The 72,006-nt window shown below is 30.0% G+C and overlaps 1 protein-coding gene and 1 long non-coding RNA gene across 4 annotated transcripts; both read right to left on the minus strand.

The window, feature by feature from the left end:
- Positions 1-15,452: 15,452 nt before the first annotated feature.
- On the minus strand, positions 15,453-22,467 carry LOC109606834 (uncharacterized). Of its 3 annotated transcripts, none has more exons than XR_002192128.2 (5): positions 22,298-22,467; positions 21,449-21,546; positions 20,778-20,871; positions 20,050-20,154; positions 15,453-18,206 (listed from the first exon to the last, which is right to left on the minus strand). It is a non-coding gene; the product is annotated as an uncharacterized LOC109606834 (long non-coding RNA). The 3 variants fall into 3 exon arrangements; XR_007548328.1 differs by lacking the exon at positions 22,298-22,467 and adding an exon at positions 21,852-21,897; XR_007548327.1 differs by lacking the exon at positions 22,298-22,467 and adding an exon at positions 21,695-21,758.
- A 19,644-nt stretch (positions 22,468-42,111) lies between these two features.
- On the minus strand, positions 42,112-47,177 carry LOC109608025 (uncharacterized). The gene is made up of 3 exons (XM_020024470.2): positions 46,999-47,177; positions 46,779-46,867; positions 42,112-43,122 (listed from the first exon to the last, which is right to left on the minus strand). The coding sequence occupies exon 3, from the start codon at positions 43,097-43,099 to the stop codon at positions 42,140-42,142; it is 960 nt and encodes a 319-aa protein (XP_019880029.2). The 5' UTR covers positions 43,100-43,122; positions 46,779-46,867; positions 46,999-47,177; the 3' UTR covers positions 42,112-42,139.
- Positions 47,178-72,006: the final 24,829 nt, after the last annotated feature.

The raw sequence follows: 72,006 nt of genomic DNA on the forward strand, positions 1-72,006 counted from the left end.
GAAGAATTAAAATTTAAAATATTAGCTTTAATAAACAAAATAAGTTAATAGTAAATGTGAAGCTGTGAAATGCGATGTTTGTGTTTCTAATTCATTTCTTTTTCTTGTATCGAAAATGTTCATGTCTGTTCAATTTCTCATTTATCCTAAGAAACTTTATACCAAACACATACATAACTATGAATCAATAATACTGATTAAATATAGACAAATCGATTATAAAAGAATATATTCTATCAGTCAAAATTTGTTTGTAAAATCCACTTATTATACTAAATATTTAATATTATTACCAAGCACTTTTTAAATATATTGAAATATGTAAATTATTAAACCATTTTAAAATATGTTAAAATGAAATACTAAGTAAATTTAGAACTACATTTTAATTTAAAAATGACAGAAAATGTTGCAATAATTTTTATGTAAAATAGTGGTAAATGTACAACTTCAAAAAAGTATGTTAAAGAAAATAAAAATATTGTCGTCAATTATTAAATTGTGATATAATTTATCGATATAACTTTATTCAATTATATAAATAATAAGTAACTATTTTAAATATGTGATAAAATTGAAAATTATGCAACAATTATTTAGTAGACCAAACAGAATTCTTTATACATAATCACCAATGATCAACAACTTTTCTGCATGTTCAATAACGTATTACTGAAAAGTAGTGAATTCTGATGTCTGATGAGTGTCATCTCGAAACCTTCACTCACATTCTTGATTGGCAATTTGTTAGTACAACTTATTAATTTTAGTGCATTCAAATTCCATAAAACTTTACGAGAAATTATCTATATTTTAGCTATAAACTAGTTTTTATCTATACATCTATACATATAAATAAAATAGGATTGTCTTGTTAAACAAGAATGCTGCAGTTTCCTCAACTACTGACGCATCAGACTATGCCATACGAGCTGTGATTGAAATCTTAGGGAATTGTAATTCTGTTCTTTTTATTTATGTTTTTACAATATTGGTAAACTTCCGTTAATAATTCGATTTTTAAATGATTGAAAATATTTGTAAGTACAAGGGTATTTCCTTATGCAAACAATATCGGAATTGTAATTGTATTGAAATAATTTATTGTATTTTATTTTGAATTGCAATAAGGTTTTTTAGACCAAGTCTAATTACTCTTTGTCAAATCAATGGTTTTAATATTCGTTAAGTTCAACCTTTTTGCCAAGAATTTAAGTAATTCTGAATCATTCAATTTTTTATATTTTTTATTTGTTTTGTTTTCGTTTTCCTTATATTTATTTGTTAATATAGTTAGGTTGTTTCAAGCTGAGTTTTAATTAATCCCTAACAATAAATTTAAGAACAGTGAAACACTGAGCAGAAATTATCTAATATTTCGGTTTGGTGAAAGGTGTGAGTATTGAGTGTAATACAACTCTTTAGTTAAAGAGTTACTGCGTTAAGCAGAATTAATTCAATATATTTAACAAATACTGTACAATTTGAAGAAGTCAACATCAGACTCAAGACAACATGAAGAACTACAAAAACTTCTAGAATCAGATTTAGCAGAACTTAAAATACAAAAACTAGTATATCCAAATTCTATAGAAATTTACTGTGACATTTCAGCAGAAAACAAGAATAGATCATTTGTGCCACAAAGTTTCAGAAGGAAAGTATTTGAGAAACTTCACAAATGATCTCATCCAGGGATACGAATAAAAATTAAGTTAACTACAGACCGATATATCTGGCCCAAAATGAAGACGGATATTAAATCATGAACAAAAGCATGCATCCAGCATCAGAAATCCAAAATACACAGACACACAATCACAATCTTTTACCAAAATTGAACTACCCAAAGAATGTTTTCAGGAAATCGATATCGTAGGACCTCTACCATCATCAAATGGCTACAGTTACAGTCTCACATGTATAGACAGATATACTCACAGAATACCCAAGAAGTATTGGTACTTCTTACTAATAATGAGAAACAACACAGGACGATAAATTGATTTGTAGTGTTTAAATTATTCAATAGATGTCGCATTTATAGTTTTCTGTATTTGACATTTGTCAAAATTGGCGGCAATACTTTCAAATTCAAATTAATTGGTATATTATAGGGTGAATTGTGAGAAATAAAACAAACTATGGAATTAAAACATTTTTATTACAAATTATTTATTGTACATTATAAAAAATACATCTGTCTTCTGTATACTACATATTATATATAACAAAAATAAATAAATAAATACAAATACATCACAATAAATTTCTTCAACAACAATAACAGACAACATAAAAATAAATAATTCGAATTAGAATTCAAATTAGACAATACAAAACTTTCAAAAACATTAAAATTAAGATCCTTGGAAGTGGAAGGAATATGAGAATGAAAAAGTAATGGTGGCAAAGAAACTGTTTTAGGTTTAAGGCGATGAATTTTTCTTGGTATAGCGAAATCTGATGGAGACAAACGGTCTTCACAAAAATGATAAGTTTTGTTAGAAGAATTAATATTACAAATTGAAAAATTGAACGCCATACTAAATTTAATTTAAAACGATTTCTTTTTTAAATTAGGATTATGAACATCACTATAATATGTATTGAAACATAATATAATATATATATATATATATATATATATATATATATATATATATATATATATATATATATATATTGAAACACATTTTGACACAGTAATCAGACAGAGATTGAGGATGAATTTTATATTTTAATGAAACTACCTAATTCCCATTGATCAAACTTTCCCAATCTAGTTGGGACATAGATTACACACTTTTAATAATATATATATATAATTAGATTAACATACCTAAAAAGTGCCGAGTCTATTCTGGTTAAATCACTACAAAATAACATTAATTTATTTAACAGATAAGAAAAAGTATATTAATATATAAAGCATCTTATTGTAATGTAAAGCAAACATCCTAAGTACGAAATTATTGAATTACAAAGCATAACATCTAAGTATGATTTTATTTATTAAGAAATATAAGAAATAACTTATCTAAAACAAAAATTTTAAACCGTCCTCCCGGCACCTTCGGATCAGTGTGGCCGTTTCGGAAACAGACTTTCTGGGGTCTAAGACCATTTTGGAGTACTCGTTTTCGTTTATTACGTTCGGCACGCATCGGTTTCCGAATTGAAACACGACTGCTGTTGAACCACTTGCAGTTATTTATGACCTGTTTTTTTGTTGAAGTCTTGTGTATTTAGCCGCAAAGCGTATTAAATAAGATTTGCTGCCCGCAATATTTTGCGTTATCTTTGCATTATTAGAATGAAACCTTTGGGTCACTATGAATATAGAAAATATTCGTTTCAATATAAACAAATGCAATCAATAAGAGTACTACAATTATAAAATAAACAATAATAATAATATAATAAATAATAAATATTTATTTACGGTTAATTATTAAAATAATCTTATATTAGAGAGATATACTATTATTATTAAATTATTTAAATATATATAATATATTTAGCATAATTATTAGAAATAATTATACAATTATAGAATAAGCTTGTTTGTTTTGTTTTATACAAATTGTCGAAAAATTCATATAAATATTTAAACTGTAGCACCCGCGATCCAGTATGTAAATACATAAATGAATAAAATTTTTTTTCATATTAAAAACTAATTGTAAACGTTATATAATAATTAAAATATTTCTAAACTTTTGTATCTAATAATAACATAAAAAATATTTGTAAATTTCATTATATAATAACATGAAAAATATTTCTATTTTATCGATTCTATAGCTCTTTTTTTATACATCTTACATCTTAAATGTACGTCGTTTAAAATTGTTTAAAAAACAGTTTTTATAATAATTTTAATATGTGGTAGAATAGAAATCATAAATAAAATATTTAAAAAAAAATATTTTATTTATTTTTCCTGAGCTTGTCACCGTCGTGTATGTTAAAACAATATCGCAATAAGGTCTTCGTTGCTGTTTGTCATTTGTATAATATGATGAAGTCAATGTTGTTCACAATTTATTTTACATACATAATACATGAAAGAAAATGCTCATAATTTATATATTGTTAAAACGAGGGTTTGTTGAAATGATAAACGATACAAGTCAACAAGGGTTTATTTGTGAACAGGGTGTCAATCGAACAAAGCAACGGTCAGGGTAAAAGTGGCGCGTCCCTCCCGGTCCGCGTCCCACGCCAACGCGCCCTCTTGTGTGGGTGGTACCTCCGCCCTCTCTCGGATTACGCGTACGGTACTGTCCGTTCTACCCTCCGGCTCCCTCACGGATTCTGTGCGGTCTCCCTGATCAACCCCTCCGACGTCGAGATGGCGCAAATTAGTAACGGACCGCCGATCCGTCAAGTTTTCGTAACAATATAAAAATATGAATATTGTCCTCTTTAATTTAAACTTTTAATGCTTATGGTTTGGTTGTTTATCAACAATTCCACATGTAATTTCTTTGTGTGTGAATCTCTTAACCACTTTATATGACTCACAAACTGTGAAAAAAATATTAATTCGGATCTTTCTCAATGTAACATTGAACGTGCTTTTTATTAATGTTAAATAATGTAGTGTAATAAGAAAGTTTTATTATTAAATTAAAGATCATGTAAGCGTTAGTTTTAATGCTAGTAGTAAGGTACCTATTAATGTTATTTTGTTTTACTGCTACTATGTATAGTTTCTGCGTTTTCTTAAATCTCTTAATTATTTTGTTCTTTACATGAATAAATTGTAAAGCACTTAAATTTGACTGTAACTGTGTACAATCATATTTGTAAACGCATAATGGATAAATATAAATTAACGGACGTTTAATGGATATTATTTTCTTAAAACAAAATTTTTATTAAGAATAATTCAAACAATTCTTTCAGACTTTAAAACTAAGTTTGATTAATAGAAAAACGACGGTGAATTTTGCGAATTATTATTTACTAATTTCAAATTATATATGAACCGCAATGTTGGAGATTCGCACCGAATTTTATATATTCAAGTTTGTGTAAGCATATGGGTCCCCTCCAGTAACGACCCAAACCCGAAAAACCGAACCTTGCCGAGTCCAAAGGCACCGAACTTATCTAACGAAAATATAAAGTTCGCAGAAAGCCCGTTTCCGAAACGGCCACACTGCTCGGGCTATTGGTTAAAAAATTAACTAACAAATCTAGTTAAATAGCCATTACCAATTGTTATACCAACATTTCAATTTTAGAAAACAAGTGTAACTTCAGGAACATTCGGCTGTTTCCATGCGGTCCTATTAACTTGGCACCTACAGACATCGGGCAGTACCGCTCCACAAGCCAGTGGTGGGGGTCCATATCATTCGCTTAAGTCCCGACTTCTGACGAATAAATGCGAAGGCATACGAAAGCCGGCCGCGCGATGGCTTTCTGCGAACAGCGGCGCGACGGATTTGGACCGGAGCTGTCGACCAAAAACTGCGTGTTCAGTATAGTAAACCGTAGAATATACAAATCTTGGTAATTCTGGTGGAAATGCGTAGATATTTTGTAATATGCGAAGCAGATATAAATCTTTTTTGGAGTAAAATTAAGTATTGTTTATGTCAACATAGGAAGAATCTTCGTTTATAAATTAATGACACGGTTTATAAAGTTATTTTAATATTAACTAGTCCAGACTAAAAATTTGTTTAATAATTTTAATAAAGAAATATTGAACTTCAATACTTTTGTAACATTATGTACAAAGTGTGAAATATTATAAATAAATTTTAAAACAAATATGATATTAATAACTTTCAAAAGTTTTATTTATTATTGTAAGTAATATCTCGTGACTTTTGTTTATATATATACACACGGGCTTGTAAATATATGTAACACAACAAAGTATATAAAAATAAAATATATTAACATACATGTTTCTTCATATGTAACGTGATTGTAATCAATAAAATTTTAAACTTTAAAAGCAGCGTCTCCCTGTGTTAAATTCACTATACAAACGCCATCGACGACTTGGAACAATTCTCAAAAACTTCGGAATCAATCTATTTCACATTTTGGATGTGGATTAATAAATGTTTGATCTTTGACATGACATAGTTTTGAAGTCGTAATATTCTTTAATAACAAAGATATTAATGGTCAAACTTAGGTCATTTTCTACCAAGCTTATACAGCAAATTCCAACCTAACCTAACCTAACCTAATCTAACGTAATCTAACCTAACCTAACTTTACTTAACCTAATTTAAGGTAATTAAAATTAACAAAATATATTGTTGAATATATATTTTAGCAACGGTTCTCCCCCATCTATCTTCATACAGTGAAAAGAGACATTTAATTGGAGGAAATTCAAATTAATTAGACATATTGTTGAAATTTGGCACGGGATTAAGTTTAAAGGTAAATTTGTGAATAATTACGAGGCAAGATCTGTATCAATAAGATAATTAATTATATAAAAAAATTTGGTAAAATGTCTAATTTGAATAAGTATTTCAGCTCCATATAATAGAGATAATATGTATGTTTAAATATATAATATATTATAATTCATATTTTAGCCTTTACAATACGATATTTTATTTTACAAAGCTGTAATTGTTGTGCAGATGACAATAAATGCTTCAGATTATTATTATTGGTAATTGTATCCCTATATAAGGTAAAATGATTTAAATAAGAACTATTCAATGTTAAATTATCTTTATATTTCGGTGATATTACGTGAACTTGGTCTAATAGTTTTAGAATTATTTTCTTATGATTTATTTAGTTTATTAAATTAAATTACTAATAATAGGATTGATCAACAGTTTGTTGATTACCATATTAATTTTTGTTGTTCACAAATTTTAAGTAATATTATTACATTAATACTTTTTACTTTCAATCCCACCCAAAAATGTTTTAATTTATATACATTCTTCATTAACATGTTCGTTAAATATAACTACATCAAGCAAATAATAAACATTAATGTACTACAAATAAGTTTCCAACTGTTTTGACTGTTAACGTTATATTAAGATTTAAAACCTGCGATAAATTATCATTTAGAAATCTATCCCAGATTAATAACCCAATACATACAATTGTTACATTATTCATTGACAACTATTGTCAAACAGATGATTATTCAAAGTAATGCTTACAATCCCATACATATATACCGTTGAAATTAATTTCTATTTATATTTGATTATTAAAAATTCCACATGTTTAATAAACCCTAAATAACGAGCCGTCCTACGTCACGCGCGAAAATTTTGAGCGGGGACACGAGAACTTCGGGCGCGTACGGGTACCCTTCGCATTTAATCGGATGATACTTTATTGCAATGATATGACACCAGTGGTGGTGGGAAGCCAACGGATCTAACTGCAAGTCCAATCCTCACCCAGGAAGGTCCTTGGACCTTCCTCAGATTGGACTTGTTCTTCCGGACCCAGTTGACAGGGGGCTGGCATCTTTGTCAGTCCCGTCTTCTGGTTTAATTCACCCGTATATGTTAAATATACGCCCTTTTCCCCCATATGTGCAATCACATATGTCAAACATTTGGTTATGATCTCCGGATCGGTACCCGGAGAGGGGTTTACACTTTCCCCTCTGTCCCAAAAAAAAGGCACCTACAGAAACTGTAGCTGAAAAATTCTATGCAGGCTGGATCAGCAGATTTGATCGCCCTGCAAAAATCATAACAGATCAAGCCAGGTAATTTGAAAGTCAGTTATTTCAAGCCCTATCTTGTCTAATCGGATCGAAGAGAGTTAGAACAAGCCCATATCACCCACAGATAAATGGTAAAATGGAACGATGGCATAGAATAAAAAGTATCTTTATAAGAATAATAAATATAAAAAAATATTTTTTATAAATGTTACAGAGAACCTAAGTTTTTAATATCGTCCAACAAATTCAGACGAAAAAATTGTGTTTTTTATTCCAGTTACATGTAGAGTAATTGTTTCAATTTAGTCGATAACTTTGAGAATGTTTATAAAATCATTGATAATTTTAGCGTTGGTTGGTAAGTTTTATCATTTTTTCTTATAATACTGACTGATATTTTATTTACAATTTTGTGTAGCTCATGGCTGGTGTCTCAGTTGGGGTGGACAAACAAAGTGTATTAACAGTATTTAAAAAAGTCTTAACTCAATAAAGATTGTGAGGATTATTTGATGGCCTGAGTGTGGTACTGTCTATGTAAGAAGAGATCAAACGAACACTAACAAGTTGATGGAGACTTTCATTTCTTTAATTTACATGTATGTTCAAATTCTTAAATGAAAAGTGCTACCTTTCCTTCTTCCGTACTTCCTTTCATCAATACTCTGTTTCCTTTAATTATTTTACTGTTTGCACCTTTTGTTTGTGCAGTTCTAATGTCTATATCCTTCCTTCTATTTCTCCTTTGTGCATTTCATTTTTAAATTTGACCACAATTTCCCTGCTTCTTTCTCTCGTCGGTTTCAACGTCTGCCATCCTTCCTCCTCGTCTATCTTGACGTATTTCTTAACTAACTTTTCCTTTTTTCGTCCATTTCTTTCATCATTCATCAGCTTTTCCACTCTTGTTCATCGTAACGTAATTAATTGATGTAATTGATTAAACTTGAAAATTGAAGAAGTACGGTGTTTGCTTCACTCCGTCTCCTTGTCTTTGCATCTATTACTTCTTTCACATATATGTTAACACATAATCTTGAAACTCTCAAAGGATTTACTATATAATAATTTCCCCTCGTTGGATATATTTATTTATATATTCTCCTCATTAAAAAGGAGTTTCTATAATCACAGAGGTGATATTTTCCTCTTTTCTCTACTCAGAGGAGTAAATCTTCTCCTTTATCCTCTTCTCATATGGAATATTCTTCTAAACTCATTTCTCAAGGGCGACATGTTCCTATGTCTCAAAGGATACGTATGTTTTTTAGATGCATTGGGTAATGTGTTTGACACCGGACACTCGTTGAGAAGACCAGATCCGTTTTCCTCTTGTTTTTCTTTTGCAGCAGCTTTTAGTGAAGGCACAGCTTGTATCAAAATTATATTAATCTTCTTTGTTGTCATTATTTTACCCTTTTGTTTAAGTTGGTAATAGGAAGGGGTGGTACTACTCTTGACTAGTACGATTCTATCTCTTTGGTTTCAACTGTTGAACTGATAAGACTTCGAGAAGGGTAATAAAATTTGAAAATTTATATTTATTATGTTTATTGTCTCTCTTGAATGTTTTAATTTCTTTTAGTGAAGGCACAAATTGTAACAAAATTATATGCATCTTCTTTGTTGTCATTATTTTACCCTTTTGTTTAAGTTGGTAATAGGAAGGAGTGGTACTACTCTCGACTAGTACGATTCTATCTCTTTGGTTTCAACTGTTGAACTGATAAGACTTCGAGAAGGGTAATAAAATTTGAGAATTTATATTTATTATATTTATTGTCTCTCTTGAATGTTTTAATTTCTTTTAGTAAAGACGCAGATTGTAACAAAATTATATGAATCTTCTTTGTTGTCATTATTTTACCCTTTTGTTTAAGTTGCTAATAGGAAGGGGTGGTACTACTCTTGACTAGTACGATTCTATCTCTTTCTTCTGTTGAACTGATAAGACTTCGAGAAGGGTAATAACATTTGAGAATTTATATTATGTTTATTGTTTAAAAAGTATTCTATTGTAATAATATCTGTATTTTTTCTATTTGTTTAAATGTCGAGTTTTCCCTTTAATTTAATATTTCATTACTTTGTTAATATAATGTGTCATATTTGCATATACTCGCGTGACTTTGTTAAATTTGTCCGCCATGTTGAACTTTCATCACATCATTTTTTCAATTATTTTATTATTATTCTCCTTTATTTAGAAACAATATGATCTCTTAAAACAATTTTTCTTATGGGTTACATAGCGAATTCTCGAAATTTCAAACGCTTGAAATGTCGGATTCCCGAAACGAAAATGTGCGTACCGGTTTCTTATGCGCATGCTCATGGAGGAAAGTGCATATGGGACGAGCTACGGGAATTTAATTTGAAAATCACTCAACAATTAGAAATATTCAGGGTTGCGCACTTAATATTATAAATAATGATTCACTTTTAAAATTATACTTATGAATTATTAAAGCTATTCAACTTTTAGAAAGAATCTGAAGTATTATATTGTGATGAAGTCAAAACCTTAATTTATGAGATCCAGATCCAAATCTCAGAAGAAGAAGTTGGAAAAGCAAATGTCTACCCTGTTAGACGAAAATGAAAAACTGAAAGCACAGTTGGCTAAACAGAATAGTCAGATTGAGTCACAGAGTCGACAAATTGGGGAGCTAAAAATTTTGGTTCAGCAATTGCAGGAACCAAATGCGGCCTCCTCAAACAGAACAACCTCTTCTAAGAGGAAGAGAAGTAGAGTAACTTAGGAATTAGCATTGTCTATACAATCCCAATCTCCCAGATTCAAACCGATGCCTTATTCTCCTCAGCCCGATGTAAATCAGCTTGGGGAGTCCTCCTCTTATGCGAAGGTGGCCTCCACCCCAGCATGCAGTGCCAAGATCCCCCCTATTGTGGTCGAAAATCCTGACGATTGGGCGACCCTTAGGAATGAAATCAGAGAAAATAAGATGGATATAGTCAAGGCTAAAATTCTTGGCAAAACAGTTAAAATATATGTAAAAGATGCATATGATTTCATGAAGCTGACATCCTTCTTAGAAGGTAATAACCGATCTTATTACTTCTACAGGCTGTCTGAGGAGAAGAAGGTATACGCTGTGATGCGAGGGCTACCCATCACAGCGGATCTGGAAGAGATTACTGAAGAAATTAAATTAAAAATATGGCGTATATTGATTTAAAAGTAATATGTGGGATACAAGAATTTTGTTGTGTTTTGTCTTATTTTGACTTGACAAAATTGCCTCAAAATTCAGGATTATATTGTATGTAGTCGATAATAAGCGATTATTATCGACTTATGATCTTCGGTAAGTTTGGACAGATCTCAAAATTTCTAACTAAGCAGTTAGTACTACCCTTTGTAAATAAAAAAGGGTACTCAGTAAACAAATATAATTAAAAGAGGGATGAATATTAATTGCAGTAAATAATAAAAATTTAAATCGGTGTATGTATAAAATATATGATTGTCAGCCATTAAAATTGTAAAAATAGAATTGGGATTAAAATTTCCCCCATCATAAAATAACATACAGTAGAAAAAGCGTTTGACCCGTCTGAATTTAGAGAAAGACATCATGCATGACAGACATAGTAGTCTGTCCCATAGTGGGAGACTTACGGCTGTATGCATAGTCGTTCGCCGCAGATTCGCGGGAGACTCATCTAATTAAGAGTATCTCTTAATGGGGTTTATGTAAACATTCCCTCTTTTAAATAGGCCCATCCATGGACAGTAGTCTGACACAAATTTTTGTGAAGTTAACATCTAAGCAGTGTAAATTGTGAAAAAATAAAATGTTAACGAAATATTCAGTTCACGACAAAGATCTGTTTCTCCAGATTTTGGCGAGTCATCCCATTATTGAGGATAAAAAAAACCGATCAATTTAATATTGAAAGAAAAAAAAGGCATAGGCAAAAATTGAACAAGACTTTAATGCGGCGGCCGATGAAAAGGTAAGTAATATATATTATTATTATAAATCGCTGGTAACTTACTAAATTAAAATATTTACAGAGAACAATCATTCAATTAAAGAGGTTGTGGGATAAAGTTAAGAGGAAAAGGAAGAGTGAATTGGCGGAGGAAAGGAGGGAATTAATGGCTACAGGCGGTGGAGGAGCATCATTGTCTCCGAAACCTCAGCCTGTAATTGACAACCTCCTCTCTCATATGGATTTCGAAATTTCAAATCCATATGATTCCGATGGCTTAATTTTAAGTCAAATTTCGAATGATATGTAAATTATTTATATTTAATCATTAAATTATATCAAAATAATTTTAGAAGATGGGGCAACTTGTAGTACGAGCAGAGAAGTTTCCAAGGAGTGTGAAACACCAACAGGAAGTGGTGTTGGATCATCCAGTAGGAAACATACAGGTAATTTATTAATAAATTAATTATTTTTGGGTAAATTTTAAATAAATTGAAGATAGACCAACTTGTACTACAAGCAGAGAAGTTTCCAAAGACCAACAGGAAACACCAACAGGAAGTGGTGTTGAATTATCCAGTAGGAAACATACAGGTAATTTATTAATAAATTCATTGTTTTTGAATAAATTTTAAATAAATTTCAGTTCCTGAAAGGCCAAGAAGAAAAAAAGAAAAGTGTTATCAACTGTTAACAAATGAACGAATGAAGTTCATTGCACTGGAGAATGAAGATCTTCAAGAAATAACTAAAGTACGGTTGAGCGAGGCAAAGTACAGGTTGGAGGAGGCAAAGAGAAAAGCAGAGGGGGCATCATGCAGTTTCCAAGAAACTAAAAAATAAAAAAATCATTACTAGAGGAGGTAACGTTTAGGATGGAGGAGGCGAGGTTAAGTTTGGAGGAGAAAAAACGTAGGGTAAATCTAAATTAGTAATTAGTAAATTAATAAAATAAAAATTAAAATTAATATGTATTTTATTTTATTTATTATTATTATATTTATTTATTATTATTTATTAGTATTATTTCGGAAATCCAGAAAGTGTAATTTAAATAAAATAAATTAAATTTAATTTATGTAATTTAAATAAATTTGAATCCAAATAATATGGGAATTTCCCTAATGAGCTCTAAAGTATACAGTAAAACTTAATTATAACCTAATCCACGAAATTTCCGTCGATACATGTCAGAATATTTGTCGGCGAATTGCGGGAGATGGTCATATGCATCTCCGAGTAATCTCCGAAAATTTTAAATATGCTCATGTCTTACTCCGATGGCGAATGACTCTGCAACGTAATTTTCGGCGAACGTAGGGATATCGGACGGCGCGGCGTTGGCGAACGACTATGCATACAGCCGTTAGTGTCTCTATTTTACGTAATGTCAGAGACGTAATCAATAAGAGAGTTAATTGACTCGGACAAAAACTGCGGCTGCAGCCGGTCCGTCGATCACCTATCTCGGTATTCTCGACGTTGTCTGAAAGTGTACAATAAATGTAAATAAGATGGAGCACAGGACACCCAAGAAGTACCAACCTCTTACTAAAAATAGGAAACACTGGACGAAAAATTGATTTATAGTGTTTAAATTGTTCAATAGATGTCAGCTTTGCAGTTTCCTGTATTTGTCATTTGACAAAAACCTCGGGAATAATTTCAAATTCAAATTGATTTGTATATAATTACTAGGTGTTCTGTGTATTACCAGAAATAAAACAAACTATGAAATTGAAACATTTTTATTTTAAATTATTTATTGTACATTAAGAGAAAATACATAATTTTTCTTAAAAACTATATACAACAAAAATAAATAAAAACACAACTAAATAAATACAAATAAAAATTTAATCCATTGATATTATTAGAAGAATTCAAACTACTTTGGAAACGAAGCTCATAACGTAAATTAACTGAATGACTGTAACAGTGATTAACTGAACCATTGTTAGTGTGATTACTTAGTAGAAGGGAAACAGTTTAACAAAATATTTGGGGCAATTATAATATTCCTATTGGAAATAGATTCAGCCATACTAAATTTAATTTTGAATGGGATGGTGACTTAAAAAAATATTTTTAAAATTAGTATTGTGAACATCACTAAAATATGTATTAAAATACAAATTTTGCCGTAGTAACCTGATAGATGCTAAGGGTGAGAACTCTAGGTTCAATTTTATAAAATGATAAAATAAAATCACAAAAAAATTACCATAGTGCATTGCTGATATAAATTAATTTATTGAAACTTGATCATATTCCTTAAAAGATATAAAATATATTTTTTGGTTACATTTTCTGAGAAAAGAACCCCAAGACATGAGTCACAATTTGGAATTTGAATTTTATTTAATAAATACCCAGCAACAAAAGAGGCACCTTGAAGTCAACTAGAATCGTTAATATAGTTTTAAACTACATTGAAATCAAATTCGAAAATGGAAACATCTAATGTCGACAAATTTACGGAATTGGAAAAAAATTTTGAAAATGCCCCTAAAAACTTGCCACCATCATCTTTTAAATTACTCTTGATAAATGGAGAAATTTGATTTTGTTGACAACGACTGTCTTTCATGCTGCGATGAATTGGTGAAATGTTGGATTGATATTGGTTGATGGAGAGCTAGTTTAGAGAGATAAGAGGAGGCATAAACGGGTTGAGAAATTGCAGGCTGCATACGCTGAAGACTAAGCAATAATTATCAGAGAGTCTAGTATAAGGGAAATAGAAGGAAAATGAGAAAGTATATCCGAAGAGTGCATGGTGCGAGTTATATCGTAGCTAAGACAGAAGGGTGGTGGATCTCGAGAAAGATTGTAAATTATAATTTGAACACATAAAATCTGTTTCCAGTGGATTAAATAATAAACATTGTTGTTTATTATTTGACGAAGTATATTTAAGTTCTGGCATATTTTTCCAAGCAAAAAAACAAGAATTTTGTGATTTTGAGGATTATAATCATTTTGGCAAAACTTCTGAAAAAGCAGATCAGCTTTTGGTTTTTATGATTCGTGGGTTGTCACCTATTTGGAAAGAAGTTGTCGCATATTATTTCTCTAAAGATACAGTTCCCACAATAAATTTAAAGTTAATTATTATCGAAATTATCACTAATATCTCAAAGTATAGGTTTAAACGTAAGGGCTACAGTTGGCGATAAAGGTAGCACAAACAGATCTGCTTTAAGTTCTTTATCTTCACAGACTTCTTCTGATACATATTTTATAATTAATAATCATCGCATTTTTATTATTTTCAATGTCCTACATCTCTATAAAAATTCGAGAAATGCTCTTTTACGAGGCAATATCTTATTTGAAGACAATAAATTTGAACATATTATTCAAGAATTATTCTAAATAAATAAATAAAATTTTTATACTAAAATGAAGATTTTGTACGCTGCTCTTCAACTTTCTTTTTCAATGTCTGCATATATTCTTTCTTTAGTCTCTTCTACTCAATTACCCAATGATGCACCTTATACTGCGGAATTTATACACACGATGAACTTTTTAATTCTTTAAATGGTATGGATATTCAAAGTAAATCTGAACCTTTGGTAATCGAAACTGAAGATGACGATGACTTAGACCCAGACACTACACAAATTTCTAAATTCTAATCAATCGTCGCCAGATAATAATGTCAATTTAAAATTCGCTGTGACTGGATGATCCGGACATTTAGAATTTTGGCAAGTTTGGCAATTTTATGGAAAATTCCATATTGGAATATTCTTGATTCAACCACAGGAAGGGATGTCACATCTCAATATTCATTTTTAAAAGGCCGAATAACTACATTTACGTCTGTTGCTTCACTATGGCGCGGGTTAAAAAATGAAGGCCATGAGGTTTCTTAATCAAGACGCCATAGAAAATTTATTTTGTTAAATACGCCAGCATGGCTTTCTCAATATCAATCAAACATGTCACCAATTCATCGCAGCATTAAAGACTGTCGTTGTCAACAAAATTAAGTTTCTCCATTTGTCAAGAGAAATTTAAAAGATGATGGTGGCAAGTTTTTAGGGGCATTTTCAAAATTTTTTTCCAATTCCGTAAATTTGACGACATTAGACGTTTCCATTTTCGAATCTGATTTCAATGTAGTTAAAAAATATATTAACGATTCTAGTTCACTTCAAGGTGCCTCTTATGTTGCAGGGTATTTATTTAATAAAATTCAAATTCCAAATTGAGACTCATGCCATGAGGCCCTTTTCTCAGAAAATGAAACCAAAAAATATATTTTATATCTTTTAAGGAATATGATAAAGTTTCAATAAATTAATTTATCTCAGAGATGCACTATAGTAATTTTTTTGTGATTTTATTTTATCATTTTATAAAATTGAACCTAGAGTTCTCACCCTTAGCATCTATCAGGTTACTACGACAAAATTTGTATTTCAATACATATTTTAGTGATGTTCATAATACTAATTTTAAAAATATTTTTTTAAGTCACCATCCCATTCAAAATTAAATTTAGTATGGCGTTCAGTTTTTATTATTAATCCTTCTATCAAAATATATAATGTCTGCGAAAACCATTTTGCCACATCAGGTTTCTCTATAACAAGAAAAATTCATAATGTTCAACCAAAACAGTTATATTATAAAATCCCTCTGTTTGTAGGCTCAATTTTGTAGTCTTTCCCCTATTTCTGAATCTATTTCTAATCAGAATATTATAATTGCCTCAAATATTTTGTTAAAATGTTTCATTTCAACTTAGTAATCACTCTAACAATTCCGATGGTTCAGTTAATCAATGTTACAGTCATTCAGTTAATTTACGTTATGATCTTCGTTTCCAAAGTAGTTTAAATTCTTGAATTTGAAACTATTCCCGTCAATTTTGTCAAATGTCAAATACAGGAAACTATAAAGCTGACATCTATTGAAGAATTTAAACACTACAAATCAATTTTTCGTCCACTGTTGTTTCCCATGTTTAGTAGGAGTTTGGTACTTTTTGTGTGTTCTGTGGTATAACGTGGGTATTTCTAAATAGTCTACTATTTATATTATTGACATATGTATTAACTGAACATACGTGAGAAGTGACTCAATTCCCAGAATGAAATTAAAAAAAAATTCGTAAGAATTACCAAAATTGTAATTCGTAGTGATCTAGAAATAAAATTTTGCAATAAAAAAGTTGAATGCGTACACCAAAATATAGAAGATTAAGAAACCTTAAAATTGTTAGTTATAATAAAATATTTAAATCAGAATCAAAGAAACGATTTCTTCGGTTAATTGAGAATTTCAACCCCATTCGAGGTATTCATCAGACCTGATTACCACTTCTTCTTTTCGATGGAACATGCACTGGCTGAGCAACGCTTCAATATAATCGAACAAGTACGAAAATGGATCGATGAAAAGGTATCAATGAAAAATAAACCAGAGATATTAACAAAATATGTAGAAAGCGGGTGCCGTCTGTCGGCGAAAGTAAAAAATTGAATTATTGTAGCAATAATTCGGGAACATCGCAAAAAGTTATGAACTGTTGGTTTCTCGTATCAAAACAAGTGATATCAAAAAGAATTAAAAGGTTTCACATAAAAATGCTTATTAAAAATAATTCAACAACGGCTGTAACTTAAATTTTAAGAGATTTAGAAGAGCAATCAATTAATTCGAGGACAATTCAGCCTCCATTTGTGCGAGGTAAAGCTGTCAGAAAGATGTCCTGTGAAATACTCTTTCAAAAAACAATCGAGGAGCAAGACTTCCTTTTGCTCAGGTATCGGAATTGGAGAGGCAGCAAAAGGTTGGAAAAAAGTACTATTTTTGAACAAATCAAAATTTATCATTTTCGGAAATTATGGTGGACAGTTTATTCAACGTCCTAAAAACAGTGGAATTTATCCAAAATATGTTACAACTGTTAGACATGGCAATATTATTATTTGAGGTCGTTTATCCGATTACGAGATGGCCTGATCCTTGGAAAGAAGTACATTGGGTCGTTTTGTGTATCGTAACACATTAGATGTCATGCTACCCTATTGTGAATTCCTCTACCAAAAAGTGCCCAACGCGGCCAAAGAAGTTTTCACAAAAATGAAAGTCACTCTAATTTTGTCCTATGCTTATGACAAATTAGTTATGACATCCTTTATCACTAGTTCAGGATATTGAAATTATTTGCTGTTTAAAAAGAGATGAAGGACTGGCCTACACCTTCCATAATGAATATTTGTAAGTCAAATAAACAGTCCCAATGTTCATGGAGCAGCAGGTTATAAACCTTATTATTGACAACAATAAATCAGCTAAATAAATAGTTTTTGCTATGTTACTTAAAATATTACCTATTTTAAGTAACTTATAGGACATGTGAATTATTTTATCCACAATATAATTGTAAATATATGTTGTGTTGCAGAATTGTCGAATATCTGATATTATTCTGTTGCTTCCTTCGGCTGATTTCGTAAATTAAATCTTGTGATAATGACTGTAGAAAATCATGTCATAAACAATCCATATTTTTCGGAACAGATGGTACCTAAAATAATAATTAATACATTAATAACACGACTAAATCACGTGATCAATCACAGAAAGAGTAATAACATATAAGATTGGTATCAATAGAATATTTTCAATTATTAAACTTTCAGTTTTGGATATTTTTATACAGGCATTTAAATCCTGATAGATTAGATTCAAATTCAATAAATCATAGTATAATTAATTTCACACAATGAATTTATTTTAAAAAACTAAATACAAATATAAATAAAACTAATGTTAGACAATTTTAGGCTTACATCTCAAATAAATGTATATATAATATGTATTGACAAAAATTCCAAATAAATTGTTCATTATTTTTAAATAAAATATTCATCTTCAATGCTAAACAAATTTAATATTTTTCTGTGACTCTAATAAATTGGAGCTTGGCAATTTTTTTAATATATCAATTCCATTATTTTATTATTGACTGTCCCATAAACAATTTTAATTACACTAAACCTCGTGTGTTATTTCTAATTTATGTTCAGATTTTAATAGACTATATATATATATATATATATATATATATATATATATATATATATATGTATGTATGTATATAATTTTATTTATAAAACTCATAATTACAGTATTGGCAGAAAACACACTGTATACAAACATATCGGTGAATATTTCTTATATTAAAAATAAATGTGTTAGCTGCAAATCAAAAAACTAAATATTCGACTGGCAAAAAGTAGAGCAACCTCTCCTTTAAATAGAGGATATCATGGATCATTTTATGTATAAAGAAATACTGAGAAGTAACATGGTATGAATTGGTGTGAATTTCCCGATCTAAACTCCATTGAAAACTTATGGAAGATGGTGAATAACAAAAGAAGTCACAAAGATTATAAGTAATCAGCAATATTTAGTTCTGCAAGAGATCTGCCAAAATATGGATACAAATATTATTGACATCTGTTACTTTCCATAATAAAGATGTTTGGAAGTTATTCATAATAAAGGGAATTTTAGAATGTGTAGAATTAATTAAAATATCAATAACAAATTATTTGTAATAATAAAACTTTAAATAGCATAAGTTGCTCTACTCTTTACCAGCCAAAAAGAAATAATCATCAGTAAACTCTATATTTTTTTATTGTTTAACTATTTAATTGTTAAATTTATAAAGCGAAGTTAATTTTCAAAATACATTTTATCCAGGAAAAACATTATTTAAATTTTAAAAAAGTTGCTTTACTTTCTGCCAATACTGTACTGTACACCTATAATTTATGTTTAGATTTCAGAAGAATTTATACTTTCTCTTTTTTTGAAGTAATTTCATATCTATAAAACATCCTCGGTTAATATTACTCTAACCACATCACTACAAAATTTATTTTCATCTTTTGTACATTTTTTATACAATTGTACTTCTATAAACAATTATAATATTAATTGTCTTTGATTTAATTAAATTCAAGAAGTGAGAATATTTTTTATTAACAAAAATATAACCAATGTTATTTTAAGAATGAAACTGTAGTTTAATGACCACACAAGTATTTTAAAAGAAGTTGATTACAATTGATTGATTGCATTTTTAAAAATATTTGAAAAGTCTATTAAAATTTAATGTACATTTGTAATAAAATTAAAATATTGATTGAAATTATTACTGATTCATTAACTAATTAAAATAAAATACAAATTGGAATTATTTTACTTCAATCATTACAGACAAAGGTCCATTGTCACATTTTAATATAATCGTTTAAACCTAGTTTTTGAATTTAATTTTTTGTATTTTATTCCATTTTTTTCCATGTAGTCAAATTAATTTTGCATCATAAGCTGATGAATAAATGTACACTTACCTTAGTTACTTGATTTGTGGGTTTACATAAAACTTAAGTTCAGCATCATGCTTCTGTGAAATCCTTAACAAAATTTTCAATTAGTTTCTTGAAATACATTGCCATCTAAAACAATAAAATGTGTATGAATGTATAATAACTAACCTACAGTATCACATTAAAATAGTGAGGTTGGAAGGAATCTTCTGGTGACTATTATAATAACAATCAACATTTCAAAACGCAATGTTGTTTTTTTAAATATTCAAAAACATAAAAATTATAAACCAAGTCGGTATACATTTTCTTTGCATGAATACTAAATCAGATGTTCGCATTGCATTTGTAACGTAATAATATAACCATAACTCCACAAAATTTTGTCTCTTGAATATTTAACTTTGTAAGTGAGTTTAAACCTATGAGGAATTTTTAAAAATGTTTGAAAAGTCTATCGTAGTCCACTTAAATTTAATTAAGATGTACATTTTTAATAAAATTAAATTATTGATTGAAATTATTATTGATTCAATAAACATGTTTTTAAAATTATCAAAAAGTTATTTAAAGTAAAAATTATATTTAACATTTAAATGTTTTTTGAAAATTTATGTTAAAAATATTTAGTAATATTATTTAGTAATTGCATTAATTACATTGAGATATCATTTTAACACCTTTGTGAAGTTAGCAGTGTGTTTCACATGTATTTCAGACCAATTTAATTCGTAGTTAGCACAATTACTGACCTTTGGTTTTACTGAATAAATCCCAATTTGGTCACTCATTTGTCCTGACTAAATTATGATATTCTGGGAGCCTTTTTTGTTTCGCAGTCCACGACTAAAATAGAACATAAATGCTGTACAAACTATTAAAATTTAAAACATCAGTTGTAATACATATCACGAATTTATATCTTGACAATTTTTTGTAATTTATGAAACACAGAAACCATAACAATCCATACTAATTCTTGGGTAGTTGTATATTCTAATATTTCATATAAATTTGTATGACTAAGCAAAATATTTACTAATATTGGTTGTATATTTATATAAATTTAGTAAATATTAGTTCATATATTACATATAAAAGTAAGACACTAAAACATCCATTACTCCTAGTTAATGCAACACAAAAACTTTGACTGAGCAATACTCAATATATTATAACTTATGTATCACTAAATCTAATCAATGTCATAAATACTACTGAGTATCAAAAATAATTCGGTTATTAGTTTACTTTTATCATCACAGAAGTGCATTTTCAAATTAAATATAATTGTTTAAATCTAGTTTCTAAATTTCACTTTTTTTATTTTATTCCATTTTTTCCATGTTAAAGTAATTTAAAACTTGAACAACACTCAAATTAAATTTCCTTCATAAACACAGATGGATAAGTGTTTACTTACCTGACAAAAAATTTAATAACAGAATGTAGATATTACTTCTGCAAAATCCTTCACAAAACTTCCTGATAGCTCCTTGAAAACGTTTAAGCCAATTCCACCTAAAATAATAAAACATGTATGTATGTAACCAACCTATAGTTTATAGTCACTTCAGCTGACTGTACTGATAACCAACTTTTTACAGTGCAGTGCAATTCAATTCTTAAATATTCAAAAACATAAAATTTTATAAACAAATTGACATACACTTTTATGTATGAATACTCAATCAAGTGTTGGCATTGCTTTCATTTGATGACTTAATGTGAAACATTTATTTAGTTTGTATTAGTTATTTAAGACAAAATTAAAAAACACCCCTATGTACTTTTTTCACTGTAGACACAAATCAACGTATGCAAACCTATAATTTAAAACAACCGGCACGAACTATTCACTGAGACATTTCTTATCGCCATTACATAAAATTCGTTAAACTTACAGATTTTGTCATTCAGTGGTGTCCGTTCGCCGAGAGATGGCGGCGTATAATCAATAACAAATAATCAATTACACAATAAATAACCGTTTATCAATAATCAACAATAAATCAATTAGACAATAAACAACGGTTTATTAATAACGATTTTCATTAAAATACTAAACGCAACAAGTCATTAAACAATAATGACCGTGGTCCATAGATGGCACAACAGTAACATCAACAATTATTAATTAATTTCTAACAATTTCATATTTGAATAAGAATAAACCACGTGTAATATTCTGATAGTATACTATCTACACATCTGGGTAAGGATAGCATTTGATGAAAAGAAAATAAATGACACAGGACATAATTAAACTTACCCCGAAGATACACTAAATTTTCACCAATTACATCAATGGAACGAATTCTTTAATATATATCACGTGCTATTAAATAAATTACGATTTTAAGGTACTTCATGTTTATTTATTACACAGCAACATCAAGCTATAAATGAATCTTGAACAGCAACTGTTCGAGTGATCGTGCGGTCGCCATTTTATAACTGTGTTAAAGAGGATTGCTCAAATGTTAATTTTAAGCCTTCTACGCACGCGGGAACTCATTGGCGCGCAAGTTTAAATTGTGTAAAATAAAATAATAAAATTTTTAATTTTTGTAATTTGTTTAACAAGCACATGGCAATTTCGATAAGAATAGTTTTAAAACGTCGTGTGTTTTTAGCTTTTATTAACTTTATAAGATGATTTTAGTAACCTTTTGAAGATCAATTAGGTTACTGTTCTGGTAGGGTTATGTTGACTGGTTGTTTAAGTTGTATGTTGGTTATTAAATTATTAACTTACATATGTTAATCGTAAAATAATCGTAAAATCGTATAATATTTATTTTAAAATATACTTATCTTAGTGTATACGTTACTTTAATTTTAACATATGTGATTTTTCGAACCCTTTTTAAGTGTCAGGGTGTGGTCGCACAGTGGGTTTGAAGTTTAAATGGTTGGATTTCTACGTGTCTTTATGTATAACTTATATTCAAAATATTCAAAATTAAATTTAATTAATTAATGGGAACATTTAATATATTACGGCTACTCGAAATTTTAAAGAATTGTAAATCTGTTCTTTTTATTTTAGTCTTTCAAAATTAGTAACTCTTAAGTTAACGAATTAAATGATTGAAAATATTTATAAGTACAATGATTTTTCCTTATGCAAACAATATCAGAATTATAATTATATTGAAATAACGTATTGTATTCTGAATTACATTAAAATTTTTTAAACCAAATCTCTGTGGGGGAGATTTCAGTACTTCGGTACCACCTTTTTTTCACCCCCCTTAACTCTGAAATTATAAAACCTTAAGTTGCAGTAGTTTCAGCAGATTTTATTCGAAATTTTCAAAATAGTATTTTCTGTCCGTTTACATACAGTAATTATCGGTGATTGTTTTGTTCTTTTCTCTGTGTGTTTTGTTACTTGCGTAAGTCTTACTATTTTTACTTAATCTGTTAAAGTATCTTTTGTATCAACTTCTATAAAACAGTTTTTTATAATCGTAACTTTAACTTCAATCAAACAACCTTTTTGACAGATTTCGATTATTATTTCATTAAATTTTATTCATTAATTTTAATGCTTTCATTTGTACTTTAATTTTATTTTTTCCTTGTTATTTTTATTTGTTAATATAGATAGTTTATTTTCGTTAATTTGAGCTTTAATTGCTATATTCTAAAAAAACCTAAACTGTAAGGCAAGTAAGTATATTCTAATTATCTGGGTTTGGTACACAAACGCGAGTTGTTAAGAGTGTGAGCTACTTTACACACTTTCTAGCTCTACGTTTGAAATCACCAAAACTCAGTCTCAACTGAGACATTGAGAGACAACGGAATCAAAGGTTAGTGTCACTAGAATTAGAACTTATATAGAAACGTGTAGTCAGTAAGCTTCGAAAAATATTGAGTCAAATCGCTTCCTGATGTAACGAATCTTTCAAAAAAATTCCAGGTAGTACCGATTATCAACTTGGGTAATTAAATTGTCATCTTACCCATTACACTGATACTCTCTACTATTTAGAATACGTGACTATCAGATTAAAACTCACAGTATGATAAACTTATAAACTGATAAACTTATAAACTGATATTAACAATAAAAAATAATAAGAAAACAACAAACAAAAATTAAATACAAAAAGTAAAAATTACTACAAAATACAAAAATTAGCATATTATCCCAAAGTATTGTTTTATAATTATATATAATTCATTTTAATATTTTTGTGCAAAGTAAATTACTTTTTCTAAATAAATCCCTTATATAATTAAAGTAAAATCGAACCACCGTGCGACAGGTGACCAGAATCCTAGAAGGCAAAACTGATGCACTTGTTGCTTATAAAACCAATATAGTAGCTTAACTAAATCTATAAATGTTTATTTCAATTATGACCCTTTCTATTTCCTTACCAATTCTATCGGTAACTTTAGATTTTAATAGTACCAACCGGGGAATTATTAGAATTTACAAAAGTGCATAGAAATAACCACGTGACCAACTAGAATAATTAGGAGAAGCCTTGTTGTGTATAATAAGAAAATAATTACGAAAATTTAGTAATCCCATTCTGAATGCGTAAAAAAATGATGAAATATAAAAAAATTGCAAAAATATTAGATGTCTGAAAACACTGCTCTCACCTAGATCTCCAGAAATCTATATAGAAAAATAAAACTGTTTTTCGAGATCATATTTTTTCTAAATAAACAAGAATAATAATAAAATGATTGAAAAGATTATGCTATGATGGAAATTCAACATGGCGGACAAATTTAACAAAGACACATGCAAATTTGACACATTATTTTAACAAAAATATGGATTCTAAATTAAAGGAAAAACTCGACATTTAAACAAATGGAACAAATACAAATATTATTACAATGGGATCATTTTTAAACAAGAAATATAATAAATATAAATGTTCATACCCAAATTTTATTACTCTCTCGATGTCTTTTCAGTTCAACAGTTGAAACCTAAGAGATCAAATCGTACTAGTCAAGTCACTTGACTCAAGTGTCGTACTACCCATTCATAGAAAACTTAAGAAGTACCAACCCAATGTTATAAACAAGAAACATTACTGGGCACGATCTCGGGATGCAGCGATGTTGCCATTTTTTACAGACTACAGATATCTTTTTGTCCATCTGTCACTTTCTATTTAAAATTTATATTAAATGAGTATAGGTTAGGTTTTTCTGATATACAGTACGAAAAATGCTCTTCGTGTCTGGATGTTGTAAGAGATGGATGCACGACAAAGAGAGTAAAGTTTTGCCCGGTAGTAGGAATCCCTACTCTCAGAGACAATGCGCCGTGCTGGTGCGCGCCGGCGCACAATGTAAAAAAATGGGTGTTCTGTGATGTAAATTAATCTTTGCGAATGCATTTAGTAACTCTCCGTATGCGTAGGGATGTAGTCCGAGTTCTTCGGATGCTCCATTTAAATTCCGTAACTTTGTATAATTTTCAATCTGTAAAATGAAATATGTTTTGAGGGTATATCAAAAACAAAAATAAGTATTCTAAAAATAAACTACATTTTTCAAAATAAAAATGTATCACAAAAATTAAATAAAATATACTAAAAACAACGTCTGCGGAGACGAACCGCATGCTAAACGCAGCAAAACCAAATGATCCCCTCCAATCAGTTCGGCCCGCCCACATAATTGCATGTATATCTTTCCTTTTTGTTTACAAAGGGGTATTGATGTTCCGTCTCAATATGCGAGTAGACACGTTCATCATTTTTGATACGGTATATAAAAATAAAACAATTATATATTTTGTATAATTTTATTATATATTCATGATAAAAACAAACAAATTAAAAAAATATATATATTATATATAAATATAATATAATATAATCATCATATCACTTCGACACTCATCCAAACTAAAACTGTAATATAATAAATATAACTAATGTAACTGCTGTAAAAGTAACTTTCTGTATTTTGCAATAACTAAGCAGGAAGCATGAAATGAATTAATACCAATGAATCTGTACTTCAAATTCAATTAATGAAAATAAACGAACATATTGACTTTACGGTTTATAAAATAACCAACACAAACAATTAAATTACGTAAGTTGGTTATATAAAAAGTTTCTTACCAGAAATATATTTTCTTAAAGCAAAAACATTATCTGACCGTCTTCTATAACCTAAAATCTATCAAGTTATAGCGTCCATGTCTCAATATTCTGAAATCAAGTAAATTATTTTCTCTAACTAAAGACACTAGATATTCCCTGGTCATCCCGACAATTTTGGGGAATTTTTACTACCAATTTATAAAATCAAATATTATAAATCCCTAAGTCATCCCGAGACAAAATGGTCGTGCCTTTCCGGCGATTCCGAACGTCCATGATCGGCTGTTGCCCCTCCGTCCCTATTCGCTTGGCCCCCCTGTACCCATTCCTATTACCAACTTAAACAAAAGAGTGAAACAATAACAACAAAAAAGAATAAGTAGAGTTAATTAGTGCAATATTACTCTTACATTAATTAAATCTAATCCCTAAACAATATACAATAAAAAACAATTACATTTTAAAATAATATTTGAATATATATATATAATAACAATATTCATAGTTTTTTTTACAAAACTTATTTAAATATCTCTGTTGGTCATCTTGATATCTTGTACAGATTTGAGCAATTGGGCATTGGTCGAATTAAAAAAAAAATACATCACAGGTAGAGGGAATTTAAATACAAAATTCGGACCACTACAAGATATATATGGCAGAAAAAATTTAGCCCTTGTTACGTAGATACCGATCATTGGGTGAAGGTTTGTTTCTCCTTCTCAAATTCGATGTTGTTATGTTGAGAGTTTTAGAAACAGAACAAGTTTTAACGTACCGTAATGATACCAAACAGAAGGTTTGAGTTTCAAGGTCTTACTCATGTTTTGTTCAAACTTTTCCATAAATCCAATTACTTGACCTGAATATTTTTGCAATCCTGTTTAAGGATCGTTGACAAGAAGTTTGGTGAAGAGTGACAATACGTAGAAACTAATCATTCTATTATCTATATAAAGACGTAACATCTTCAATATGTCAATAAAATGACTGATATCTTTGATCAAGATTGGGTCATTTCTGACATGAGATTGTGGTCATTTGGCAATTTTTGTGATAATATTTTTGAGTTATTTAACTATAAAAGACATATATCTAGGAATATAGAGTAAACACATTTTGTTATATTAAATTATATTTATTATAAAGGGAATTTTTATTTTTGATACATGGTAGCTAATGGAAATTTCTTTAAGGCAGGATATCTGAGATACCTTGAGGTAAAAGTGAAATCTGATGGGGATCTGTAAAAGGTATAAATAATTTATTATTTAGATATTGTTATATTACTTCTGACTAAAGGTTCTTCTATGAGTTTGAGTTTACCGTCTCTAATTTTCTTATAGACACAATGCCACCTTCTCTAAAATAGCGTCTATTTAATTTTGTTTTATTTTCGATAACTTTTGTTACTTCTTGTGCATTTATTATATAGTTTTCTTGATCCATTTTATCTAAAATATAATTCATAAGCTATTTGACAGTAAATGAATCAGACAGTTTAACAGGAAACTTGTCAGAAAAAAAATATCAGTATGTTGATGTGAACAACAGATTATGTATTATTGTTACTATATATAAACTATGTATAAAAGCTTGTCGCTCTAAAAATAGTAGGTATATCAAAATGGAGGGAGTGAATGAAGTATATTCTTTTAAATGTAACAGTAAAATATAATTTAATTTACAGTTGGTATGTCTAAAAGTGTCAGGGGGCCAAGCGAATAGGGACGGAGGGGCAACAGCCGATCATAGACGTCCGGAACCGCCGAAAAGGCAGGACCTTTTTGTCTCGGGATGAGTTAGGGATTTTAATATTTGATTTTATAAATTGGTAATAAAAAATCCCCAAAATTGTCGAGATGAGCAGGCAATATCTAGAGTCTTTAGTTAGAGAAAATAATTTACTAGATTTCAAAATAGTGTTGATAATTTCTTACATCAACATAAACAGATGATGTTTATGTTGATGTAAGAAACTTTTTATATAACCAACTTACGTAATTTAATTGTTTGAGTTTGTTATTTTATAAACCGTAAGGTTAATATGTTCGTTTATTTTCTATTAATTGAATTTGAAGTACAAATTCATTTGTATTAATTCATTTCATGCTTCCTGCTTAGTTATTGCAAAATACAGAAAGTTGCTTTTACTGTAGTTATATTAGTTATAATTATTATATTACAGTTTTAGTTTGGATGAGTGTCGAAGTGATGATTATATTATATTATTATAAAATTTATATTATATTTATATAATATAATTTTAAATTTATATAATATAAATGTTTTTATCAAGAATGTATAATAAAATTATACATTCATGATAATTATTAATCTTATATATAAAATTCTCGTGTCACAGTTTTCGTTCCCATACTCCTCCGAAACGGCTTGACCGATTCTCTTGAAATTTTGTGAGCGTATTGAGTAGATCTGAGAATCGGCCAACATCTATTTTTCATCCCCCTAAATGTTAGGGGTAGTCCACCCTTAATTTTTTTTTTTTATTTTTTAGACAAAATTTTTAGTTTCTATTTTTTTATGATACAACATACAAAAATACATACGATCCTAAATTTTCACCCTTCTACGATCAACCATTATTTTTTAATAGTCATTTAATTAGTTATCCTCGCCAGATGTATACCACATTCTTACATACATACAATATACACATTCTAACATACATACATACTTACAATAAGTAAGCTATTTTTGGTCTACAATAGAAATTACTTGAAAGTTATTTATATGACAAAAAAAACGTTTGCCGGGTCAGCTAGTATATATATATATATGTTAGCTTACGTCATCACCTTCACCGATGGACCGATGCGACGTGCTCACATCTATTTAGACTAGTTTTGTTTTATAAGCAAATCTGAAGTATTTGTTTACATTTAATAATCGGGGCAGTTCTTAAGAAAGAACCAGGCAGTCAAGCTTTATATGTCGAGGGTTAAACTACGTTTGTTGTAATAAAGCGTATTATTGTGAATTTAGTGTTTTAATCAAACTAAAAAGACAGATTAACAGTCGCTAATCTATCATCAGAAGTGGGATATCTTCTCGTGAATTATTTCCGGAAGAAAGGACCTAAAATTTTTTTTTTTTTTTGTGTTTCTTTGTGAACAAACAATGGCAGACAATAGTGAAAAGCACAAACGCGCAGTGAGTCCGAACGTTGTGAACATTACCAAAAGTGCATCGGAGAGAGATTAGTAGCAAGAAAGTAACAACAGATTCCAAAAACAAAACATGGAAATTTTATCGACAATGGCCAACGCCCAAACTACTCAAGCAACATTGAAGTTGACTGCGCAGAAGGTTTAAGTGTGGCTGCAGCGCAGTTTCGACTTGTAAGATTTAGAAATTGCATTTGAGGAATATGACTTGAATTTGTCAGGAATGGACGAGTGGGTTACGAAAGAAATAAAAGAACAACCGAATGCCGTTTGATCTCATAAACTCTTCATCAAATTATCAGAGCGCCATCGTTAAAGCCCTTGGACCACTTAAAGACGATATTACGTTTTTTATGTTGATGATGTGTTGTGCCCTGCTCGACCCATTCAAGAATGTCTTAAGAACTTAAGAAAGGACATTGACGCCCTTAAATATGCAAAAATGTAACTTTTTCCAAACATCTGTGAAATATTTAGGTGTGATCGAAAAAGAACTGGCTGGATATTTCAGACATCTTGTGAAAAACTTTACAACTTTAACAGCACCGATATCTGCATTGTTATGTGAGGGAAAATCTTTTGAATGGACATGTAAATGTGAAAATGTACGATTGACTTCTTATCCGATTTTCAACATTTTTGATCTGGAATTGTCAACCGAACTACATACAGAAGCAAGTTCGTTAGGATTAGATGTCGCTATTAGCTGTCGAATAGAGGAAAGTTGAAACCAAAGTATCACGGACCCTTTGAGGTAACGCATTGTTTACCTAATGAGAGGTACGCACTCCGAAGGATTGGCAGCCGAGGTAGAACTACAATAGCAGCGCATGAACAGTTACGAACCTGGCCAGATACAGAAATTCTATAAGGTATAATGGATATAGATTTATTTAATAAGATTGTGAATGTGTGTAAAGGTCCCTGCTTAGTAGGCTGTTTAAGGTCCCTGTGTATCAGGCTATATGTGAAGGTCCCTGCTTAGTAGGCTATGATTAAGGTCCCTGCTCGGCAGGCTATTTTTAAGGTCCCTGCGTCGCAGGCTATGTTTGAGGTCCCTACTTTGCAGGCTATGTTTAAGGTCCCTACTTTACAGGCTATGTTTAAAGGTCCCTGCTCGGCAGGCTATTTTTAAGGTCCCTGCTCTGCAGGCTTAGATTGTTGTGTTCTGGGTCTGTGAGACAAGCGGGTAATAGACCTGGTAGTGGTTGAACCGCCTCTGAGCTCCTGGCTAGAATATGATATCTTTTGATAGCACTTGAGAGTCATGGGTGTAACAGACCTGTTGATGGTTGAGCCGCCTCTGAGCTTCTAGTGGTTGTTAACTGTGCCACATAACAGTCTATTTTGTTAAATGAAATAAGGTTTAGACTTAGTTCTTCGAATATATTTTGAGCTTGTACTGCTGTTATAATGTTTACAGATTACCGGTGTCAGGTGAATCTTTGCAAAACTGCGGAAGGTGCGAGGACGCCCCACATGTCAGGAAGGCCGTGTTAGCTTACGTCATCACCTTCACCGATGGACCGATGCGACGTGCTCACATCTATTTAGACTAGTTTTGTTTTATAAGCAAATCTGAAGTATTTGTTTACATTTAATATTCGGGGCAGTTCTTAAGAAAGAACCAGGCAGTCAAGCTTTAGATGTCGAGGGTTAAACTACGTTTGTTGTAATAAAGCGTATTATTGTGAATTTAGTGTTTTAATCAAAGACAGATTAACAGTCGCTAATCTATCATATATATATATATATATATATATATATATATATATATATATATATATATAAAAACCTAACCTATACTCAAAAAGATGGACAAAAAGATACCTGTAGTCTATAAGAAATGGCAACTAACTAATACTAACATCATCTTTAACAGTGGAATTATTAGAAGAAGGATTGCCATGACTTGAATTCTAATTAGAAAATGAATAATATTACAAATTGAACGCACTATTAAATTTATTTTAGAATCGGAAGGTAGTAAAAAAAGATTTATTTTTTAGATTGGCAGCATCACTATAATATATACTAAAACATGAAGAATAGCTGTACATTTTGACACAGTAACCAGACATAGGTTGAGACTGAGAACTCATGGCTGAATTTTATGAAATTATAAAGCAAAATCACAGAATAAAAGTACCTAATTCCCATTGATAGAAATGGCATCAATCGTGGAATAAGGTGGAAAACTTTATTAACAAAAAAATGTCGTTGATTTTTATTAAATATATGTGTATTTTTATTAAATATAAGTTTAAATTACTATAATAAAAGTCTCGTAATGAATAAATTATTTTGCTGTACAGTGCATGTCATGTCGAATGTTATCTGTTATATGTGGAATCAACATAAACGCATATAAAATATATATAAATCCTGTTATTCAGAACTTTCTAAACTAATTTTAAAATGAAAAATTCTATACTTACGCACATATATGTTTTTATGTTTTATATGTTTTGAGTGAAAAAATAAAATACCACATTTTTCTTAAAATCTTTATTCGCGTAACTTTAGGGATACAAATAAGTACAGTACAACATAACAATATTTTATTTACCAACCAATTAAATTATTTGTATTTAGAACACAATATCCATATCACTGTCATAATTCATTTCAGTATTGTCCTCCACCTGCTCGATTAAATTCGTTGTCTTCTCTCTTTGAGGTTCATTGAAATATCTCAATATGGGATTTATGTCAATTTTAGCTAGCGGTATACTTACTCTTATACTTGTTTCTTGGCTGGCTGCTCCACTAGAGTCTTTAGGGCTTGAAAAAATTCTATCTGGAAGAGTTGGCTTAACACATTCTTGTTGAAGTATTTCTGAGGTAGGAGCTACAACGTTATCTGTACAACTGTCATTAATTGTCATTAGATTAGAGGTGATGTCCTGAAATACTGCGTCCATATTTATGTTTTGATCTTCCTGAGATGATTGCTGCTTTCTAAATTTCGCAGTGATATCATCACCACCAGGAGATAACATGTTCCTCTTTCTTTTTATTTGTCACCTATTCAGTCCAGCGTTTGGAACTAACTCATCAGGATTGAACCCACATAAAGGCTTGATAATCACGGATTCTTCAATATCCGGTGAAAACTGCCCTTCTGATTCAATATGCCCTACTTGTGGTATTACAGAAATAGGACTTACCATATTACTTGAATGTGGTATTACAGACATAGGATTTACAATATTACTTGTATAATCGTCACAGCTAGGAAGGAAGTTATCAGACGATACTTCTGCTATACTTGCATATTGATTGTTCTGGGACATAGGATTTACAATATTACATGTATAATCGTCAGAGCCAGGAATTAAGCTAACAGATGAAGCTGCTTCCATTATACTTGTATATTGACTGTCCTGGGACAACACGTAAATATCTCCTTGTTGGATCTGATTAGGTTGAACAGAAGAATTCATTCTTGCCAGCACATTATCATGAGCCCCTTCAGGAACTTCTAAGCCTGTTATAAATTTGTCCTTATTAATCAAGTCGCACTCCAACATAGAATTCATCGCTTCTTTCGTTGTTATATCGTGTATAGTATTAGCTTGTTGGATACCGACATCTGCTTCAATTAGATTCTCTTGTACTGATATCAATTCTTGTGGTACGCTAGCGGCTTCAGATTGGGAACTATTGGTGCGGTGCTTATTTAATGTATCTGTTAAAATGTTTTCATTCGTTTCCGGTATACTAAATGTCATGTCTTTGGAAGATATCTTTTTGCACTTCAAGGCAAGTTCTAGTACTTGTTTCTTAATGTAACCTCTTGGTTTGGTGCAGTCTTTGTGGTTTTCGGCCAGAAGTCTAAAATCCTTGGTCCTGGCAATCAGCTCTTCAGCCTGAATAGTGTCATCTAACAGTGAGTGCCAAGGGAGACCATTAGAAGGAGTTGGTAATTGATAATTTAACCAATAACAGGCCACACTTATACAGACACAAGCGACGAACTTTGGTTGATACTCCAGACAAAAAGTAGTCAATTGGAGACTCTTGGTAGCCAAAATAAATGCAGCATGCACCACATGTTTTGGCACTTTCATCGCGTAGCATGCTGTGACAACGTGCATGTGAGGATGTTCGACCATCAGATCAAATCCAAGTGTTTGTAATAGCACAGTCTCCGTCAACAGCAAATCCTTACACTGATTAGCAAAATGTGTACTATCGGGCGGTATAATCACATGGCGCACATGGTTCAAAGCCTTGATCACGCACTTCTGTGATTTTCTTCGGTTTTGGCTGCCAAATATACAGCAGCGGGTGCAACTTCGTGCCATCGGAACAGGTTCATTGGATGGAACATGTAGAAACGGTGCATGTAAACCATGGCAGTATTAATCGTTATCGAATTGAGTTGCAAATTCGTGCCCATCTCATAGATTACTGATGCAGCTTTTTGCCTGAATGTCTCCTTATTCTGGTCGTAGCCAGATTTTTGAGCTGCCGTGTTCTTGATTTGGTCCCTAGTGAAAGTCCACCTCTCGTCTTCCATTGTGTTTAAGTTTGTGATTATATTCGGGTGAACTGGATTTTTATCGTTCAGGTACGACGAATGTCATATAACATAACACATGCATGTGGAGTGTGAAGATCAAATGTCTAATGTTTTCTTAAATAATAATAAATTATTTATACCTGGACTTTAATTAATATTGGATTGTAGTCTTATTTTTAATAATTGTTTAAATATCACAGAAAAAAGATTACTTCGTAACGATAATCTATGTAATTTAATACAGGTAGTGCAAATTTAAACTTCCAGTATGTTATTTGAGTACTTATTAAAATGCCTTAAAAATTATGTCTTGTATTTGGAATTAATTTAGTATGGAATTGGATTACAAAGCATTTATTAATATTTTATAAATCCATTATTAATTATTTGATAAAAATTTGTACTTTGTAGAGAGATAACACTATATTTTTTTTAATAACAACATTTTTTAGTAAAATCATTTCATTTTTTGAAAATATCTTATTTAATTATAATTATATACATATATTTTTTTGAAATTTGAAAATTATTGACAATGGAACATCGTTATTATTACTATTTTAAATTAAAAATATCAATTTGAATATCTGTTTATATTTAATAGGCCACATCAACTGAAAAAAAAATATTTTGTTTTTGAGTTTTTATTTATTATTATTTGGGTTCTAAAATCTTGAATAAAAAAAATTACCAAAAAATTGGATCATCTTATTTAAGTTTTTAGTATTTTCTCAACATTTTAGGGGGAATCCCAAGAAATTTAATTTTTTACGACCACTTAAAATATGTATTTTACACTAACTAGTGTCAAAGTAATCTTAAGTTACCTGTTCGTTACTTTTTCAAAATGACTTGAAATTTAAAGAACATCAGATAGGTCTCTTCAACCAGGAATTAAATGTAGTGGCTTTTATAGTAGGTTTTAATGGCATTACGACCATAACACCGAAATTTCTTTGCTGGCTGAATATGCAAGGTATTGTTTATTGAATGCAATAAAGTGGGATCTAACAATAATATAATATACAAATGAATTGATGATGGTGGGCAGGTTATTCATTGCCCTAAAATAGTAGACTTATAGTAGAATGGTTCCATATCGTACAATATGGGCTTGATTCACAAAATAGAAGGCAAAATGGATCGTTTTATGCATTGTAACATATTAGTATGTCATACTACCATATTGTGAATGGGAAATGCGGTTAAAGTATACATTTCAGCATATCCCCCAATTATAATTCGGTATTCCTCATAAGAATAATGCAGCCTCGCATAAAGTCTTAACTGACAAAAATGCTCACATATCGACAAATTCTGGACGTTTTAACGTGTTATTTTCACTTAACATCCAACAATATAACTAAATAATATACTATATATTCGGTAAAAAACGCCTAAGATAAATATGGATACTGATACAAAAATCCATGTGTGGTAATAGTAGCTTTTTGTTAATATTTCATTCATCTTTTTAAGTTGTACTTAATTGTTCAACAAACTTTAAGTGGTGCATTTTTATTAAAACTAGTATATTTGGACAATTTTTCAATAATTAATAATAATTTTGTAATACATTTTATACTTTTTATAGATAGTAAATAAATATGTATATATTATTGTAATTTAAATCATATTTTAAAAATATGTCCTGTAGCTTTTATATTTTTTTTCATGAAAGTAATAACTTTTTATTTTATGCTTAAGTGAATAATTAATGCCCTAATTACATCTTGGACTATAAAATTTTGCCCAATGTATAATATACCGTACGAAAAATGCTCTTCGTGTCTGGATGTTGTAAGAGATGGATGCACGACAAAGAGAGAAAAGTTTTGCCCGGTAGTAAGAATCCCTACTCTCAGAGACAATGCGCCGTGCTGGTGCGCGCCGGCGCACAATGTAAATTAATCTTCGCGAATGCATTTAGTAACTCTCCGTATGCGTAGGGATGTAGTTCGAGTTCTTCGGATGCTCCATTTAAATTCCGTAACTTTGTATAATTTTCAATCTGTAAAATGAAATATTTTTTGAGGGTATATCAAAAACAAAAATAAGTATTCTAAAAATAAACTACTTTTTTCAAAATAAAAATGTATCCCAAAAATTAAATAAAATATACTAAAAACAACGTCTGCGGAGACGAACCGCATGCTAAACGCAGCAAAACCAATTGATGGTATTGATGTTCCGTCTCAATATGCGAGTAGACACGCTCATCATTTTTGATACGGTATAACTATAATATAAATCAATATTAATATTTTTTTTTCAGAAAGCTCATAAAAATAGAAACCTAATCTATTTTCTTTTCAGGAAGTTCATCAAAAAAAATGATCAATAACGTAATTTCTCAATTTTTCATAAAATTTTGAAAATTTTGTATTTTATTAAATTTAATAAAAAAAATAATTAATTTTTTTTCATGGTTTGTATATACGTCAATGAATACCAATTAGATGATGAAAATTATAGTTGGAGAAAATGATCGAATATATTAATATATATTAATATATATTGTATATAATATTTATAATGGCGTTGAAAAACAATATTGTTGTTACATACGGCGAGGTATATATTCATCGGGTCGGCAACTCTCCTACAATTCATCTAAATTTTATGGTTTTTGTATATTTAATCGATAATTGTGAGTCTATAAAGATTTAGATCCGTACATTGGTCAATCGATAACTTCAAAAGAATATTTTAAACCCATTCAGAAAATAAAATTTTGTTTGGAGGTAGACAAACGTATAATTTATCATCTAATCCTATTCTCTTCGGTTCATTACTCCAATGTTTTCTGTCCCAACATACTGTGTGATATTAACTTGTCGTGTCTGGCAGGATCAGATAACCCAAAATTATCGACGAGGCTGTTACAACTATAGCAATTAACTTATATACTATAATGTCTAGCAAGATGATGTATGTTTAATTTTTTTGATTTGATATAAGTAAGTATAATACTGGTGATTTGTTTTTAATTTATACACAACAAAACTGTCGAATTTCCAAATACAATTTTCGAGGCGTTTCTTTCGGTTTATGAGTCGTCGGTCATTACAACTAGAGGGTAACCATATCCTCCAAATCCCTCTACTCAAAGAGCTTCTGAAACTAGCGTGAAATTTGTTTCAGTCTGTTCATGATGCAAAATGCAATCCAGTGGTAATTCACCAATTTTTGAGGCTGTGAATAGAAATGTGACACACGAACTGGTTTATCACACCAACCACTAGAATCAACGAAGACAATTTCATATAAAAATTCACCTTTATGAGTTCTTAACATGATGGGTTTCTATATAATATAAACCATTGTATAGCGTTGCAAAAACTCTGTATCTCGGTATGATTTGGAGTATAAATACGCACGTATCGTAATTCCATATTCTATGTATATCCCTATCCTATATATATATATGGCCTGTAGTGTTTTTTCTAAGTGTTCTTGTTCTTCAGCGAGGTGGTGTCTGATCTAGATTTTCTTGTTCATGTTTTGCATCACGAAAGTAACATGAAAGTAACATCCAAGTAACGATACCAAACAGAAGGTTTGTGTTTGGAAGACTCAGTCGTTTTTTGTTCATTTCCACATTTCCATAAAGAACTTGGCGAGTACTGGACTGCTCTAAGAGGACTGTCCATTGCTAATCCTTCAGTCTGTTCGTAGAATTTGTTGTTCCAAACGAAATAGCTTTCAGTAAGGCACTTACAGAAAAGATCCACTATATCTAGAAGGAAGATTTCTGATATCATGTTTAAGGATTCATTCACAAGAACTTTAGTGAATAGTGGTGCGCCGTCGAAACTGACCAGTCTAAATGTTGGTAACCCAGGAGTACTAAGGGGGGGCCAAGCGAATAGGGACGGAGAGGCAACAGCCGATCATGGACGTTCGGAATCGCCGGAAAGGCACGACCATTTTGTCTCGGGATGACTTAGGGATTTATAATATTTGATTTTATAAATTGGTAGTAAAAATTCCCCAAAATTGTCGGGATGACCAGGGAATATCTAGTGTCTTTAGTTAGAGAAAATAATTTACTTGATTTCAGAATATTGAGTCATGGACGCTATAACTTGATAGATTTTAGGTTATAGAAGACGGTCAGATGATGTTTTTGCTTTAAGAAAATATATTTCTGGTAAGAAACTTTTAACATAACCAACTTACGTAATTTAATTGTTTGTGTTTGTTATTTTATAAACCGTAAAGTCAATATGTTCGTTTATTTTCATTAATTGAATTTGAAGTACAGATTCATTGGTATTAATTCATTTCATGCTTCCTGCTTAGTTATTGCAAAATACAGAAAGTTACTTTTACAGCAGTTACATTAGTTATATTTATTATATTACAGTTTTAGTTTGGATGAGTGTCGAAGTGATATGATGATTATATTATATTATTATAAAATTTATATTATATTATATTTATATATATAATATATATATATATATATATATATATATATATATATATATATATATATATATATATATATATATTTAATTTGTATGTTTTTATCATGAATATATAATAAAATTATACAAAATATATAATTGTTTTATTTTTATATACATCAGAAAAACCTAACCTATACTCATTTAATATATATTTTAAATAGAAAGTGACAGATGGACAAAGAGATATCTGTAGTCTGTAAGAAATGGCAACACCGCCTTCAAAATGGCAACATCGCTGCATCCCGAGATCGTGCCCAGTAATGTTTCTTGTTTATAACATTGGGTTGGTACTTCTTAGGTTTTCTATGGGAGTACTAACGATGGGTCGGAATGGTACATTATCCTTATGTATTTTGGGCAGACCATATAAGTGAGGTGGAAGCGTTTCTTATTTTATTAATTGTTTTTGGATATCCGGTGGTACGGACGATTTCTTTATTAGGAGGTTGGTGTTTCTTAGCTTTATCTGTGTTGGATCATATCCTATTATATTATAGATTGACGCCCATCTGTATCGTGGTATGATTTGGAGTATACATATACATACACTATACCAAGAAGAGGCACACATAGGATAGGAATAGTAAATAGGGATGAATACTAATTGCGATAAGCTATAAAATTTAAATGAGCAAGTCATCCAAATTTGGAAAAATATGTGTAAAATTAGATTTGTCGTAAGAAATATTTACTACTAGTACTATATAATAATCATTATTTTAAATAACTATTTTTAAATATTTTACACACTTTACATTTTGGTGTCGTCGTAATATTCAAATCAATCTAGTCATAATGTGATGAAATTGGAAAATAGATTGGAACTGATAAAATTTTAAATTTTCCAATGAAACCTCATAGAGTGGATACATAAAATATAGAATATTGATACAGACATCTACATTTTCTTAGAATTTAAAGATTAAAATAATATTTGGGATTAAACAGTATATACAATTATATGTTAATTTAAAAAAATGTCTACCAAATTTTTTTAGCATCAGATTGAAATATTATTGTATTGATGTAATTTAATTATAACGTAACACTTACTTGGCAAACGGTTTAAAAAATATTTTTTTAATTTATTTTATATTATATTTTGTTTTCTTACTATAAAAATAACTCTAATAATAAAAAATTTATATTTAAGTTTAGAAAAATATTATTGCTGTAACTAATTACAAATAATAAAATAATAAGAATTTATTTTAACTCAACAATGTTTAAAACATTTATAAAATAATATTAAATTTGGATTTTAAATTTAACTTTTTTCATTAACTAAAATAGTAACTAATATTTTAGTAGAATTGAGATAAAATCAATAATATATTATTAAAAAATAGAAATAAATAAAAGTTATTTTTTCGTAACTTAAATATGTATATATTTTTTTAAAACAAACTATTAATATTGATTTCGAAATGTTACCAGTGTTCTACAAATTATTGGGTTACTTTACCTTACAAAAGGTTTACTTTAAAAATACTTGTAAAAACATATAAACTCATAAATTTGTTGTTTCATTTGTACAAGTGACTCTCACCGAACTCTCTTATTCAGACCACAAATAAAACTGGACCTTAGGGTGGTAATGCCACTCTGCAGCCCACTGTATGTGTCTCATATACAAATCATACTACGTTAAAGACTAACACTCATCTGCATAATGGTATATAACAGAGATGGTCAACCAGCGACTCTTTGAAAAATTATTTGTGGCTCTCGACAATTGTACCAGAGTTACCTTTTTATTCAAGAATTATCAAAGAGTGAAATAAATGCGTTTAATTTTTAATATTTAAATTCAATATACATATTTTGTACTTCTATTTATGTTTTCATATATTGTGGGTATGAATTTAATAGTCACCTATTCCAATTAGTGGACTTGTGCATTCGTTTTCAACAACTGTACAACCTTTTTCCTTAACTGGATTAACAGACCACCAGGCCCAGGAATCAAAGGTCAATGATACTATAATGTAAAATTGTATAACCCCCAATTTAAAATCGCTCCCTTATTTTTGGTAACGAGTCTTTGAAAAAGACATTCGGTACTATTGAAATTTCAGCTTTACCAGGGGTATGCATAAGAAACCGTTCAAGTTGTACGCATAAACGTATTTCCATCGATAGCAATTCAACTATAACATCTCTCTGGCAATTTGTCGCCAAAAATTTTTTGAGCAAACCTCTCGTCGAGCCATTTTTCGTCATTTTCGTAGTCGGTGAAGGGTTGCTCAGCCAACGCGTGTCCCATCGAAGCAAACAAATGATAATCAGATGGGGCCAAGTCTGGTGAATAAACCACATGAGGAAGAATTTCTCAGTCAATTGTTTCTTTCGTCTGTTTTGCAGCGTGCCACGATGTGTTGTCATGCAGCAAAAGGGCTTTGTGCTGCCTTTTTTGATATACTGATTTTTTTTTACGCAAAGCTTGGTTCAATTCCACAGTTGTTGGTAACATTCAGTATTGGCAATTTGACCAGGTTTCAGCAGCTCATAATAGATAATGCCCTTCTGGTCCTATCAAACACAGACCATTGTCTTCCTTCCATAGCGATTTGGTCTTGCGATCGATGGTGATACTTCTCTCGGAGATACCCATGATCCTCTACGCTTAGGATTCTCAAAATGGACGCACTTATCATCTCTAGTAACAATCCGACGAAGAAATGACTTTCTTTAGTACCTGGCGAACAGCGACTCGTAGTGGTCTTTCGGTTCTTCTGCTGCCTTTCGCACAGTCTATGTAGAACCCATTTTCTAATCTTTTGAATCATTCCCATAGCTTTTAAACGTCTGGAAATAGTTTCGTGGGTCACATTTAATTGATCAGCGAATTGTTGTTGCGTTTGAGTAGCATCTTCATCCAACAATTCTTGTAATTCAGTGTCTCCGAACTTTCTAACCGGCCGACCACGTTCTTCATTTCTAATATCAAAATCACCATTTTTAAATTTTCTAAACCACTCTTTACAGTGTTTGGTTGAAAGCATGGTCGCCGTAAGCTTCCACAAGCATTCTATGTGATTTTGCAGCAGTTTTCTTTAAATGGTAACAAAAAAAAACAAATACTGACCGCAAATCGATATTTTGAGGCACAAAGTTTGACATGTTTAACGTTGTAAAAAGATATGTTGAGGGTATGAAATTCGAATTCTTTCAAGTTATAAATATTCCACAGACATAACCAAAACAAACAAACTCAATTACTCGTTTGTATAGTACCAAAACTGAGCGCTAGTACCCTTCTAGGAAAAAAACGGTTTCATATGCATACCCCTGGTAGTAATTAAATTACAGCTCATACCCATTATAATAATGCAATAAAATAGCCAAATGGAAAAACAACAAAGTAGAGACATTAAAAAAGTGTTGAAGTCAAAAAAAATATATTCAGTGCTTCTCAAAAATATCGTGAAAAAGAGACTAGATGCGCCACATGTGGAAAAATTTTTGATGAAGACTGGATTCAGTGCCAGGAACGCTAAGACAAGACCCTTGAAAATTGTGTTTATATAAATACATCAGATATTTATCTTAATTATGATGTAATGCCAAAAAACGTTTGAACCACCATCATTAATTACCATGTTCAAAGCTACCCGCCATTTTATATGATGCTAAATTATTCATAATATATTTCATTAAAAATGTGATGTGATCACATCACACACCACATAATTAATATAAATAAAGAAATTCTTAAATTTGTTTTATCCGACATTGACCCCTTAATTCCTTTTCTTGTTTCCTCATTATATATTATAATTTTGAATAATACAAACTTATATATTTCAAAATTTTAATGTATATTTATTGAAGATTGTGACATTCCTGAAGCATGATTTTCAGTCTCAGTTCGTTATGTTGTTTTTCGTTTTGTACCCTCATCTTAAGGAAATTTAGTTCCTCTTTCTTTTTCTGGTATTCTAATTTTGCCGCCTTCAACCGAATGTTGAATAACTCATCATTGTTAAAGAATTCGGTGCTTCTTCTCTTCCTTCTACTACTCAAAGTAATAGGAGAAAAATTATTATCCTCAGCTAACTCTTGATTGTTGTTTTCACCCGGTGAAATAAATTCTTCATCCTTTATATCCAATTCTTCTTGCACAAGCCCTTCGTTGATTGTCTGCTCATTTAACGTCTCTTGCTTTATATTTACAGGAGTTTGAATTTGAGCCGAGCCTTCATCTTTTTCCGAAAAAATTAGTTGTGAGTATACGTTATTATCCACCGGTGGAGTTACCAACTGCTCTCTTGTTGCATTTTTCTCTGGATGTACTTGAATCAAATATTGAGTTATAGGGCTGCTCGAACTGTGGTCTGTCTTCTCAGACTCCAGATATGTCTGGTATTCGAACTCGAATAGATTTCTGTCTGTACTTTCAGGCTCTGGGATACTAACATTTTTCTCAAGCGGTGATTGGACCTCTTCTTTGCCCATGAACTTATTCACAGGGTCTATAGTGTCAAGGTCATCAGTGAAAATGACATTTACAAGATTTAGATTTTCTAAAGTATGTTTGGATATATTTGAATTATCCATTTGATTTGAAGATGTTGTCCCGTCACATGTATGTTCTGTCGGATGCTTCACTATTTTATTTCCCATGGTATGCATGATCGCTCTGCAATTTCTGGCACTTCGGTTTATGCAGCGCCAATGGGAAACACAACTGGCAGTTATACGGTGTCTCATGTATTCATAACCTTGATAATTCAGTGTTTTGCTTCCGCGGCTACTAAGTCCATATTGAAATAATTCAGACATCCTGGAGTTGTTGGATTAACTTACTGTAACAGGATATTAGAAAGTTATTACATTGTACATTGAAATTGTAACATGAAGATAATTAAGAGGATCGTAAAATTTTCAATAAACAATCAAAAATTTCAAACTCGTGCCCCGTTAATTATTTAAACAAATTATTATAAAAAATCAAATCTTCCACATAACGAAGGCCACAGTTAAATCAATATAAAATTCTTTCAAAAGTAATTTATCTGCCTTTCCTATTATTCCTTTCATATTCTGTGTATGACGTCAAATTTGCATTAAAAAACAGATAATATTTGTTGAGACACATTTGGCCCTAATATGAATGTCATAGGCTAATAAATATGATCATTCAATGTTGAAAAGGTATTGGTCTGTTGAAGAATAAAGAAAAGAAAGATGTAAATCATTTTTAAGTCAATAAATATCCGAGACCATTTAATGATAGCACAAAAAGCTATTAAACCTATAAAATCTGCAAATTTGTGAATAATATAAATATATAAAAACAAACATTACAAAATCTGTGAAGTCAATGAGATGGCCGTCGAAAAAGAAGCTACCTAGATTCAGTAAAATGACATTCTGGTGAGAAATGTAGTGTGGGTGATTTTGTGGGTCTTAGATGAAAAGGGAATACAGAATTATTTTTAGTTAGAAAAAATAATATTTACTTCGGACTTCGGAATAGCAAGTTAAAAATTTCTAAATTAGATAAGAAAAAAAATGGTTGGATAATGTTATTGCTTTGCGAAAGTATTTTTCCGATAAAAAACTTTTTATATTACCAATTTACGTAATTTAAATAGTTCTGTTCACCATTAGTTTATGCATTATTTTATGCAACATACTGTTCAATATTTTGTTTATTTTTATTTAAGATGTTCATTGAATTTAAAGTAAAGTTTCTTGTTCTGTTATTACTTTCGTCAAAACACTATATAAAATAAATGGAAAATTAGGAGAAATTTTAATTCTTCTCAATTGCGAATTTCCTGATGAAAATCTCATAGTAAAACTAGATCTCTTGGTGATAAAACTTTCGCATTTTGCAAACTCATTTTTCTTTACTCTCAACTTTTAAGGACTAAGGAATGATTACGTGATCAACTTTAATAATTAGGAACCTTCGTAGTGTGTGATAAGAAAACAATTATGAAATAATTATAAAAACCAAAAATAATAAAATATCGAAGAATGTAACAAGATCATAGTAATGCAGAGTAATAACACAAATAAAATTAACAAATTTAATATTGTTTACATTTTTGGTATCATCACATCCGTATTTTAAAATATAGATATAAATATAAAAATAGTTTAAAATATATGCAAATAGAATTACAGTGACTATGACTGTCAATATAGTACATCTTGCAATAATAATTATTTATAACTAATCAAATTAAATGAATTTATTTATTCTTCATCGTCATTAGTTATCAACAACAACACAAATTAAAAAATATATATAAACATTGTAACAATCCCCTTACAAACTTACACAAAAGGGTAAAATAATGTAACAAAGAACTAACTTATTGAGCATATTATTCTAACATTTGTTATAGATAAATCTAAAGTAATTTTCGAATGTGTCTCAAACTCACTAATCAGCACTTTAAGTTTAAAAATTCGGATTCTAAAATATACACATTAATAGCTGAACTACATTTACAAAAAAATTATAGGTAAACAAATAAAAAATATAAAAAATTAGAAAAAAGAACATTAAAAGAAGTCCCGTTTTAGAATAAAAAAGCTGATTTGCAAACAAACACAGACAGACAGGAAGATGAAAAACAATATGTAGTAAGTTTGATAAAAAAGTAGTTTATCTTAAGCCAAGAACTTTAACTGAATAAAGGGTCATATAAGAGCTTCAACATTATCTGGAAGAGCCATCAATTCAACGCAATGAGGAACTAGTGTTGTAATGAAAAAAACTGTAATTTTCTATACAACTATTTATATACAACTCTTAAGGTTAAAGTTGCAACTTCCGTCCGTTGAAATTATCTACAAAATCAGGTCTAATATTATCAGATCGACGAACAACACTTTGTCTAAATCTAAAGAATCTAAAGAATCAAAGTAAAATCAATATCATTCCTAAATTATAACCAAACCAAATTTGTAAATACATACAGTGGTGGAAGAAAATGAAGAATATTTTTAAAAATTGGATTATTATCCCTTGGGATTTTTTCATATCTGTTGTAATGGTGTAAACAAATTCACTAGTTTGTGTTTACAGTCTAGTATACTATTATTGCTGCTCATCATTTTCTGTTTAGTTCTTTTTCTCGGATATGTTTTTTAACTTGGAAAAAAGTATAGAATATTATTTTATTTACGGTTAATTGTTCTTGAATTCTTAACATTTTTGATCGGTTTTAACGTAGTAATACCTAAATACGTTTACTTTTCACTTTAATTTAGGAAAAGATCGTATGGCAGATCATCTGTGAGACGACCAGTGGGACAACAATACTATTTTAAATACCAAATTTATACTGTTAAACATGGTGGCGGAAGCATTGTCGTTTGGAGATACGTTCCTCGATCCAAAGATGGACCCTTGATGCAAGTGAAGGATAAAATGGATCGTTTTCAATAGAGGGACATATTGGAAAACACAATGTTTCCATTGTCGAGGAAGAGGTGCCACATCGTTGGTTATTTCAATAAGACGATCCCAAACACACATCTAAAATTATTAAGGAGTGGCTTCTAAAGGAAAATTTAACTGTACTTGAATGGTCGGCATTCGGCGTCGCAGTCGAACAAAAAACATTAAGAACAAACAAGAACTTCTTTAAACTATACAGGATCAGTAGCAATAAATTCCTGTTAACACATTGGAGAAACTGGTAGATTATATGCTTAAAAATAACAAATCAAAGGTTACGTCACAAAATATGGAGATATTTGAGATATTTTTAACTAAAACTATGCTCGTTAGTGACAGCGATTTAGGCAATCGCCTCCTTCCTCAGAAACTAGGTATTTCGTCGCTAAAAGCACGACAAACCGTACCGAAATAGTTGTATTAAATTATTAAGATATCTCTAGTATGAACCCATGAAACCAAGTGCAATTTGCAGTATGATAGACAGTAACTAAGGAGTCTACTTGAAACAAGACACGATTTTACATACTAATAATTAACAGTTAAATACAGTGATGGAAACTACCGGTCAACATCCCTCATATACACATGTAATCAGAGTTGCCTAAGTATTAAAATAAAATTAAAATTTGTAATAAAAATTGGTTATTAAAAAATAGTCAATAGCACGAATACAGTAGGTACTCAAATTAATACAGAAAATAAATATGTATACTTACTTTCCACAGAAATGTGGGTGTATAAATTTATAAAACTTTAAAGGTATTTTTCTACACTTATTTGACAATAAAATTATGATATGGGCTATTTAAGTTTGAATGATTCACTAAATATAATTGTTCTAAAGGCTAGATTACACATGCAAAACGTGAAACATTAATTAAACGAAGACTTTCTTATGTTACAATAAAATGTGTATCTAAATTAAATAATATGTAAATGATTATTCCTTTCATTAATTTTAATCAATATTAAAATATTATGATTCTATTATATATAATAATCAACAGAGAATTTCTAAAAAAATTAATGCACACAAACCTTCAATAATTTAACATTGAATGGATTAGGGTATCACTTCTAGTCTTCTTAAACACCTTCAGTTTAATTGAAATGTCTTAAACCACAATCTAAAAAATAAAAAAATTATTAAATATTCTGACTGTTTAATAAAATTGTCTGATTTACAACATATTCTACACCTCTGGATGAGAGTAATATAAATATTAATCATGTGATAAAGTGATGTGATTCTACTAACCTAAAAACTGAGTGGTGGATTAGATTCTTACGAACCATTCGCGTGGAAAGTCCTTTTTTATGACACCCGTTTTCTTGCTTTGGTTCATCAAAATCACTGAAAATCCTAAAAATAAACATAGATCATCCAAGTAACAGTAAACCAGACTATGTAACCGCCATTTTACGGGGGCTTTCAAGAAGAATGCTCAATCATCAATATTTGAATTTCTGCGCATGTAGTAACAGATACATTTTAATGCCGCGTATCGACGCGGAGCGAACAAACCGATGTCCGTATTCCGACGCGCGACAAACAGTCCAATTATTCGATTCTTGACCGCCGCGAATGTGCTCTTTGTTATACCTGGAGTACAATGTTTAACGAAAAATCTCGTAATTATAAATATATGATTACCGGTGAGTATATTGTTATTATTATTAAAATAATTATCAAATTTATTGTTATAAAATTATTATTATTATTATAGCAATTGTATGTGAGCACACTTCTACATGTTCATACGCATTTTTAATCATATGTAATTAATCATTGGCATATTCTCATTTAGGATTTTATAAATATTAAAAATTTCTAAAATTGATATGCTATTTATAATATGACAATTGGTAATGGCTATTTAACTAGATTTGTTCGTTAATTTTTTGACCAATAGTAGCAACGCAGTATTTAAATATGGCGCGGGCTTCTATTCAAAGGTGCCGGGAGGATGGAATGGAGTTAATAAATAAAATGGTTTAAAATTTTTGTTTTTGGTAAGCTATTTCTTATATTTCTTAATAAATAAAATCATAGCTGGATACAATGTTTTGTAATTCAATAATTTAGTACTTAAGATGTTTACTTTACATTACAATTATTTTAGAAATAAAAAAACCTCAAATTTAAATAAGATGCTTTATATATTAATATACTCTTCTTTCTTTTATATCTGTTGAATAAATTAATGTTATTTTGTAGGTTAAATAGTCTGCCGGACCACTGATTTAATCAGAATAGACTTGGCACTGGTATGATAATCTTATTATATATATTATTAAAAGTGTGTATTCTATAATATTCGAAAAAAATCTACTGACCAACCTGCTTTTTCTTTTGGAACCGTATCAATGTTTCGTGAGGTGTTTTACTGAGCATTTTACTCACCTTGGTGGGTTATTGCAATTTTTTGAGCCGTGTCCAAAGTTTTGTCATCTGTGCTGCTTAGCTATTTTCTTAGGTGTGTCTTGTCATTTTATAGTTCCTGGACTTTTTCTTCTAGCTCGCAGGTTTTTTCTAATAGCTTCTCCACTAATTCTTCTCCTGTTGGTGCTGTTAAACATATCAAGTATTAGCCCGTCAATAGATATTAAAAAGCGGCCAAATTCTCTCATTCTTTTTGAATGATTTTCCTCATTTGATTTCTTTCGGCTTTCAACATTTTCAATATTTTCTTGAAAGAAAAAAACAAATAATTTACCAATTTGATATAAATATTTCTTTTAAAACGTGTTATTTACAAATTCATTGTGACGTCCTACTTTTTATATATACAAGTAAAATTTTCTAATCGAATAGAATCTGTTATTTGCTCAATCCACGTAATCTCATGTCCAATGTTTATTTTCTGTTTTCTTATAAGCTCCTCAAAACATTTTCCTCTCATTTCTATTATAACATTCTCTTTCATCAAATTTCTGCAACTATACCTTTTTATTACTCTTGCCTCTCTATTCCTTCCTTAATCTGCTTTTCTATTTCTTCTTCTTTCATGTCTATTTTTATCCCTGTGATCCTAATTTTCTTTTTTTAATCCTTATTTCCTGTTTATATTCCTTCTCTATCCTCTCTGTTATTTGCTCCGTAATTTCCACTTTAATTATCATCCTATTCCATTTATTTTTGCTGTTTCCATTTCATGAATTTTCATGTCCTTTATTTTATCAACCATCTCTATGTTTCCTCTAATATCTTTGAAAACCACAAATGTTTGTATCTTATTTTCTCTCCCTTTTTGTATTACCTTTTCTTCTTCATTGTTTTTTACTTCTCTTCTATTCTTTCTTCTTCTCTTCTATTCTTTCTTCTTCTCTTCTATTCTTTCTTCCTACTTTTTCCGCGTAGCTTATCTTGTTTGTAGTCTCTAAGTGGACAGTGGAAATCTCGTTACTCCATTCATGCACGTCACCTATTAGATGTGGCGGCGAATTCTCTCCTGATGTGCTATTGGGTACCTCTGCAGAATGTGAGATAGACATTCAACTCTATTACAGTTGAAATAGATAAAATTAATTCATCAGAAGATGATTCAATTAATTAGAAAATTCTATTAGAGAAAAGATAAGGATGGTGCGTCTACGGTCAGGAATACCTAGACCATCATCCTTAATAGAAGAGTGCAAGAAAGCATTAGGAATATGAAGAGGAAGATGAAGAGCTTTTTTAACAAATAATTTAATTAAACGATCAAAACTAGATAGCGTTTTGCCATCAATACTAAAATTTTGAAGGGTGTATTGAATCTTAGGAATAATAATTTTTAAGGATCGAAAGTTTTTGGTCAGGCTTAAGTGGCGCATAGCTTGTGTTATCCAACCATATTGAGAGATTGTGGGGTGTTGGTTTTAGAACCCCCCTGATGCCAAACCTATGACCAAGATACTTCAAAATTTCATCATTAGGAGACGGTAATTCAAAAATTCCCCCATAGAAGAGATAGAGAAGAGTAAAAGGATATAAAGAGTTAGAAGGGTGATAGACGTTACAAGTTAAGACACGTTTTCTCGCAATTCTTAGATAATCGAGATAGATGAGTTCTTCTCAGCGATATCTGATTTGATGTTTAGGACTCTAGGATGTTCCATAACCACAGATTCTGGAGTTTTACCAATAACATTCTGAAGGTCAGCGGTATATTCCAGCGAATGCATCGACGCTCATGTTGACGAACACCTGCAAAAGAATTGAATGGTTTACCATTTAAGAATTTACAAGATGATGATGTGTTTTTAGTTTAGACTATTATTGTCTAATACATGAGTAGATTCACCCAGAAGGCTTTTTCCAGATTTAACAATCTTACTCTTATGTTTAGCTTATTCTATGAATAGGATTTGGTGTTATTCTCGAGACATTAAAATAAGTTTAAAAAGTTTAATTAACGATATAAACACTCCAAAAGAAGGAAGCAGATCTTTTTTCTGATGTAGGACTCAGGTGGATTAAAGATGATGAGTTGTCAATAAATGATGTTTCCCTTTGGCTTAATATGAAACAATATTATTCCTTCCAGTATTCTTGGAAATAGTATCTATATCAAAAGTATTCAAATTACGATAATGAAGATGTTTTATCAAAATAGATCCAGTTTATCAAACTATATCAAGATAGGTTTGTCTTCTTCTTCTTTAATTTGATTTATACTATAAATTGATGATTAATCTAATGGAAATTACTCCTAATAGTAGACGAAATTATTTATCCACCGAATTAAACACAAATTGATGATTAAACTACTGGAACTCACTCTCAATATTTATGTATAAATTATAAAATTATTGTAAATTATTGGGGAATGAAAAGATTCCTTTAGAGGCTGAAAGGAGAAGAGTCAAGGGTACATACGACAGACAGACAGGAGGAAAAAAGCAAAGCCGATGAAGGACGAACACATCGTGTGCTACGAAGGCAAGGAACTCGGTCATCGCCGTCCAGAATGTCCCCAGCGGAAGAAGGCGCAGTCGACAGATGGCGGCAATGGTGGCGACCCAAGAAGTGCCGGTCGAGGACCATTACTACCTCGGAGTCGCAACTTTTATTATTACTATTATTTTTTTTATTTTACAATCTTAATTTATTTTACTATATTTATTTTATTTTATTATATTATTGTTTATATAGAGACATAAATATAAAAATCGCAATGTGCTCATGAACATTATAAATTGTGTGTTTTTTATTATAAAATATTAATGTATTATTTTAATATTCTTATTCGTCTTTTTTTATTAAAATTATTCCCCTTTATAACGTTCCTAATTATTAAATATTTTCTAAATTTATTTAATAATGTAATTTTGATTAAATATTAAATTATCAAAGAAATATGGAGTAAATAAAAAATTAAGTATGATTCGCCGAATTTTATCTTTTTTAGAATTCAACCACTTAAATGACAAAAGTTATACATGAAAACCAAAATAAATTACATAGAGATTTTTTAATAACATCTTTCTCTACATAATTTATTAAAACTGAAATCTGGCAACTATGCGATAAAAAATCTCTTAAACTGAGGATTTCAAGTCAAGATGAGTATGTACTAAAAATATTCTTTATAGTCATAGATTCTGTAAAATTACCTTATCGGTTTGTAATATAGTTTTTTCAACTATTTAAAAAAAATATTATTTTAAAATAAATATATTGTGCTATGTTCCAACTACAAAGAAAACAAATAACTGTTTGGAAACTACAATTATTTGGAATGGCTAATGCAATCAGATAAAAAATTTTAAAAACAGTTTTACAAATGAATTGATTTATTTATTCATTTGTAATATTGCTTTCCCATCAATTAAGAATGTGTACAATTTAATTTCTGAAAACTAGTTATTGTTTATAATCGACATTTACAGTCAAATTTCAAAAACAATATTTTAATTGTTGTTGTTGTGATGAAAAAAATTATTATATATAAATATAAATCCTTTTTGACGATGTTTTATCTAAATTCTGTTATAAAAATTCTACATTTTTTACAGTTTACTTACAATTCTTTTTCCCAAAATCTTGAAGTCTTAGATGAATTTTATACATAATTCCCTAAAAATAGACAATATTATTTGCTTAAGGTTTCTTGATAAATTTTTTAACTGTGTAATTGTTTTAGTGGTCATAGAAATAAAATTTATTGCTTTTTAATTGTTTACTCATCCCTTTCTAAAATTGTATTTTTTCAGTTTTGTGATTTTTTTTTAACGAAAAGAAAAAGTTAATAATTTCTAAAATCTTACTGACGATTATTCGTTAATATTCTAAAATATTAGAAATGTTTGCATCCTATCTAGAAATTTACATTTTTGTTAGTCTAATTTTATATTGATACTATCTCGAATTTTTGTTACTCATTGTCTAATTTTTTAATTAAATTTGATACAAAAATTTACACTTTCCTACATTTTTATATTATCAAATAAGTTAACAGATATTCTTCTATAACAAAGTTTTCAAATATTTATGATTTTATATTATCTCTAAGCAGTGATTTCTTAATTTTTATGATTTATTTGAATCCAGATAAAAATCAAGGAAATATTAGTAGAATTTCTAATCAGATTTGATAATTTTAAGGTAATTTTGTAATATCATTATCTTGTTTCTTCAAAATTATGCTTTATATCATTATTAAATAGAATTGGTGATTTTGGGATGAGCCAAAGATTTATTCAACTTTACCAAAATTAAAGGTTTCTTAGCATAATTTTTTTTCTCTAATTAGTTAATAGATTTTGAATTTAAGTTTCTATTTCTATAGAGAAAGTGAATAATTTACTATAACTACTGATTATAACTATTACATGATATACGAAAATGTCGTTATCTTCTGAACTTGCGTATTCGACCTCTTCATCTTCATATCAGCTCTTGTACAACGCTTCTTGATAGTGACCCAGGGGGGGGCAACCGAATTGGAACGGAGGGGCAACAGCCGATCATAGACGTTCAGCATCGTCGAAAAGGCACGACCTTTATGTCTGGTGTTGTAGGGATTTTTAATGTTTAATTTTATAAATTTTAGTCAGAGGAAATAATTTACTAGATTTTAGAATGGTGAAAATGCAGTAGTTTTTAGGTTAGGCAAAAACTAGAACTAGAAATTTTGGTTACTTGAACATTAATAATACTAATAGAAGTAGAAAGAACTATGAATTTTCTTTAACAAGTGGAACAAGAAAAAGACTTATTCTTAAAATTGAAATTTTTAACATTAATAAGATATTTGTTAGAACATTTAGAATAACTACAATATTTACTATTATAACCAAAAATTAGAGATTGCTGAGAAAAATCCGTTACAAAATTTATTATATTATATTAAGAACTTTATGAAATTTGGCAAAAATAATAACTGAATAGCAAAAATGAAATGAATTAAGAAAACATTTTATATTAAATTCAATGATTACTATAAAAAATAATACACAATAACAAATACAAATAATTAAATTATGTATACTGGTATATAAAAAGATTCTTACCAGAAATATACTTTTTTAATTGTACTAACATTCTTCGACCACGCTCATTTCTCTAACCTAAAAACTACTGAATACTCGCCATTCTAAAATCTAGTAAATTATTTCCTCTAACTAAAATCACTAAATATTCCCTGTACAACTTGGAAATTTTTGAGGAATTTCCATTACCAATTTATAAAATTAAACATTAAATATCCCTACAACCCCAGACATAAAGGTCGTGTCTTTTGGACGATTTCGAACGTCCATCATCGGCTGTTGCCCCTCCGTCCCTATTCGCTTGGCCCACCCTTTAGTGACCATTGTTGCCACTTGCTTCAGAATCACCAACCTTAATTCTAAACTAAAAACTATGCAACCTTCCAATCACACTTCCAACATTCCCTCTCGATTCAACAATGTTACAAACAAAAAATACATAATAAAAAAATATATATTTTGAATCGTTTAACTTACACTTATATTAATTAACATAAGATTATTTCTATGTTTTTCAAAATTTGCTCTACATATGGATTTCGTGAATATGTCTGCTACATTATCATTTGATTGAATATATTGAATGTCACTGACTTCATTAATAATCAAATCTTTAATGAAATGATGTTTTATGTCAATATGTTTAGCTAGTTTGGAATTATGATGATTGCTACTGATTATCTATTATCACAGTACATAACTGGATTGACATTAATCTGTAAATCTTTACAGATGCCTGTTAAATTAATTACAACTTTTGCTGTGAGTGCAGCAGTGATTAATTCTGATTCAGGAGTAGATTGCAATTTTGTTTCTTAGATGTCTAGTTTATACAGTCATTGCCGTAAAAATTAACTCGTCCGCTTACACTTCATTTATCTGTATTGTCAGATGCTCAGTCTTTATCGGTGTATGCAATTAAATTTGTATTGCCTTTTTTTAAACTAAGTTAAAATGTCGAGTTTGTTTTAAATAACGAATGATCTTTTTTTCAAACTATTTTAGCAATTTTAAGAATTTTACTCACTCTGGAGGATAAATAACTACATTTCTCATTTTTATGTCGCCATTTAAAAAGGCTACAGGAATGTCTAACTGTCTAATTTTATAATTGTTTTGATTTGCATATGAAAAGACAATGTCACAGTTGCAATTCTTGCAACAAGAGCATATAGTGGTTCGAACATACCTGTTCTTGTTGAAACCCTTTTGCCACGATTCGTGCCTTTTTTGTGCCATCTTCTTTGATTCGGAAAATCCATTTTGTTTCGATTGGTTTAACTTTTATGTCATAAGTTTCTTTCCAAGTTTCAAGTTCTTCATGAGCAGTTTTAATAGTTTTCATCCATTCATTGATTATCTGGGTTCCACAACTTTTTTCAATTCCACTTCATTTCCGTCAATGGTGATGTTCTCTGGATTGGACAGTCTTCTTTTCTGAATTGCCTGACATTTTTCGGAATTTATCTGGATCTGGAGACGTCTTTGAATGATTCCTGTCTTTCGATGACTAGCGCAGTGTCATTGGGCAGTGCAAGTCTGGTCAGTAAGCCGACTCCATCATTTGGAGTGTTTCGGTCAAACCTGTAAGCGTGGAAGCCTGAAAAAGCTGGTTTATTATTTAGAATGCACTTCGTTTCTTGGAGGCACAGGATATCTGGAGAGTGTTCTTTGACGAGATCGTCATGGATAGTTTTTCTTGAATTGAATCTATTTATGTTCCAGAAAATGATTTTCATCTTTTACGGATTTGTACTATTCATTAAGCTTTTTGTTGGCCAGGGCTTCTCGGATTATTCTTTGAATATCCGGCATGATGGTTTTAGTTAGTTGTTCTACGTGAGAGTCTACCTTGGAACGTCTCTCGGTTTCTGGTCGCTTTTTTGTGTTTTCCTTGTGGGCAGTTGTTTCTTTCTTTTGAGATTCCTTTTCTTTCTGAGACACAGCCCGTTTACTTTCTGAGGCCTTTGTCTCTTCTTTTTTCTTATTTAGGGCAGTGTAACTGGCTGGTTGTTTCATCCCTTGGTTAAGCATTTGATTCTTTATCCATTATGAAGACATAAAGTTTTGATTTTATTATATTTTTGATAAAAATGTACTAGTTTGTCTTGATAAACGTTTAGGCATTTGACAGTAGTTGTTTGTCAATGCCAAATGACGATTTTCAATTTGAATGTTAATTGTTTTATTTGTTGTTTCAAAATTTTTATTTTTTATTTACACATGATTTATGAAATTAAAATCTATTTTTATTTCCAGATGTACTGCATCAGTTCTCCAATAACAGGTTCGGATAAATCTCACAAATTTTTAAATAATTGTACAGACGGTTGCTTGACAAGATGACGGTGATAATAATAATAAATTTTATTTATGTAAATAGGCACAACAACAAATAAATATATATATATATATATATATATATATATATATATATATATATATATATATATATATATATACCGTGCTGGTGCGCGCCGGCGCACAATGCAAATTAATCTTTGCGAATGCATTTAGTAACTCTCCGTATGCGTAGGGATGTAGTTCGAGTTCTTCGGATGCTCCATTTAAATTGGTAACTTTGTATAATTTTCAATCTGTAAAATGAAATATTTTTTGAGGGTATATCAAAAACAAAAATAAGTATTCTAAAAATAAACTACTTTTTTCAAAATAAAAATGTATCCCAAAAATTAAATAAAATATACTAAAAACAACGTCTGCGGAGACGAACCGTCAGTTCGGCCCGCCCACATAATTGCATGTATATCTTTCCTTTTTGTTTACAAAGGGAACTTATTAATGAATAAGTTCCCATCTGCCCTTCTGGGTTATAGCTTTTTGAGCTGGTCCCCGATGGAGAGTGGTTTTTAGTCCGTGAGAATCGGACACTAGCCTCCGAATTCCGTTCAGGAGATTTTCCACTCTCTAGTCCAAAAACAAAAAAAAAAAAAAAAACAAAGGGATATTGATGTTCCGTCTCAATATGCGAGTAAACACGCTCATCATTTGATGATACGGTATATATATATAGTATATATTTCGTTAGTAGAATGTTATTAACGTTTAACAAAAGATATACACATATACAAGACTTGATTCTCAAATTTAAAGACATTTATTTACTTTGGATCGTTTAGATTCCAGTTCAAATAAGAAATTATCAATTGTTTTGTTCCACGATTTTGGAGTTTGTTTTCTTTTTACGTTGGAATAATTAATTTTCATTCCAGTGGTTCATCTTGCAGCCGCTTCAAAATTCAGGTGTCCCGTTCTCCTGTGCCATATTTCATAGTCATTGTCCTTCACGTTGAGATTTGCAAGGGTATGTACGTAGGGATGGGAAATTTTGTCGATCACATATGATCCTGAGTATAACGGACACAGTGTGGCAGAACTGTTTTCAATTGCATCAGACAAAGGATTGTCACGTAACGAATCACGACTTGTAAGGTATCTTTTCTTTTGCATTTTGCTTGTCGTTTCATCTTGCGGTAACAAACCTACCCTAAGCTGCGACACTTCCGTACTCAAAGTCTGGAACTCATCTCGGTGTCCAGTACTCTTCCGAATGTCCATGTTACCATGATCACTGCGTTTTCAATTTTGTTCAACATCACGTTGAGAACCAGCCAGGTTCAGGGTTTAGTTTTAATTTCCATTTTTTCAAATATTCCACAATTCTGTGAAGATGTTTTTGGGTTATATTGCTTGTTAAGTAATATATTTTCGGTGTTTGGAGAAAAACTCAGCCTTGGTAATTTTAATAATTTATTCACTAAAGATTAACACCAATAATATTTAATTGATCACGTATCTGAAAGTAATACTCGTGATTGTTTTATATTATTGTCAAATAGGGTATTTGTTTTTTTATAATCGCTTCATCTAATGAACATCCAGATTTGAAGACTTTAAGATTTACTTGGGGTTTCTAATGAGTACTTCCTATAAAAATGTATCAGGGATGGAGAAGACTGGGATGCTGATATAATATTTTGGGAGGGTAATTGATGGGATTGAACTCATTGTATATTGGAATTATTTATGTTTTATTTTTTTTTCACGTTTTGGATATTTTCTGATCCTTTTATTGTAACACACAACAGCCCGAAATTTCCTCCACAAATTAAAATGTATTTTTGCCTTGATTACGAGCGAACACTTCAACTTCCCGTTGCAACTCTGCCAACTTCATCAGATCACAGGATAATTGGGTGTATGCTCCCCAGGCGCCAGTCAAAGATGGAGTGTTGTCTTCCTTTAGTAGCATCATGTCCCCTTCTTTTAAGTGATGAGTTGTTTGGAACCATTTCTTTCGACTTTGAATTTCTACAATGTAGTCACGACTCCATCTTTTCCAAAAATCTTGTCCAAGTCCTCCAAGTATTGGTATTGGTCGTTTCCTTCTTCTACACAAAAGCATTTCAGTATTTACTCAAACCACCTTCCAGACATTTGTGAAGGAAATGGTTTTGATGAATTTTGTTTCAGTTGGAGCATCTGCAGATGTGAAAGTGATTGATATTGGACTGCTGGTCACTGTCAACTACTGCTTTGGACTTAAAGAGTTGAATATTACAGTCCTTTTAAACAAACGTTGAAACTGAGCATGTTTCTGGAATTTTCATTGGGTTTATTAAGATTTGTGCTTCACAAATTGTCCACAAGGTATAAAACAAGGTTTTTACAAATTATTGTTTTTTCATCAATATCAAGTATCTATGTTATTTATAACCGCATATTGTCGATTAACTTCTGAAGTAATGAGGTTTGAATGGGAATTTAAAATGGTCAGAAAAAGATTAGTTCGGGAGTCCTTTAAGGGTAAGGAAAATAAACGATATAGTTTAAACGAGTCAATTTGAACTGTAGGAATATTTAGAACAAATATTACTTTAAATTTTAATTGATATAGGTTGTGTTACAGAAGGATGCACAATAATCGCAAAAATTAAGCGATTTAGGATATTGTAGTCTTCACCATTAATAAAATGTAGTGTTTCAAATAATTGTTCACAAAGACACTTTACTTTTTACTTCGAATAAATTCATTTTATCGTTATATTTGAAATCATGATGTCAATAATTTTATATCTTTGTGTAAAAAGTTTCTTCATCAACTTGGAGTTTTTGAATTTTTAAAATTTCGGATTGTTGAGGTAGTAATTAATATCTGATTTTTCATTAAATTTTCAATATGTTTTTCATTTCGTTCTATCCATCTGATGGATCTACGTTTCTTGAAAGGGCTTTCCAAAATGATGCCAATTCCGTTAATTAATCTTCTTTTATTTCTATCTTAATAATATTCAGTATCTGGTCTAATTTCATTAAATTTATCTAATTTCTTTAATTACTCTGTCTAAAACAAAAGTATGTGGTCTAGTTTCCGAAACAAAACACAACATGTGGCCCTATTGGGTATCTAAGGAATCTTTTGAGGATTGTAATTTTATCTCATTTCTATCAAAAACTTCTTTAATAAAATCAATATCTCTATGTATGTTACAATTAATTTCCATTGATTGTTTGAAATTTTAATAATTTGTTCATAATAGTAATAAATACGTAGTGTGATTTGTAAATTATCAGCTATTAAGTCTTGATACTTTGATAAGAATATCGGGCCAAAAAACAAAAGTTATCGTTAGTTTTCTTCAATTATTAGACGGGTTTATCGAATTTTATTTTGGCTTTTTTCCTTTGATCTTTCTGTATTTAATCTTGTTTATTGAAGTGAGTAGTTCTATGTTTTAATTAATTTGCATATTGTAAGGCTAGCGTTTATTGAAAAAAATACAAGTGGATAACTCAACGAGGTTGACTACACACTGACAGTTAATCTTCTTTTTCTACTTTTCCGGGATATTGCGGTTCCACGTTTTCAACTGGGGTAGGCAACCCAGATTACGCAATATGCGATTACAATATTAATTTATTAATTGTGATTCGCTGTAATAATGTTTAGAGTTTCGACTATTAGTGTGTCTTAAAATTAATTGGTATGGTTTAAAACCAGTTGTTTTAACATTTGTGTTATTATAAGAAATTATAGCACAAAGTAAAGAATTTAGATCACGTACATCGGTATTTTCAATTTTAAAAATTCGTATCGTCTCTGTTAGAGTTCAATGAAAACCTTCTAATGATGCGTTATTAAACTAAATGTTAATTTGAAAACATAGATAACTATATCAGGTTATATTATTTATTATTATAAACTATTAACATATTTTTATAAACTATTAAATTTATTTCATGATCTGCAAATATGAAAGAAAGTATTTCAATTATATTAAATTTGTTCAGATTTTTAAAATAATATATTTTGTCTTCAGAAAATATATGTTTATTTTCATAGACGAATATCTTCTTTATTAATTTCTATTTGGTGAAATCTGCTAGCAAGATCCAAAGTTGTAAAATATGAACATTTGCCTAGTTGATCTAAGATATCGGAAATGTTTGGCAAATGATAACGATCTGTGAGACCGTAACTTCATTTAATTTTCTGTAGTCGATGACTACGCGCTATTTAATTTTATCGAAACTACTCATACTACATAGAGGAACATGGGTATATAGGAGGTTAACTAATATTTTGATCCAATATTTTGTCAATTTGATTTCAGTTCTATGAATATGGGAAATCGGTATGATTTTGTACAAATTGTCTTCCAATTTCCAATATCAATGTAAAAAATTTAATTATATTTTTAACCTAATTCTTCAATTAAAATTTGATTTTCATTATTTAAATGTTCTAGTCCTATTTGATCAAGAATTCTATAATTTTGAGATTCCGATTTTAAATTATCATTGTCATTTATGGAAAGCGTTGTCGCTTGGAATAGTCATGGAGTTACCTTAATTTATTATCTTCAGCGAACACCCTTAAAATCTAACCATGACCGGGTAAATCAGGAAACCCCAATTATGAATGCCATATTAAGGGTGAAGAACAGAACAATGAAAACTGTGTCTCCAGGTTCGTAAAATCCTTGAGGTTGCGTTTTGTTTTTAAAATTTTAATTATAGCTTCCGAGTTGAGGAGAGTCAGATGTAGTGAAACGAAATTTATTAGCCGTTTGTACCTTCCTGTATATTATAATGTAATTATCTGCTGATTACCACACGGTATATATAGCTTGTCTCAATCGTCACCGGAGCAACCACGAGGATAATCGGAGAATTTGATTAAATTTCCAGGTTTCACTTCACCATCCCCTGGGATACTGATACCCTGTATGCTATATTTGTTCTAGTCATAGTGAGTGTTCCTGTTTGTGTATTTTTTGTTTATATTTTAATTTATGCATTGTAGTTTGAAACTAAGGAAAACCAAGGATCACGTGTTAGTGCATAAAACTTTAGTAGACTAAGAGTAGTCTGAAAATCTCCAGGCGCCCTAAATTAGGAATACGGAGAGACTGGCAGATATACAAAGTGAATTATTAAAGGTTAGAACCCATTTTCTATTTGATTATGATGAGAAATTCCTTCGTATGGTCTTTAAAATACATTTCAAATATTTCAATTTAAACAAAGAGACAAAACTAAAAAATAATTAATAATTTTTTGTTTAATTAATGGTACTTAATTTAACAACTGATAATAATTATATTTAAATATATAGAAACATAATTATAAACAAATACATTTATTTAGTTTAATAAAATATATTTCTCTTTGGGGATGAAGGAAACTTTACAAATTTTATATTTATTTTGGTATTCATAAATTAATAAACATGCATTTGATTATATTCATGTGAATGTTCTCTCATTTCAATATCTTAAATATTAAATTACTTAACATTTAATTAATAAAACAACACTAATTTAAAAAATTGTCTATTCAATACTTTTATTAAACTAATTAAGTTACAAAATAGTTTTCAACAAATTATAAATTATAATTAACCTGTATGTGATATGTAATTAGTACAAATGTCAACTTACTTATATATAGTAATTAAATTATACATTATAATTTTATGTTATATTATTAAAAATAGTCTTTACTTTATTGAAGGAAACTGAATAGTAGACAGATTAAGTATGTGTTGATGTATATTTACTTTAGTTAAATAATATATTTTTAAATTCATTAAGTATTCCAAAAGAATTTTTTTTAATGCATATATCCAACAAAATTAAATCAGATTTTAACAATTTTTCAAATTTCATTGAAAACAAAGTGATTCTAACTAAGTCTAACAGTATTTTTTTAAAAATACAGAAAATTAACATTAATATGTTTTTTTCTACAAGTAGTGTAGGTTCTCAATAAATTGCAATGGTTATTTAATTGGTTTTAATAGTGGACAATGAAGTATTGGAAGCTGCAAGAATGTTAGTTTGGTTTTCTCAGGACAACTCTACTTATTTATAGAATTAAAATTAAACTATTTGATCAAAATTTTCGAATTTTAATGATGTGAAACGCATATTTGAATTTAATTATGGTAATTTAAAAAATATATAATTATAAATATTTTATTTATCAAAGACATGGTTCCATAAATAGAAAATTAATAAGACCTGCTGAAAATTTATTTATCCATTTATTTCAAAGATTACTTGAAAGTAACTATTGTGACCAAAAATACAATAAGTACAATATTACATATATACAGTGACGTGAAAAATAATAAGGACACTTGCTCGTATACAAAAAAAAATGCAAATTTACCAATGTTTTCAATTCCTTTAAGAAAAAATTGAAAAATAATTTATTTACAAAGTTCTTTAAATTTTCATGTGAAAAAAAATAGGGACAATTTCAAAATTGCCAGAAATGTATTTGTTTGAATAAATTTCTTTAATGTATTTAGTACTTAGTTACTTTACTTAGTCTCTATTTTTAATAACTGCCAAACATCGACGAGGCATCGAGTCTACCATCTTTGGCACGTTTCTTGGGGAATTGAATTTCATGCTTCCTCCACCAAGAACCAGAGGGCTTTTTATTAGTGACACTTTTACTCCCCAGAGCTATCTTCACAACGTGCCACAAGTTTTCGATAGGATTTAGGTCAGGTGATTGGACCTATGATAAGTTATCTCCAACAACGTTTTGAAAATATTAAAAACATGTTTTCATTCATATACATGAATATGACAACGAATTTATTTTTTTATTTTTAGTAAATATTAATATTATCACAATTTTATTAATAAAATAAAGAAAAAAGTTATTTTATTTATAATTGTAACAAAAATAGACATTTTAGCTTTGTGTTGTTCAAGTGTTATTATAATTTAAAATATTTTCAGTTAAAGAATTACATCTTAAAGAAAAATGATCCAACTAATACATATATATGTGACAATTTCATTTTGCAGGTGTTATAATTTTTATATTTTAGGTATTATAACAAGCGTCTCCGAAATTTAATGGACCATCGTCATAAGAAGATTAAGGTGTGAAATCATTTTTGACATTGTATTAACTGAAGAAATACTAGGAACAACCAGCGACCGGAAGAATATATTAGTATCTGTGTACCAGATGTTTAAAATTTCGCAACACCACTAATTTAAAATAACAAGAAATCCTGTAAGTTACTTAAAATAGGTAATATTTAAAGTAACAAGTAATTATTATTACTGTTAAATTTTATTAAAATTCATATTTTATTGGGTATTTTATGGGTATATAATTTGTTGTCAAGAATAAGGTTTATAACCTGCTGCTCCACAAACATTAGGGTTGTTAATTTGACAATTATTTAATGTGTCCACCAATCTTTCCCTAAACTGAAAATAATTCACTCATAATTCAAAAATTTTTACCACCAATTTAACAAATTTTCTTTTTCAACTTCCTTCCTGCTTCATTATGTGTTTGTCTTTTAATGTGGTTAAACAGACGTGTTGTCATAGTTTGTTAGATTCTAAAGACATTCAAGTTATTGATCGTCGTAAGCTTCAAATTTATAAATCTATAGAAACTTTACTAGGGATTCCCATGATTATTTCTGTGCTCTCATTAGTTGTAGTAGCCTGAAATTATTTGGAGGCACAAAGATCTTAAAATTTAACTCTTTAAGGGGGTTTCTAGGTTCGAACGATGTAATGTAAGCAATAACTACATTCACTGCAATCTCTTCATTTGTTAAATTGGATCACATCGACCATCATTAAGCGGACTGCATATGTTGCAACGTATTAGTCGTACTTTGGTTTAGTCTTCTACAACCAAGAAGAGACTTCCTCAGCATTTCTACTTTTCTTCGAAGCATGGGATCGATCGCCACGTGCCTCCTCTCTTCAGCTATTAATACAGTTAACCACACTCATACTTTCGTCACATTCTCTCCCTTCATGTTTACCACCACACTTCCTACAAACGACCTCCTCTAAACAATTTTTCGCTCCGTGACCATACCTACAACATTTATAGCATATTGTCACGTCTAGATGTCCTTCCACATACACTGTAATCAGGTCTATCGTTAATCTTTGTCTCCCAATCATCTCCCTGAAGACTTTCCCGTTGTCTTCTAACAGCCAGTTTTCTTTGTATGGATTTCCGCCTTGTTTATTCACGATTACTCTGATACTTTCAATATCTTCTCGTGTAAATTTCGAATATACTTCTCTATTTTGCTTCAGCATTTCTGGTATAAAGCTATCTTTGTCGTAATTCTTCTCTACCCCCTTGATCATGATTTTAGATTTCTTATTCGATTCTTCTTTTATTTGTAGCACGTCTTTCTTTTGTATAGCCGTTCTCATTCTTTCGATTTGGTCGTCATCCTTTCTTTCGATTACGACTATTCCACTTCTAAATTTCTATGTTTCTAAATGACTCTTTCATACCTTCACACACCATGACTTCTACAATTTGTCTTACGCAGACTTGTGGATCGGTAGAGTCCTTCAGAGACACAACCAGCTCCGGCCTTTTCTCAGGTTTCCTCCACGTCTCCGTTTTTCATTCTGCTTTATCTCTAGGTGCCGCCGTGGTTGCTGCATACGCATTATTTCTTTCACAACATCAATTTTTTTCTCTAATTCTGTTAGCTTCTTCTCATTCATCTTTTCTATTTCCATTAGCCTTTTTTCTACCCTATTTTCTCCCACCAGGTCCCAGTTTCTATCTAAGTTCTCCCCCCCTCTACACTATCCCTCACCCATCTCATGAGGGCTTCAAATTTCTCTTTATCTACTTTCTCATCTTCTTTCACCGACTCCCTTACTATTTACCCCTCAATGTATTCCTCTTGTACCCTCTGTTCTTCCTCGTTGTTTCCCGGTTCCTGTCTTTTCTTCTTACTTTCTAAGTTCTTCTCTTCCTGATCTACTATTTCCATAGTCTCCTCTAGCACCCTCTTCATTGATGGTGTTCTATCCCTTATGGGCGGTGAAATTCCAAGGTTCTTCGTGGTACGATTACACTTCTCTTTGGGTCCGCCCCTTCTATTTGTCCTTTATCCATTTGCTTTCCCTATAATTCTCTATTTTTTTATAAAGGGCCGTTCCCTTACACGGTGTCCCTATGTTGTTACCACTCAAATTTTCTCTACTTCCCAGTGGATAGGGAACTGTCCCACTGGGGAATCTCGTTAATCCATTCATGCGCGTCACGAGGCATTTGGCTATTTAAATTTCTTTATTAAAAAAAATGTAAGTACATAGCAATCTCCGACTGCATCATCGCCAAGATGCAGGTGGTGCGGACCAGAAGGTGTTCCATCCGGCTCAGAAGTTGGGGGGATTGAAGGCTGTTGAAGGACTACGCTTTCGGCTGGAGGCTGCGGGTGAGCCCTGTGTTCATGCTGTCTCACTCACAACATAGGTGGGGAAGGCCCTGGAACAGAACTGACATTTGCGTCGATCACCGCACTTGCGAGATGACGCATGCGAGTGTAGGCGACTTTTAGTGAGAAACTGAATATTATAAAATAGAACTGAATTAAATATTAAAGCTCAAGAACAAGATGGGATTAACCGTACTTTGCTTATTGTGAGTCCAATTTTTCTTAGCTTCATCTATTTCATCTGTAGAAATAGGTGTGAATGTTTTGTCAGATTGAATGGGAATGAACAGTTCATTATCTTCAGTTGACACTTGCTCCAAAATGGATTTATAAAACTTCTCAATTTCGTTGATGGATGATGTGACTGTTGAATTATTGAGATTGCGCCCATTCATCATTCATTCATCATTGTTGGAATGGTGTTTATAATTCCTTGGAGAGGAGTTTTGTTAGATAATTGTTTAGATTTATCATAAATATTTGATGGAATATTATGAGTAACGATTGGGACATTAATCCATGAGGGACTAGCTATTTGACTAGTATGAAATATTTCATTTGTAATAGTTTCCTTAGATGATTTTACTGAATATATGTTGGTATCTATAACTAGTAAATTATTGTCCATATCAATTATGTTATTTGTATTGACAAATTCATCTAGAGATTCAATAGAGATGTTACTTATTGATTTATTTAATGGAGCATCTAGCCACCAGCTACCTGGCTAGTACGAAATACTTCATTTCTAGAAGTTGTCTTGATTGATTTTAATGGAGACATGTTGTGATCTGTGGCAAGTACATTAAGGTCAATTTCATTTAGAGAGAGAGAGAGTTGTTATTTAAAATGATACTTGAAAGAGTTTGGCTTCCAGTTGTAATTTTTCCTATTGCCATTTTCAGATATTTAGAAAATTAGTCACGTCTACAAGATCGTTGCTGTTGATTCATTATGATAATGAAGTCGATGACGTTCAATATTTATCCTACCCCCAAGAACAGATTAAGATAGAACTTTATACTAATGAACTTTGGTATTAGTATTAATTATCATCAGAAGCCAAGGTACTTAGTTTTTCACATCTAAGGCATCGTTTTTTGTATGTTGGATCCAATCTTTTCAGAGTGTTTTATCGATTTTTCGTCTTTCTTCCCTTTCATTGTTATTCCTTTGGTGGCTTTTCCTATAATTGTTTTTGAACCTATAACATTTTCTTCATTTTCACTGCTAGAACTTGTAATGGTACCAATCGGGGTATCATTTGAAATTACAAAAGTTACGAAGAAATGGCTACGTGCTCAACTAGAATGAATATAAACACAGATATTAGTACAAATGAGGCATTATTAACAAGAAATATATATAAATTCCTACCTAGATTTGGATTTCGCAATCGCACGTCTTAACAGTTCGAATGTTTGAACGCATACCATGTTTACGACGTGGCTGGCACTGTCCTCGAGTGTTGTTTCTGGCTCTGACCAAAGACTATATACACTTATAGATTGCTAACTCCGTAGTAAATCTTGGTGATCAAATAAATGTGGACAGCGCCATCTATTGGGGCCGAACAGTACTAAAATAACTAAGTATTAGGGGAATCCCGTAGGTCTAGGTTTATATTCATTTTTTAATTTTTATTTATTATAATAATATTTTTAATAAAAAAGTCAGACTATTAATATACATTTTTTATTTTTTCATTTTTAAACATTTAGTAAAAGCTTTAATAACTAAATTGTCTAAATCCTTATGACCACTGCCTTTTCCTTTTAATAAATTATTTATAATTTTTATATAATAAAATAAACAATATTTATTACAATTTTATATAAAAAAAAACAATTTTAAATTTTTATGTCTCGCACAAAATAAGGTTTCAATTCTGAATTTCTTGTTTGAACACATTTTAATACAATTTTCTTTAAATTAATTAAATTAAATGATGTTTGGAAGGGTGTTAAAAACTATAGAAGAAATATTGTGAAAAATATTCGTAAACTTACAAACAAATCTGAGATTTTATACAGAGTGTGTATTCTGAAACAAGATCAATTTCGCTGTTTGAGTCACTAGTGTCTTCTTGTGCAATGAGGTCTTTTAAACTATCCAATGCCCCAGTCGATAAATCCTCCCCACAGTTAAAACTTGGGAAGTGTGATGACATAAAATTTACTATTAAAGCTTTAGTTGAGGAGATAAAGGAGATGCACATTGGATTGACATTTTTTACTCCATGACTTCTTATTTGACCGAAGAAGTTTTCAAGAGGGTCTTGGTTAAACGACCTGGGTCTAACGAATTAAATTCCATGTCTAATAACTTTTTCGAAAAATATAAGAAGCCACGAAGAGTAAAATGCCAGTTTTTAATGATGGTGTGACAATTTGATGGGAAGACAGAGGGAAATTAAAATACATTGATTTTAGAATTGGAAGGGATTGTTGCCAAAACATGAAATATCTAGATTTAAATGTCACCACATTTCTTAAATCTTTCCCTACAGGAGAATTTATCGCACTGCCATTGACACTATCAAAGAGTTGGTCAAAAAATAGTAAAAGATCTGCTGTTTCTGTTGCCTTAGGGTCCACAAAATATTGAGAAGTTGGTATCTGTTCCTTACTAATTTCAGCCCTAATTTTCAGAGCTGTAGCAACACTTGTGTACAGTTTTTTACCCTCATTGTTCTTACTTTGCGAGGTAAGACATGTTCGTCTGTCAACTTTGAAAACTGACTAAAATTCCCAATTTTCTGGTCCATTTTATAAATATCTATAATATGTGACCAAGAAGCATGAAATGCAACAACTCAAAAAAATTTCGTCGAACATTAAGAAACAGTAAGTACCAATTTTTTTCATTTTACCCACCACACTCTTTAAATGTTTAAAAAACTTGTCATTAATTCCACAATGGAATAGAATTTGGCTTAAAAGATTGGAGAGAATCTTGCGGCTAGGTAAACTAAAAATTTTGGAAAGGAACCTGTACACTTTTCCACTCTGCTTAAATGCAGACAAAGCAAAAATTTTATCTTCCATAGTAAATCGCCTCTCTCTAGGTTTCAATTTTTGGTTACTAATCTGATTCTCAATAAAACTTACATTGGTGTCATTAACATCCTTCAAAACATTTGTGAGGTTTATATTTACCATTATAAGTTTCAATTTTTGTTTTGTTTCTAAATGTTTTTTTGTGTACCCTCTTAGCTGCTCTCGTAATTTTTTGTATTGTGCACTTCAACTCAACTTATTTCTTATTTACTCCGGTTGCTCTCCTTGGACCTGAAAATAAGGTTTAAATTAACAAATATTTAGTAAGAAATTTTTAAATGAAGCAAAAATATTATGTGATAATTATAGTTGATCAACTGACAAATTTAACTAATCTATGGCTCTAAATTTAATTTACATGATTTTTATGAAAAAACTTTTCTTAACATACAAATATTTTTAAGAATGTAAACAAAAAAGTTGTTATATAATATGGTTTAAGGTTTCAAAAATAAAATAAAAAAAATGAAAAATGAGACAAATCATAAAAACATACAGGTGTCTACAATCTACCCCTGCCATTAATATGTTTTACACTTACTTCTTTTGAGAAGAATTTTTTGATATTCTGCTGCCATTATTGTATCATAATTCAGCATGGAGGATGCCATTGAAATATTTGGAGTTGAAGGATTTTCAGGTTATTGGATAACATTTAATTCTGTATCATTTTCCATAACTCTGAATATCCGTTTTCTACTATAAATTTTTGTTGGTTTTAATACCGATTTTACAGGACTAAATTCTACATTAGTAGTACCCACAATTTTTAAAATAAATATGATTAATTTATATCATGTCTTTGAATAAAAAGTTACCTTTTATTTTTTTAAGAATTGATGTAGGGGTTTCAGGAGGGGATGGTAAATAAAAAGGACGCTAACACAAACAACAACACAAAAAACACAATAAAAAGAAGAAAATCATTAAAAAACGCACTCCTGATGGAAATAAGCAATGCTAAACAAAGATTATCAAAACTGACGCTAACTTACCACTTAACTATTTATTTAACAGCATAAGAGTAAATACAATTAACAATTTGCCATTATTATTAAATAGAACATTACATACTGATAACATTTAATTAATTGTCGTATATCGTTAAATTTCAGCTCATAGGCACGAACAATTTCTAATCACTCGATCTTTTTTATTATATTTGTTCATAACATTTAAAGTGTTTTAATATGCACTATTTTACGTTTCGTAAATACTTGGTTTTGTTATGAAAATCTACATAAAGAAATTAATAATAAAATTGTCCATAAAACAAAGTTTTAAAAAAGTAACTGGGTCTTGCGATTCATGACTGTTAATTATTTATTTAACAGCATAAGAGTAAATACAATTAACAATTTGCCATTATTATTAAATAGAACATTACATACTGATAACATTTAAGTAATTGTCGTATATCGTTAAATTTCATCTCATAGGCACGAACAATTTCTAATCACTCGATCTTTTTTATTATGTTTGTTCATAACATTTAAAATGTTTTAATATGCACTATTTTACGTTTCGTAAATACTTGGTTATGTTGTGAAAATAGTTTATTTTATTTTTTGTATGTAATATTTTAAATATTTTTAAAATATACCACATTAGCCCAAATACTAATTTAAATCATTTTTAAAATCTTTCAAAATAATATTAATTAAGATTATTTTAATGTTTGTTAATTATTTAATCGCTTTAAATATTATAATTATTATAATAATTTCAACAAATCACGAAAAATATTCTCTGAATAACTAAAGTTAAAATTAGTTAATAATTTGGTGTATTTCAATCCTTGCAGTCCTGTTTATATTACAAAATGTTATTCTGTAATTTCGATACACTTGAGGCAGTGCCAAAACTTATATTAATTCAGTTTTTAAACCAAAACGATGCACGGTAACAGAATGTGAACTTTATTTTCTCTTTTTGTATAGCATTCAATTTCCTGCAAGAAATATAAATAGAAATTTTATGTTGGATCAATATGGATTTTTCCCTATGGAAAACTGAGATGAAAAGAACCTTGCTATTAAAATTAAGAGCTCATGTTTGAAGAGCATTTTTGAAAGATGCTAGAAGTTAAACAAAAATCGTGACTAAATATTAGGATTAAAACTAACTCTGCATATATGTAATATTCAGAATATTTTTATTGCAAATACATCAATTAATAAACACTGTAAAAATGCTATCAAAGAATTGGACAAATATGATAACTAAGACCGACAGAAGATATAATAAATAAATAATTTTTATAATTTCTATATATGAGTTAGTTTTAATCCTAGTATTTAGTCACTTAGTAGTACTATTTTGTTTTATTTTACTTTTATTTTATATTATTAGTAATAAAGTACTTTGAATAATTTCTCCTTTTTGTTAAATAGCTTTAAACCTATATATATATATATATATATATATATATATATATATATATATATCTTATATATGAAATTCTCGTGTCACAGTTTTCGTTCCCATACTCCTCCGAAACGGCTTGACCGATTCTCATGAAATTTTGTGAGCGTATTGAGTAGGTTTGATAATCGGCCAACATCTATTTTTCATCCCCCTAAATGGGATTTTTTTTTTTATTTTTTAGACAAAATTTTTAGTTTCTATTTTTTTATGATACAACATACAAAAATACATACAATCCTAAATTTTCACCCTTCTACGATCAACCCTTATTTCTTAATAGCCATTTTAGTAATTTAATCATTTTTCATCTCCGATTAGTAATTCAAAAATTAATGAAAAACGTGATCGAAGCCAGCATTTTAAATGGCAAGTTCAGAGGTGAATATATATACTAATACCACAGATTCCTATTATACCTACAGATGTGCCAATTCAATTCAAACGTATTCAGTTTCCGATTAGATTGGCATTTGCAATGACTATCAACAAATCCCAAGGTCAAACGATGTCTATTCGTGGCTTAGATTTGAGAACACCATGTTTTTCACACGGACAATTATACGTGGCATGCTCTCGAGTGGGTAAACCATCCAGTTTGTTTGTGTTAGCTGAAGAAGGACTAACAGTAAATATTGTTCACGCTACAGCATTATGAGATTGATATTGTTTGTTAGTGTTACTGTCGTAATTGTTTAACTAATGATATATAATTTTAAGGAATAAATTATAATAACTTAAAAATAATGTTTGCCTTTTGTTATTTTTATATTCCCTCATCGTTCACAGAGCTCCATGCTTAGTTCACGCGTACACCACATTCTTACATACATACAATATACACATTCTAACATACATACATACTTATAATAAGTAAGCTATTTTTTATCTACACTAGAAATTACTTGAAAGTTATTTATATGGCAAAACAACGTTTGCCGGGTCAGCTAGTATATATATATATATATATATATATATATATATATTTGTATTTTATGTACAGTCGGTTGCAGAATGGCATTACCACTTTGGAAACAAAATCCTATGAGACCCGTTATCGATAAGCTCCGTCCAGTACACCAAAAAGAGGTATACAAGGGACAGATATAGTAAAAAAAGGATGAATACTAATTGCGGTAAGTTATAAAATTTAAATGAGGGGCCACCCAAATTTGGAAAATTTTTACTTTTCTTAGAATTTAAAAATTGTAACAATAATTGGGATTAAATATTATATACAATTATGTATTAATTGAAACAAAATGTCTACCTCATTTTTTGAGACTCTAGCTGAAATAATTCTATTGATGTAATTCAATTATACCGACACAACACTTATTTGACAAATGGTTTAAAAAACTGTTTTTTTTTTTATTTTATTGTATATTATATTTCGTTTTGTTACTATAAAAATATGTCTTTAATAATAAAAATTATTAAATATTTCAAATTTAGGAAACGAATATTGCTTTAACTGAATCACAAATAATAAAATAATTTGAATTTATTTTAACTTAATAATTTGTAGAACATTTAT

This window comes from Aethina tumida, chromosome 6 (assembly GCF_024364675.1).
Source record: "Aethina tumida isolate Nest 87 chromosome 6, icAetTumi1.1, whole genome shotgun sequence".
NCBI lineage: Eukaryota > Metazoa > Arthropoda > Insecta > Coleoptera > Nitidulidae > Aethina > Aethina tumida.

Excerpts from the sequence above, each read along its gene's own strand:
- LOC109608025 (XM_020024470.2), bottom strand. The coding sequence starts at position 43,099 with ATGTCTGAATTATTTCAATATGGACTTAGTAGCCGCGGAAGCAAAACA.